At 35.0% G+C, this 60948-nt stretch overlaps 5 protein-coding genes across 8 annotated transcripts; 3 read left to right on the plus strand and 2 right to left on the minus strand.

Annotated features, from left to right (window-relative positions):
• Positions 1-23784: 23784 nt before the first annotated feature.
• On the plus strand, positions 23785-32034 carry LOC105769582 (uncharacterized ATP-dependent helicase C29A10.10c). Of its 2 annotated transcripts, none has more exons than XM_012590303.2 (9): positions 23785-23927; positions 24972-26426; positions 27320-27508; positions 27739-27834; positions 27931-28093; positions 28232-28364; positions 28454-30223; positions 30334-31092; positions 31206-32034. In XM_012590303.2, exons 2-8 carry the CDS (start codon positions 25073-25075, stop codon positions 30784-30786), a joined length of 4158 nt encoding a protein of 1385 aa, XP_012445757.1. In that variant the 5' UTR covers positions 23785-23927; positions 24972-25072; the 3' UTR covers positions 30787-31092; positions 31206-32034. The 2 variants fall into 2 exon arrangements, with proteins under 2 accessions (XP_012445757.1, XP_012445758.1); XM_012590304.2 differs by having other exon boundaries at positions 27934-28093.
• A 1186-nt stretch (positions 32035-33220) lies between these two features.
• On the plus strand, positions 33221-36827 carry LOC105769584 (uncharacterized). Of its 2 annotated transcripts, XM_012590308.2 has the most exons (6): positions 33221-33456; positions 34121-34214; positions 34359-34535; positions 34890-34988; positions 35341-35583; positions 36120-36827. In XM_012590308.2, exons 2-6 carry the CDS (start codon positions 34140-34142, stop codon positions 36519-36521), a joined length of 996 nt encoding a protein of 331 aa, XP_012445762.1. In that variant the 5' UTR covers positions 33221-33456; positions 34121-34139; the 3' UTR covers positions 36522-36827. The 2 variants fall into 2 exon arrangements, with proteins under 2 accessions (XP_012445762.1, XP_052487298.1); XM_052631338.1 differs by lacking the exon at positions 33221-33456 and having other exon boundaries at positions 34102-34214.
• A 116-nt stretch (positions 36828-36943) lies between these two features.
• Positions 36944-40995, minus strand: LOC105769583 (2,3-bisphosphoglycerate-dependent phosphoglycerate mutase 1). Of its 2 annotated transcripts, none has more exons than XM_012590307.2 (9): positions 40687-40995; positions 39853-40115; positions 39364-39587; positions 39013-39131; positions 38717-38873; positions 38469-38570; positions 38247-38366; positions 37289-37353; positions 36944-37210 (listed from the first exon to the last, which is right to left on the minus strand). In XM_012590307.2, exons 2-8 carry the CDS (start codon positions 40112-40114, stop codon positions 37309-37311), a joined length of 1029 nt encoding a protein of 342 aa, XP_012445761.1. In that variant the 5' UTR covers position 40115; positions 40687-40995; the 3' UTR covers positions 36944-37210; positions 37289-37308. The 2 variants fall into 2 exon arrangements, with proteins under 2 accessions (XP_012445761.1, XP_052487297.1); XM_052631337.1 differs by lacking the exon at positions 40687-40995 and adding an exon at positions 40217-40379.
• A 4119-nt stretch (positions 40996-45114) lies between these two features.
• Positions 45115-53403, minus strand: LOC105769585 (uncharacterized). Its single transcript, XM_052630245.1, has 4 exons — positions 53326-53403; positions 52516-52677; positions 45784-46032; positions 45115-45460 (listed from the first exon to the last, which is right to left on the minus strand). The coding sequence occupies exons 1-4, from the start codon at positions 53401-53403 to the stop codon at positions 45278-45280; spliced, it is 672 nt and encodes a 223-aa protein (XP_052486205.1). The 3' UTR covers positions 45115-45277.
• Positions 53404-55218: 1815 nt separating this feature from the next.
• Positions 55219-58522, plus strand: LOC105769586 (probable glucan 1,3-beta-glucosidase A). Its single transcript, XM_012590314.2, has 8 exons — positions 55219-55704; positions 55831-55950; positions 56053-56250; positions 56518-56676; positions 57153-57322; positions 57450-57605; positions 57710-58062; positions 58161-58522. Exons 1-8 carry the CDS (start codon positions 55522-55524, stop codon positions 58340-58342), a joined length of 1521 nt encoding a protein of 506 aa, XP_012445768.2. The 5' UTR covers positions 55219-55521; the 3' UTR covers positions 58343-58522.
• The last annotated feature ends 2426 nt before the right edge of the window (positions 58523-60948 follow it).

Raw genomic sequence — 60948 nt, forward strand, 5'->3', positions numbered from 1 at the left:
TTTAGTGATGAAGAGAAAGAAGATTTGAGCTTACTTGAAAGAAAAATATTTCTTTGAATTTTTTTGTGAAAGGTGAATTCATTAATTCATTCAATAAATGAAACCATACAACTTAGAGAGGAAAAAAAATAGCAAACACTCGTCGTAAATGATGAATGACAAGCTCTATCAACATAATATAAAAGCTTTAGCCTCAACATCAATAGAACATTATGACACGTTGACAATTGGTTTTGTCACAACTCAAGCACGATATATCTGGAGTGATTGCAAGCACTTAATACTATAATGAAATAAGCCCGGATGGTCCAAAGCGGCGAGCAAAAATCGACAAAAGAATCGAGTATTCACCAAACTAGAGAGGACGACAACAAAATCATCTGTAAAATCACTTGTAAAACTAAAATTACATGCATAAGCAAGACTAAAAAACGTGCTACAAGAGTAGACAAAAAACTTCTAAAACTGAAGACTTATTAAAGAATGGAAAAACAAACAAAAAAACATATAAAATTTAAGACAACATGGGTTCAAATCGGCACGTGAAATCATTTATTATTTTAAAATACTCTCAAACCAAAAACAAATTAAGAAGTTGACGAAGAGCCACTCACTTTCTAAGAAAAATTACTGATGGTCAGTAGAGTTTTAGCGAACAATAGGAACTGTCATCTGTCCATCACAACTTGTGAAGACAACAAAGATACCTACAAAATAGATCTGCAAACTGAAAAGAGAGAAGACATGTATATTGAATGAGAAGAAGAAAGAAATAAATGGTTGATGGAAGAGGAAAAAGGCGTGTGATAACTAGCCTGGAGGCGGCTTGGAGTATTTCTTTGAATTTTGAGTATTTTATATTTATTTTACTACTTTATTATTGTATGGATGGTATGAGATTGAATTATAGAATGAAAATAAAATTGATTTGGATGTAAACATTGTACAGACCCATTTGCCCGGGCCCAACAAAATAAATAGAAGCCCAAACCCAAACAAAACAAAATAACAATTACAGCAAACCCAATTACGGAAACAAAGCCCGATGGCCCAAAACCTTAAAAATTTTTGGAATGGCCAGAACCCCTAGGGTTTCGGCGCCCCTCGCGCCGCTGCTACCCCATGTGCGCCTTCAGCGCGCACCACGCCCGAAGTCTGCCACCTCCAGCCGACCTTTCACCAAAACGGCAAGTTGACCTTACCATGTACCTGCAAATAGAATGAAAAAGAGAACAAAAGTGGAAGAGCAACAGGGATAATGGCAGAAACGAAAGTAAAAGAATAGGAGAAAAGTAGCAATGTAATCGGCTATAAGAGCTGAATCAAACAAATGTAAATGGGGGCGACTTTTGTATCAAAAAACAGATTCAATCGAAATAAAAAACAGATTCAAGGTTTTTTTTTCTTTTTTTAGTTTTGAAGTATTTTTTATTTTTATTTTGTTCTCCTTTCTTTTCGTTTACATCTATATAAATAAATATAAAAAAAGAGGGTACCTTTCTTACCTACGCCACGTCGGAAGGAGGGAAGGCGAGGGGTTTTGGCTCGTTTTCGGGTCTTTGGCTTCCCTTTTTACGAGTTTCGGCTCCATATCCGTGGCCTAGAAGCAATGGGGTACAAAAAGGGACCAAAAAGGTCCGATTTTGAGCCTCCGGCCACCACACACAGTGGCGCTACGGCGGAGGCTCGCTGGATTCTCAGGTCGGATTTGTGGCCAGAGAGAGCATCTTTCTCTCCCTCTTTCCCTGTTTTTTTTTTTGTAAAATGAAGAAACTGATTGTTTTTGCCCTTTTTTATTTTTATACTAAACATAAAACGGCGTCATTTTGATTTTGGGGTTCAGAGGCCAAAACGGCGTCGTTTTGGTCTCTGACCCGCGCGGTGACCCGACCCTGGGGGAGGATCCGCGTGTTTTTGCCTCTTGGGTTATTTGCGTAATTGGTCCCACCAAATTTGTGATGCTTTCAAGGAGGTTTTTCGCATATTTTACAATTTTGGCCATGAATTTTCGCGTCTATTTCGATTTGGTCCCTCGACCATGTGCGTGCATTTCACTGGAACGGCGACATTTGGTCAGCATGGGAATATTTCTGTCTTGGTCCCCCCTCTTTCAGCGCGCGTCACGATTTAGTCCTTTTCGTCTTTTTTATTTTGAATTCGCCCAGTATTTTTGTTTTTATTTCGATTTAGTCCCTTTTTCAGTAATTTTATTATTATTATTATTATTTCTATTATTATTATTTATTATATTATTGTTACTTATCATATTATTATTATCATTACATAATAGCTTATATACATATATGTACCTTTTATAGTCTTTATATACACCCATGTACATATACATATTTTTATATTTTATAACTTAAAACTATTTCCATGCATATGTATATTCATTTTTTAAATACTAAATACATACGCATATATATATATATATATATATTATATTATAAAACTTAAAAGCTTTATATATGTACCTTCATAGATTTTATATCTTAAAATTATATATACACATATATTTTTATTTTGTTTTATAACTCAAAACTATATATACACACATATATATCTTTTATATTTTTATAGCCTTATTCATTTATTTATTTATTTCTTTATTTATATTTTCATTATTATTTTGAATGAATGTTTTGATTTTATTGCTTATATGCTTGCGTTTGTGTATTATATTAGTTTGTCTTTGTATTTATTTCGTAGTCTTCGCTCATATTATTTATGCTCATCATCATATTCATTTTTGTTCGCATATTGATACCATGTTTTATTTCGTGATAGATTAATTTTATTTGATGTATAAATTATGATTTTATTTGAATAAGCAAAATCTCGTGTTTAGATTTGCGAAGGTCGTACCCTAACTTACTGGGTTTTGATTTTCACCATAAATCTAAATACGTGAATTTTTTAAACTCAAGTTTTAAATGATCTCGGGAATAAAAAGATCGTGTCCTAACTTACTGGTCGTGACCCCTTTTTTTTAAATCCGAGATAGCTAAATACCTTTTAAATTCTCGGCATTCATTCGCGCATCGGGAATTCGAGATATTGTGTCCTAACTTACTGGATATGATTCTCTTCCTTGATTAACGTGAAATATGCCCATTTTCTCAAGCATTTTCAATATTTTAATACAAGGATCGTATTTTAAAATTCTTCAAAGTTTTCAATTCTTGACAACAAGACATTAACTAATCAACAAGGTACCAATTTTTGGGCATTACGAGGGTGCTAATCCTTCCTCATACGTAATCGACTCCCGAACCTGTTTTTCTAAATTTCGTGGACCAAAATCGTTGTTTTAATAAAACCAAACCGTTTATTAAAAACAATTACTTTTCGAGGTGATCCAATCACACCTCATTAAAAAGGATTGGTGGCGACTCCCGTTTCTTTTTTCAAAACCCAAGTCGACCCCGTTTTTCATCCTAAAAATGGTGTCAACAGCTTGGCGACTCCACTGGGGACAAACACGAGAGTCAAGCCACGAGTTGATTAATTTTTGTCTTTTTGTCAAAAATTGAAAATTTAGTTTAAAAGTACGATCCTTTCGTTGCATTTTGTCTGTCATTTTTTTGGTCTTCAATATGTTTACTTTTTTTGTTTAAGCCTTTTGATAATATTGCACATTGCATTACATGACCACGGGTCACACCCTTTTAAGTGGGAGTGAGAAACTACGCCTTCGTGAGGTTTTCACCTCCGCATGGGATAGTGAATCGCTTTCGGGATACATCCGTACCTATGTCTTCGTGAGATTTTCATCTCCGCATGGCCATAGGGAAATGTATTCCCCTGAACCGAACTCGGTCCGTATGAGCCTATAATGGGTGATGATCGAGGAATCTGCTGGTTCGGGTACCTTTGCTTTAGAGCCGAACCGCATTTAGTGAACCTAAAAGGCCACCCTAGGTAGAGCCATTTCAAACCCCTAGTGGTTACCCGAATAGGTACTCTATTTTTCTTGTTTGCTTCTGCTTTGTACTAACCTATCTTATTTTGTTTTGATTATGATTGCATTGCATTTGCATCTTAGGAAAGAGATATTGATTCAAATCCAATTACTAAATTAGAAAGCTTGTCATGGAATACGAATTCCTTGATAAAGTAGAAAACAATACGACTGCCTGAATATATTCTGAGAAACACAAGAAGGACGATGGAAGAGTTTGTGACCTTGCTTCGTTGCCTGAGGATTCAAGACGATTGTCCAAGAGCCTTCGACGTTCGAACTCCCTTAAAGAAGTTGACGAGTCTCATGAAGATGACGACCAAGATCTAGAAAAGAAGTTAGCAGTGGCGTCTATTGGAAATTGGCGAGATTATCACAAACATGCAGATGAAGGAAAAGATTGATGTTGTCTCTAGGAATATAAGGGCGAGGCCGTACATGCATCTGCTTTATGTAAAGGAATTTACTTTCTAGAAAAGTTTCCTAAATGTAATTGAATCAAAATCAATGTCTCTCTAGGCATTCATTTTATGCACCGGTATTACATGCATTAGCATCTATTGAAAGAGTCTAATTGAGTCAATTTATTTCAGTTAACCTGGAAAATCGACAAAGTTACGACACCCGAGCTAAGTCAAAAATTATGGACCAAAGGTTGGAAAAGCTAGAGCGATTTCAAAAGGAAATGCAAGACCAGCTGCAGGCGCAAATGAAAGAACAAATAGAAAAGATTCAGCATGACATGGTACAAAAGATGCAAGAGTCTCAAAATGATCTGATAACTAAGATGACGCAATTATTGAAGGGAGTAGATAAGGGGAAAGGACCTATGATTATTAATGAGGAAGAAAACAATGGCGAACCACTTTATCCTCCAGGTTTCAAGCCTCCGCACGCGCAGGTTCAGACTGAGCTGCATCCGCGAAGACCCTCTGTGTCGGTTAGGCCTTAGCAGTTCCAAGGTGATGCTTCAATACCAATGAATTTTCAACCCGGACCGGGCTCTAATCCCGGTGATAGCCCAAATAATATTGCTATCCCAGATCTTGATGAGATGGCTGAAAAGGACAAGGCAAAGGAGGAACTTCCAAAACAATTTGAGGAGAAATAGAAATGGATAGAAGAGAAGTTTAAGGCAATAGAAAGCATTGAAAGCTATCATGGGATAGACGCAAAAGATCTGAGCTTGGTTCCGGACTTGGTGCTACCTTACAAATTTAAAATGCCGGAATTCGAGAAATATAACGGGACCAGTTGCCCAGAAGCCCATATTACTATATTTTGCAGAAGAATGACGGGGTATATTAATAATGATCAATTATTAATACATTGCTTTCAGGAAAGTCTTACAGGAGCGGTGTCAAAGTGGTACAATCAGCTGAGCAGAACAAAAATTGGTACTTGGAGGGATTTGGCACAGGCTTTCATGAGACAGTACAATCATGTCTAGGAAATGATGCCTGACAGAATTACCCTACAAAATATGGGGAAAAAGCCTAATGAAAGTTTTAGGCAATACGCACAAAGGTGGAGGGAGATTACCGTACAAGTTCAGCCACTGCTCTTGGAAAAAGAGACAACAATGCTTTTCATCAATACGCTGAAGGCCCCGTTCATTACGCATATGTTAGGAAGCGCGGCAAAAAGCTTTTCTAACATAGTTATGAATGGTGAAATAATTGAGAACGCTATAAGAGCCGGAAAAATTAAGGCGGAAGAGAGTGATAAGATGTCAACCCCAAGGAGAAGAGAAAATGGGGTGAACAACACAGGTTACTCAAGATCAGTAAGTCATCCAGGTAAAGGGGTCGCTAGTCAACAAGGTTCATCAAGACAAGAATCTTATGTGAAACAAGGCACTGAGAACCTCCAGTTCAAGCCGATTCCGATGTCGTATAAGGAGCTGTATCAAAGCTTATTCAACGCGCGTATTGTTGCCCCTCTCTACACGAAACCTCCACAGCCTCCATACCCCAAATGGCATGATGCGAATGCATAATGCGAATATCATGTGGGAAATACGGGGCATTCTATAGAAAATTGCATTGCCTTTAAAAAACTGATTGAAAGGCTTATTAGCATGGGTATCGTTAAATTTGATGATTCCTCCAGTGCGGAAAATCCGTTACCCAACCATATTTGATAATGGAGTGAATGCAATGCAGAAGCAACTGAAGAAGGGACCTTGTTAGATATTCGCCCTTATAAACGTGGAAGTGTTCTAAGTAATTCGACTGCGGAAGAAAACCCTATAGTCTCTACAGCTTTTTAAAGTAATGTTCAGAACATTTTTGTTGTTCTTAGCCTAGAAATGATAGAAATTCATTTGTGAAATAGGCTTATGTCTGAACGTTATTATTTTAATGAAATGCATCTTTACGATTATTTTGAGCCAATATTTTCATTCTTTACGGATAATTCTATATTCTTTCATTCTTTTGGATTTTCTTCAAAACCATCATTCATTCATAATCATATTGTAAATAATTATTCATAAATTTATACATTCTTTTGTATATTCCTCGGTGCTTATTATGGGTCCTCAGATATCAATGACGTGAATGACTCTGCTACAGACCCAGATTTTCCTTTTGAGCAAGGCATGTGTTCAGAGGGATCTCAGGACTTTGAAAATGACAAAGATTGTAGCTTACCTCCGGACTTATTGAGGATGGTTGAGCAGGAGGATAGACAGATCCTACATCACAATGAATCATTAGGAATTCTGAGCTTGGAATTGACTTGTCCTAAAAAATGAAGCAAGACCTTGTTCAAAGAGGTCTTTGTAGGATCATACCAGGATATGCCGGGTTCAGCACTGATAATGAAATCTGCACAACAGCACGATGTCAAAACTTGTATGAATGATACAATTCTTTGCCAGGGCAATGTCGTTCTCGTCGATTCAGCATAGCTTTGCCCGTTTGAAGTCGAGTTTCTATCCCTTCAAGATGTTGTTGGATTTTATCCCGATGGAAGAGGAATATCAAAAGTTTCCAGTTGTAGTTTTGCCCCAAAAGGCTCTATAAAGGAAATTCGATATTAGAGAAGATTCTTTGAAAGGGATAACAAGGACTTGCCTAATCCCAAGAGTTCAGATCCGATTCGAAAAAAGGAAAAGAAAAGAGAGAAAAAATCAAAATCAAAATAAAAAACAAAAAGAAAAAAATCAAAGGTAAAAGCAAAAAGAGAAATCAATCAAAGTCAAAATAAAATATGAAAAGCAAAAAAGAAAAGAAAAGGAGATGCCAGGGCGAAAACCCAAAAAAGGGTGCCTTATGACCAAATATGGTTTTGAGTTGAAAACCCGAAAAGGGCGACTCAAATTTTGAGCAAAATGGGGCATGGACATCACTTATCGAAGACTTCTAATGGGCATTACTTCACTATTGAGATCATTAATTACTTCATCAAATGGATAGAGGCTACTGCATGCGTCAATGTCATCATATGCCAATATAGAATTCCAGAGAGGATGGTATTGGAAAATGTATGTAACTGGAATGACAACACGATAGCTGAGGGCTGTAATCGGTTCAAAATCAGACATCACGGTTTGTCACTGTATTGCAAGACAATGAAGCTCAAAAAAGAAAAAGATGAAGAATGAAAATGGAAAATGAAAAATGAAAAAAGAAAAGAGTAAAAATGGAGAGGCTAAGGGGAAAACCCGCAAATGGCGTCTTAGGCCAAAGGGGATCTGAGCTGAAAACCCGAAAAGGATGGCTTAAATACTAATCGAAATGGGGCATGAGGTGATATAAGCTGCTCAAGTTTTGATCATATTGGGGCATGTGGTGATCTTGCTATGCCTGAATCAACAGGAAAGGATAGGCGACATCTTGGGGGCATCGACAGAGCACTGTAGATCTCCTAAACACATGTCCAACTCAAAAGGGTCTTCAGAAAGTTTGTATAGAGAAGTTCAAGCTGCGATATCTGGGGCACCCAATTTTCATATTATTTGTTGTTCTTGGAATACTTTTTCTTTCTTTCCAAGATATACATTCCCAATTAATTCCTTTGTCGTCCTTCTTTACTATTTTCGATAATTTGTTCTTTCGAGCTATGCTCAGAACCAACTTTATTCTTATCCATTGTTATGACCATTTTTGCAAGCATGTTGCATTGGAATAATGATTAATGGACTAATAAAACTTTCACAAAGAAAGTTTTGTATATTACTCTGAAAAGTTTCTTAATGATATAAGAGCCTGAAACAAGACTATTGTTTAGAACACACAAATTTTAAAGGTTCGAAATCTGAGAAGGAAGAGTCTGAATTTAGACTTTCTCTTTGAATTTCATTGTCGAATGCATTGGTTGAACAAAATGATAATATGACGGGTTAATGACAAAGCTTAAATGAACAAGCAAGCAATGATCATCAAGCAATAGGAAGAGGTTACCTCAGAGAAGAGAGCCTTCATTTGCGCATAAGTCTTTGGTACGACACCTTGGGAATGGTGTAATGAACTAGAACGACTCGGATCATGTATCCTTGAATTGTGATAAGGAAGGATTGAAGAAAGACCACATATTTCTACGATTGTATTACAGTGGGAGAATGATGGTACAAATTTTGTGTCCTAGTGGATTTCACAGTGGGGGCAATCTGACTAAAGTGATTCTTTGAAGAAGTCGGTCAAGTGAGAAGACGTTGTAGCGCGTCAGTCACAAAGCCTTAATAAACTTTGAGTAATGACAACCTCGGTGGGATCGTTCTCGAAAAAATAAAATTCTGCATTCATGCAAACACCATTCACACATGTCCAGTTAGGAGCATTTGATTCATTTTGATCATTTCATCCCAATCTTTAGGCATAATTAGGTTCATTATACAGGTCATGTTTCCTAGAGAACAGATCAGTGAAGATAAAAAACAAAGCATTGCCTCCATCGGTTGCAGTGGAGCTGGTTAAATATAGCAAATCTTACCTTCCTGCGTTAACAGTGAAGCAGATCGAAAACAAAGCCTTGCCTCCATCGGTTGCAGTGGAGCTAGTTAAAGATAGCAGATCTTGCCTTCCTGCGTTAACAGCGAAGCAGATCGAAAACAAAGCCTTGCCTCCATCGGTTACAGTGGAGCTGGTTAAAGATAACAGATCTTGCCTTCCTACGTTAACAGCGAAGCAGATCGAAAACAAAGCCTTGCCTCCATCGGTTGCAGTGGAGCTGGTTAAAGATAATAGATCTTGCCTTCCTGCATTAACAGCAAAGCAGATCGAAAACAAAGCCTTGCATTCATCGGTTGCAGTGGAGCTGGTTAAAGATAACAGATCTTGCCTTCCTACGTTAACAGCGAAGTAGACCAAAAACAAAGCCTTGCCTCCATCGGTTGCAGTGGAGCTGGTTAAAGATAGCAGATCTTGCCTTCCTGCGTTAACAGCGAAGCAGATCGAAAATAAAGCATTGCCTCCATCGGTTGCAGTGGAGCTGGTTAAAGATAGCAGATCTTGCCTTCCTGTTTTAACAGCGAAGCAGATCGAAAACAAAGCATTGCCTCCATCGGTTGCAGTGGAGATGGTTAAAGATAATGATCTTGCCTTCATGCGTTAACAGTAAAGCAAATCGAAAACAAAGCATTGCCTCCATTGGTTGCAGTAGAGCTGGTTAAAGATAACAAATCTTGCCTTCCTGCGTTAACAGCAAAGCAGATCGAAAACAAAGCCTTGCCTCCATCGGTTGCAGTGGAGCTGGTTAAAGATAGCAGATCTTGCCTTCCTGCGTTAACAACAAAGCAGATCGAAAACAAAGCCTTGCCTCCATCGGTTGCAGTGGAGCTGGTTAAAGATAACAGATCTTGCATTCCTGCGTTAACAGCAAAGCAAATCGAAAACAAAGCCTTGCCTCCATCGGTTGCAGTGGAGCTGGTTAAAGATAGCAGATCTTGCCTTCCTGCGTTAACAGCGAAGCAGATCGAAAATAAAGCCTTGCCTCCATCGGTTGCAGTGGAGCTGGTTAAAGATAGCAGATCTTGTCTTCCTAAGTACTAGCAGAGCAGATCGAAGACGGCGAATCTCGCTTCCCCGATATTGCAATTAAAAGAGTGAAGCCACAACGGTAAATCTTACTTCTCCGGCAGTGTAGTGAAACAGATTAAAGCTACAACAGTGAATCTTGTTTCCCTGACATTACAGTTAAATAGACGAAAGCTACTAATCCTATCTCCCTAAAGTTGCAGTAGAGCGGATTAAAAAAAACACGGATCTTATCTCCCTAAGCAGTAGTGGAGCAGACAGAAGAAACCAATCCTATCTCCCTAAAGTTGCAGTGAAGCGGATTAAAACCACAGATCTTATATCTCTAAAGTTACAGTAGAGCAGACCACATTAAGTCTTATCTCCCTAAGTAGTAGTGGAGCAGACAGAAGAAAAAAAACACAAACATCGTCCCCCTGAAGTTGCTGCGAAGAAGATTGAAGCTAGAAGTCAGATCTTTCTGAAGAGCAGTGTAGTGGAGAGGACTTGAAGAGATGAAGCATCAAAACAAGTCAAGAATCGATGAGACCGGGCAAATTGGTCTTTTTTAGTCTTTGTTATGTTATCGTTACACGTTAACAAGCAAAGAGGGGCAGCTGTACAGACCCCAACAAAATAAATAGATGCCCAAACCCAAATAAAACAAAATAACAATTACAGCAAGCCTAATTACGGAAACAAAGCCCGGTGGCCCAAAACCTTAAAAAATTTTAGAATGGCCAGAACCCCTAGGGTTTCGGCGCCCCTCGCGCCGCTGCTACCCCATGTGCGCCTTCAGCGCGTACCACGCCCGAAGTCTGCCATCTCCAGCCGGCCTTTCACCAAAACGGCAAGTTGACATTGCCATGTACCTGCAAACAGAATGAAAAAGAGAACAAAAGTGGAAGAGTAACAGGGATAATGGCATAAACGAAAGTAAAAGAATAGGAGAAAAGTAGCAATGTAATCGGCTATAAGAGCCGAATCAAACAAATGTAAATGGGGGTGACTTTTGTATCAAAAAACAGATTCAATCGAAATAAAAAACAGATTCAAGGTTTTTTTTTTAGTTTTGAAGTATTTTTTTTTATTCTCCTTTCTTTTCGTTTACATCTATATAAATAAATATAAAAAAAGAGGGTACCTTTCTTACCTACGCCACGTCGAAAGGGGGAAGGCGAGGGGTTTTGGCTCGTTTTCGGGTCTTTGGCTTCCCTTTTTACGAGTTTCGGCTCCATATCCGTGGCCTAGAAGCAATGGGCTACAAAAAGAGACAAAAAAGGTTCGATTTTGAGCCTCCGACCGCCACACACGGTGGCACTACGGCGGAGGCTCGCCGGATTCTCAGGTCGGATTTGTGGCCAGAGAGAGCATCTCTCTCTCCCTCTTTCTCTGTTTTTTTTTTTGTAAAATGAAGAAACTGATTGTTTTTGGCCTTTTTTATTTTTATACTAAACATAAAACGGTGACTTCTATGGCAAGTGTAGGTAGTTTTAAACCTACTAGATTGGAATGTCAACATTGTGGAAAACGACATTTGGGGGAATGTTATTTAATCAGTCGAGCATGTTTTAAATGTGGATCTCAAGATCATTTTGTGAAAGATTGTCCGGAAAGAGAAGAGATAGAAAAGTTTCAGAATGTGAGATCGAGCAGTGTGACTACTAGAGGAAGACCACCGAGAAATGTAGGGACTGGAACTAGTGGTAAAGGTGTAACAAAAGACACGACTGTAAGATCTGAAGCGAGAGCTCCAGCGAGAGCTTATGCCATCCGAGCTAGAGAGGAAGCATCTTCCCCTGATGTGATCACTGGTATATTTTCTCTTTACGACACTAATGTTCTTACATTGATTGATCCTGGTTCTACTCACACGTATGTATGTATGAATTTAGTGTCTGATAAGAATTTGTGTGTTGAATTGACTGAGTATGTGATTAAAGTGTCGAATCCTTTAGGCAAGCATGTGATAGTTGATAAAATATGCAAAAATTGTCCTTTGATGATACAAGGTCAGTGTTTCCCTGCCAACTTGATGTTGTTGCCATTTGATGAATTTGATGTTATTTTGGGAATGGATTGGTTGACATTACATTAGGCCAAGATAGATTGTAGTCAGAAAATTCTTGAGTTGAAGTGTAGTAGTCGTACAGTTCTTCGGGTTGAAACAAATAAGTCAAATGTGATGCCAATTGTGATTTCTGCCATGTCTGCTCAAAAATGTTTGAAAAATGGTTGTGAAGCATATCTTGCTTATGTGTTGAATACAAAAGTGTCTGAAACAAAGATCGAATCAGTGCCAGTGAATATTCAGATGTGTTCCCAGAAGAGTTGCCAGGTTTGCCTCTGATTAGAGAAGTAGAGTTTGGTATTGAAGTAATGCCAGGTACTGCTCCAATATCGATTGCTCCTTACAGAATGGCACTAACTGAATTAAAAGAATTAAAAGTGCAATTACAAGAGTTGACGGATAAAGGATTCGTAAGACCAAGTTACTCTCCGTGGGGTGCTCCCGTGCTATTTGTGAAGAAAAAGGATGGGACATTGAGATTGTGTATTGATTATCGTCAACTTAACAAAGTGACAGTGAAGAATAAGTATCCATTGCCCCGAATAGATGACTTGTTTGATCAGTTAAATGATGCCACAGTGTTTTCCAAAATTGTTTTGAGATTCGGATATTACCAATTGAGGGTTAAAGAGTCAGATGTGCCAAAGACTGCTTTCAGAACCCGGTATGGTCACTATGAGTTTCTTGTAATGCCTTTTGGTCTGACTAATGCTCCAACTATTTTTATGGATTTGATGAATCGGATTTTTCGTCCCTATTTGGATAAATTTGTAGTGGTGTTTATAGATGATATTCTTATTTATTCTCGAAGTGAAGCTGAGCACGCCGAACATTTAAGGATTGTGCTACAGACTCTGCGAGAAAAGAAATTGTTTGCTAAATTTAGTAAAAGTGAATTTTGGCTCATTGAAGTTGGATTTTTGGGGCATATTGTCTCGGGAGATGGCATTCGAGTAGATCCGAATAATATATCGGCAATAGTTGAATGGAAGCCTCCAAGAAATGTATCTGAAGTTAGGAGTTTTCTGGGCTTAACCGGATATTACCGTCGATTTGTAGAAGGTTTTTCGATGATAGCTTCACCGATGACAAAATTGTTGCAAAAAGATGTTAAGTTCGAATGGACTGAGGAGTGTCAACAAAGTTTTGAGAAATTAAAGAAGTGTTTAACTGAGGCACCGGTGTTAGTGCAACCTGAGTCAGGAAAGGAATTTGTTGTTTATAGTGACGCGTCGTTAAATGGGCTCGGATGTGTATTGATGTAAGAAGGAAAAGTAATAGCGTATGCTTCTCGACAATTGAAACCACATGAACGAAATTATCCTACCCATGATTTAGAGTTAGCTGCTATTGTCTTCGCTTTGAAGATTTGGCGTCATTATTTATATGGTGAGAAATGTCGTGTTTTCACAGATCAAAAAAGTTTGAAATATGTTATGACACAAAAAGATTTGAATTTGCGGCAACGAAGATGGTTGGAATTGATGAAAGATTATGAACTGGTGATAGATTATCATCAGGGAAAAGCCAATATAGTTGCTGATGCTTTGAGCAGAAAATCTTTCTTTGCTTTGAGAGCTTTGAATACGAGATTAACATTGATTGAAGATGGATCATTGTTTGCAGAGTTAAAAGCTAGACCATTGTTTCTTCAAGAAATTTGTGAGGCTCAGAAAGTGGATAATGAATTGCAAAGAAAAAAGACTCAGTGTGCAATGGATGATAATTCTGATTTTCGGATTGATTCAGATGGATGTTTAATGTTTCGTGACAGAATATGTGTTCCGAAAAATGTTGATTTAATTCAGAAAATTTTGCAAGAAGCACATGATAGTCGTTTGGCATTTCACCCCGGTAGTGTAAAAATGTACAATGATTTGAAGAAATTATATTGGTGGCTGGGTATGAAACGGGATATCTCCGAGTATGTAGCAAAGTGTTTTGTGTGCCAACGAGTAAAAGCTGAACACCAAGTACCTTCAGGGTTACTTCAACCTATTATGGTGCCCGAGTGGAAGTGGGATAAAATTACTATGGATTTTGTTTCCGGATTGCCATTGTCACAGAAAAAGAAAGACTCAGTTTGGGTAATAGTTGATCGATTGACTAAGTCAGCTCAATTCATTCCTGTACGAATGAGTTTTTCACTTGACAAGTTAGCTGAATTGTATATTGCTGAGATAGTCCGATTACATGGTGTGCATGTGTCTATTATATCTGATAGAGATCCACGGTACTTCAAGGTTTTAGAAGAAATTACAAGAGGCATTGGGTACTATATTGAATTTTAGTACAGCATTCCACCCCCAAACCGATGGACAATCTGAAAGAGTAATTCAAATACTCGAAGACATGTTGAGATGTTGTGTATTGGAATTTGAAGGTAATTGGGAAAGATATTTACCTTTGGTGGAATTTGCTTATAATAATAGTTATCAATCGAGCATAAAAATGGCACCTTATGAAACGTTGTATGGACGAAAGTGTCGGACTGCATTATATTGGACTGAACTTAATGAAAAGCAGTTACATGGAGTTGATTTGGTAAAAGAAACCGAAGAAAAAGTAAAGATAATCTGTGATTGTTTGAAAGCTGCATCGGATCGACAGAAGTCGTATGCGGACTTGAAAAGAAAAGAGATTGAGTTTCAAGTGGGTGATAAAGTATTTTTGAAAGTGTCTCCATGGAAGAAAATTCTGAGATTTGGCCGTAAAGGTAAATTAAGTCCAAGATTTATTGGTCCGTATGAAGTGATAGAAAGAATTGGTCCAGTGGCTTATCGATTGTCTTTACCACCGAAATTGGAAAGAATTCATAATGTGTTTCATGTTTCTATGTTGAGGCGATATCGATCGGACCCATCGCAGGTGATTTCACCGACTAAAGTGGAAATTCGATCAGATATGACATACGAAGAAGAGCCGATTCGAATCTTAGCACGAGAAGTAAAACAGTTGAGAAACAAAGAAATTGCTTTAGTGAAAGTGTTATGGCAACGACATGGGATGGAAGAGGCAACATGGGAAACCGAGGAGGCTATGAGGAAACAGTATCCCAACTTATTCATTGGTAAGATTTTCGGGGACGAAAATCCCTAAGGGGGAGAATTGTGATAGCCCGAAATAGGGCCTAATCGGAATAGTAGTTTCGTAACCACAAATCCGAAGTGAAATAGTTTAATTTTATAAATTTTTATTAGTTACTGATTGATTGAAATATTGTGTGAAAATATGAATAGAAAATTTTAATGATTTAGTGCCTAATTGAATTTTTAGGACTAAATTGAGAAAAATGTAAAGTGTGTCTAATTAGTGATTAAATGACTTAATTGAATTATTGCATGAAATTGGAAGTGTTTATGTGGCAATTAGACCATAAATTAGTGTTATGGACACAAAAGGGTAATTCTAGAAAAATATCTAAGTAATGGATCAAGGGCATTTTTGTCAAAAGTGAATAAAAGACAAAATAAAGTGAAAATAAGTGTCCATCTTCTTCAAAATCAAACATTTGCTGCCAAAAAAATTCATGTCACCATAGCTAGGGTTCTTGATCTTCCTAAGCTCAATTGTAAGTGATTGCTTGCCCCGTTTTTAATTATTTTCGTATTTTTATGCTTATTGATGCTTGAATATCATGTTTCTACTATTTAATTTAAATGAAATTAAAGTTTAAAAATTGACCCATTCATGATATAATTGTAAATTGATTAGTGATGTTAGATAATGAATATTTGAAGTGTTAATTACAAGTTTTACTAGATGAATTTTGATGAAAATGTTGAAAAAGGGCTAAATTGTGAAAGATGGTAAAGTGTGCATAAAGTTGTGATTTTGTGAAATTGAGGGCTGTTATGAGCATGAAATATGATTTAGTGAAGTTTGAAATTTAAAAATTTAGTGAATTTTATTTTTACGAGCTTAGGGACAAAAGTGGAATTTTTGAAAAGTTTTGGGGAAAAATGTAAATTTGCCAAAATGTTGTGTATGAATTATATTTGAATGAAATGTTGATAAAATGTATTAAATTGTGTTAATATAGATCAAGAAAGAAGAAATAGTGGAAGTGATCGGGGAAAAGAGAAAGTTATCGACTAAATTACAAAAATAGTCGTTTTGCATCCGAGGTAAGTTACGTGTAAATAATAGTTATATTTTTATAAATTGTGAATTATATTTGATATGTGAATTAATATTCAATGTGGAAGGAAAATTATTCATGAATTATTCAAGTGTTAAAGTGTTGAAAATAAAGTGTTAAGTGTAAATTCCCGGTTGAACTTAGGAATAGAAGTGGATACAAGTGACATGTCACTAGAGATCAGTGTTACAGTGTTACAGTGAGTCACGGGTGCTGGGTGATCTAGCATGTGTTGCAGACACCTGACAGCTTGTGTGAACAGGCCCGTGGACATTTCCAGTGTTATTGATCAGTGGTAGCTTCGGCTACATAACAGTGGTAGCTTCAGCTACATATCAGTGTTGCACTTATGTGCTAAATCTCTACGTATCTGTGTATATTCCGAGTGTTCAACGGGATTAATGATGGGTTAAAGTGAATATGAAATGAAGTGTGTATGCAGATACAATTGAAAGAATTGAGCATATGTGATAAATGTTAAGTGTGAAAATGTAAATGCAAGTGAATTGGTAAGATTGTGCATGTGTAAGTGATTGAAATTGCTAAGAAATGTTTTGATTAGTTATATGTTAAAAGTGTTAATTATTAAATGAGTAATTATTGTTTACATGTAACTTACTAAGCTATTTATAGCTTACACCTTTCTTTCTTTCCATTGTTTTATAGTGTTTTGAGCTTGCTCGAATTGGGGATCGTCGGAGCTCGTATCACACTATCACAGCCATCTCGGTATTATGTGTTTTCAAAATGTTTAAAGTTATGGCATGTATAGAGTCTTAATCATTTTGAGTATGTTCATATGATATGACTAAGATTAGCTATGGAAATGGTTAGTAAAAAATATGTTTTGGGTGTTATGTATGTGTAAATGGTAGCTAATACAAAGAAGCAGTTTCTTTGACAGCAGCAGTGACGTGAATGTGAAAAATCATCATAAATAGTATAAATGGAATTAGAGAGTGAATTATATATGGAATTAAATCTTATCAGGTCTATTTTTATATGAAAGAAACAATGTAGGAAAAGGAATTCTGTATTTTGAGATATTTGAATTTTAGTGAGACAGGGTCAGAATGGTTTTTGAAGTCCCCTATTCTGACTTTAGAAAATCATTATAAATTGCACAGAAATAATTATAGGTCATAATTTATATGTCTATATTCCTTAGTGAGTCTATTTTCAAAAGAAACAAACGATAACCTTATATGAATTCTGTGCAATGAGATAATTGATTTTTAGTGCCAAGAGGCCAGACCTGTCGAGCTGTGAAACAGGGGATACTTTAATGAATAAACTGTACTAATTGGCTAAGTCGAAAATTCTGAAAATTTTATGGTAAGTAGGAATATGAGTCTAGTTTCAGGGAAAATTTACGGATTTAAATTTTGAGTCTTGTAACTCGAGTTATAATTAAATTAGTGTCAGTCATGCAGGTGGACAGTTTTGTTGTGAACAGTGAATTTAATTTTAAAAGTAAATTTTTATGCTCCGAATTGGCAAGTTAAATTGGATGACATCTCGTACTCGATTCCGGCGACGGTCTCGGGTAAGGGGTGTTACAGGTTAAATAAGTATTTATGCCTTTTTATTATATAATTACATATTTATTATTTTATCCATATAAAAAACATGTTATTCATTAGAAATATGAAATAAAATAAAATAAAAATATGAAAAATATATTTGTTAATTAAAAACTCGAAAATGACATATTTATTAATTAATTTTTTAAAAAATTTGAAATAAGTCTCTAACATGACGCTGTTCCGTCATATTAAAATCGACCTATTTCCTTAAAAACAACCTATATTTCTATTTTTTTTAAATGGCATCTATTACTAATTTTATTGAGAGAAACAAATTATTTTAATTAATAAATAATAAATTCTATAAAATGAAAATTTAATAAAATATGCTTTTATATAAATTTATGTTTCATCCACCAAATAATAAAAATATATAAATAAATAAAACATGATAATTTATTCATAAAAAAAAGGTATATGTGAGTAACGTGGATAAAATAAAATGTCCAGAGAAAATTGTGCAACTTTGGAATTAAGGTTTAATTTACAAAAATTAAGAATATCAGGGATTAATAAAGTAATTGTTACATGTGAAAGCCCTTAAATAAATATAGATGGGGAAGGCCTCTCTAGATATTAATTTTGAAGAAACATAAAATGATGATTGCCCTTCATTCATACTTTAAAAGTAAAATTTTGTTTCCTTATTTTTATCATGAAATTATTTTAGAAAATGTATCATGTTCTCGAAGCTTCAATGAGAAAATATATTGTTTTCACTTTTCCATGTAACTTCATTTGATAATTATCGTAAGACGAAATTTATATGGAAAATTGATAATTTTTTAAAAGATTTTCATAATTATTAGAAACCATTGTTAAGAAAAAGAGATTGTAAAAATTAATTTTCATAAATACAAATTTGTATTCATAACAAATAAATCAGAAAGAAGATTGTAAAATATAAAAATACACAGCATGTAGGAATATTTTAATATATTTTTACATCATTGATCATAAATATATAATTTTAATATATTTTTATCAGGAAATATAATTCGTAAAATAGATTTTAGAATATAATTTCAGTTATAACATCAATAATGATAATATACTTCAGAAAAATTATGCATTTACCGTAAATAAATGTAATTTATCTAAATATATATATAAATATAACTCTATGGTGATTTAGTTGAAGAAATTATTTATCATAAATTAAATCACCATAGAATAATAATATATTACATAATATTATTAATTAAAATATTATTATTTATCTTTATTACAATATTGATACAGAAATATATTAAAATAGTTAACAAAATTAATATATTATCATAAACAATATACTATAATAAGAAATTATAAATATATTATTTTAAAATATAATATATCATCAATTAAAATTTTAAATTTGTAATAAATCACCATTAGATTAAATCATCAATATTATTAGAAAAATAATTTATTATAATATTATTTATCATAAATTAATATATCATCAATACTGTTATTAAAAGTAATTAATTTATAATATTTGTATTTATCTTAATTGATGATATAATTTATAAAAATATTTTTAATACTATATTTATTTCTGTTAATCTTAATAAGTAGATATTATTTTAATGCATTTTCTAATAAGTGGACACGCTTTCACTCTCATTCTCTCTTTAAAGACAACCTATTTCCTTAAAATTTTTAAGAGAAAGCTTATTTAGCTAAATAACTTTTTTTCCTGACATATTCAGCTAATTTAACCTATATGATTTAAGTTGTGGGGATAAAAATATCTAATGTGATTTGTTCATTGTTTTACCATAAAATTCAAAACCTCCTTTAAATTTCATGAAAGAGCACTTTATCTTATTATTATCCAACAAATAACTCTAAAAAATAATTATTCTATGAAAATATGTTATCTTTCTCTATATTTTAAGAAACCGTGACATTTATTCTAAAAAAAAATGAAATCTAATTTTTGTATTTAAAAGGTTAAGACACCTAATTCTTCAATTTAAAATTTTTAGTAAAACCATTAATATTATTGTTGACACCAATTTTTTGAAAAATTTGGGTCGACTTAGATTTTGAAAATGAAAACGAAAATGGGAGCAGCCACCAATCCTTTTTGATAAAGTGTGATCGGGTCACCTTGAAAAGTGGTTGTTTTTAATAAACGATTTGATTTTATTAAAACAACGATTTTGGTCCACGAAATTCAAAAAAACAGGTTCGGGAGTCGGTTACGTACGAGGAAGGATTAGCACCCTCGTAACGCAAAAAATTGGTACATTGTTGATTATTTAGTGTCTTTAGTGTCGAAGATTGAAAACTTTGAAGAATTTTAAAAATACGATCCTAAAAACTTTCGAACAATATGGGTTGGAATTTAGGATTCTCTTGTTCTGAAAGAATATCACATCCAACACATTAGGACACGATACTATAGACTCTCGAAACCAAGATCACCTTATGGTTTCCAAAACCCATACTTTGAAACTTTAATAGGGTATTTGGCTATTTGGCTAAACGAGAAATCGAAACCCAGCACAGTAGGGCCCGCTTTTCGAATTTCCAAATGCAAATTATTGTCTTTATTATTTTGTAGAAAAAATCCTCATCTCGAGAAAACAACTGTCATATCCAATGCATTAGGACACAATGTATTGAATTCCAAATAATGAGCCTTTATTTATGTTTTTTATTTATTAAAGAGCATTCTCGATTATTTAGATTCAACGAAGAAAATTGGAAACCAATACGTTGGGCTCAATCTTCTCGAAGATCCCAAATACCGAGTATTGCCTTTATTTTCAAAATTTTCTCTTTTTTACGAATATGGGTAAAATTGATGCAATGTTAAATTTGATATATGAATAAATGTCGCATTAATAAATAACAATAATGAATATAACGATATAAGCATAAATAACACGAGCAACCATAACAAAAATAATAAATAAATAAAATAAAAGAGGACAAATCAATTACATATAAAATAACAAGTATATGAGCGAATAAAATTAAAACAATCTTCCAAAATAATAATGAAAACGTAAATAAATAAAGAAGATGAATAAAATTATAAAATGTAAAAGATATATATGTATGTACAAATATTTTAATTTTATGCAATATAAAATATATGTAAGTATGTATATATACATAAATGTGTATGTAAATTAAAATATGTATATGTGTATATAGGTTTATATATAAGAATTATGAAATATAATAAATATATATATAAGTATGTGTATATATATGTATTTATGACAATAAAAATGTTTGTATATACATATATTATAAAAATGTATGCATGTATTTATATATTTTAAAATTATAGAATATAAAAATATATGTATATGGATTATGAGACATAGGGAATATATTAAATTGGAAACTAAATAAAATTTCAAGGTAAGCATTCGAAATAATGAAAATATGGAATAAAAGACTGATTCGTAATACGCTGGAAACATTAGGGGGCGAACAAGCAAATGTTCCAGACCCCTTATGCGTAGCGTTCCGTACGGGATGGAATTGAAACAAGTACAAAATTCGCGGGGACAATTTAAAACACAAAATGAAAAGCCAAAGGATCAAAGGACCATATTGAAGACAAGTAACAAATCGGAAGGACCCGCAGCGCAAATAGCCCATTCGACCTTGAAAACGTGCGGATCCTCTGCTTAACCGGGTCGGGTCTTCGGGCCAAACACAAAACGGCGTCATTTTGGCCATGGTTGCTAAAGCTCAAAACAGCGCCATATTATCCTTAATATAAATACTAAAAAAAAAAAGAAAAATGTTCAGTTTCACCCCCATTTAAAAAAAACAGAAAGCCTTTAAATTCTCTCTTTCGTAGCCCTCCAATCCGGCCTAGGGTTCCGGCCATGGCCACTGCCATGGCATACCATCGTGGTGGGTGGTCATGAAGCAAAAAGGGCGTTTATTTGCCGCTTTTACGACGTGCTCACGGACTGAAAGAAAAAGTCCCATAACCCCTTTAAAACTCGAATCCAATGATGCCGAAAAGGCCACCGATGGCGGGGCTGCCTTTCCCTTTTTCTCTTTTCTTTATTATTAGATATTTAACAGAAATGAAACAAAATCAAATAAAAAATGAAGAATCGGAGAAAACCCTAAAAATAAAAAAAGCAAATCACCTTTAGAAAATGCTTTTCTATTACTCTTCTTTCAAAAATTTCTTTTTGATCCCCCCTTTTTTATTACATTTCATTCGGCTCTTATAGCCGATTTCTCTGTTACAAATCCTGTTGCCTATCGCTATTTTGGGATTCTGTCTTCTCTTTCTGTTTCATTTTGCAGGGTAAAGCAAGGTCAACGAGCGTTGAAGGGATAACCCCTGCCATTTTGGTGCAAGGCCGTGCCAGTGGAGCAGACCTCGGGCTGAGGTGTCTCGGGCGGCGTGAGAGAGGAGAGCGGCGCTAAAAACCCTAGGGTTTCTGGCCATTCTGAAAAATTTTAAAATTTTGGGCCACCGGGCCTTGTTACTTTTTTGGGTCAGGATTTAGTTTGTAAATGGACTGCCAGGGATAATTTGTTTGGGTTTAGGTTTAGTTTTGGGTTTTATTAGGCCTCGGGCAAATTGGGCTGTACAAATATTAATAATATTTGTTAACATTTTTTTATTTGATATGTTTGTTTTTCACTAATTATGTGTTACATTATACGAGGAAGTCTAATTAATATGTTAAAAAATGATAAAATTGGATGAAAAACATCAATAACATTAATGATTGAAAAGAAAACAAGATTTAATTTTAAGATTTTAGATATGGGGATTAAGTTTTAAAATTTCTCCAACCTAATTATTTAATACATTGATAAAGATGATTAAAATGTTACTTAAAAATATATTATCTAATTAATTAATCTTAAGAAAATACTATGCACTTAAATCCTTCAAAGCTCATAACTTACAATAACATGCATACAATCCAAATTACTAATTACTTGACAAAAATCAATAGAATGAATATAGTACTGAAAATGTAGAACAATCTTATTATTATTTATTTATCTATAAAAGAATAATTCGAAATTAAATCGGCCCATATTACTTTGCGAAATTACAAAATACTTGTATTAAAATAGTGAAATGAAATTGACTTATCTCGAAAAAGTTAGTAGATAGCTAAGGCCTAAGATTGATGATTCTAAACGTTGGCATGAGCAGGAGGATATAACAGTCATTTGAGTTGATATTAATTGTTACTTTTTTGGTGTTCCAAGTCATTGCTGATGACTCATGATTCATGACCATTAAACTTTTTTTTTCTTTTATAGTTTTATTTTGGAAAATTGGAGAATCGTGATAAGTAAAAATGATCGGGTATTAGACTATATGAATGGTTCTTCTCTTGAAGTAATTATTTTACCAAAAAAATGAACGGGCATTAGACTGTATGAATGGTTCTTCCCGTAATTGTGCAAAAAGTCTCATTTCTCTCACGCTCCTATCCATCACCGTACACCCACGACCAGGCTTCGTAAATGAAGGACACCATCGGCCGCACACGACAGCAGAGAAAACCGGAAGAAACACCTCGCTGTCAAATGAGATGGTACGACGGTCACCTCGGCACGCACGTGGGAGAGCAATTTAGCTGCCTCACTTCCCCCTATGAATTGACGAAACTAGCCCTCCAATACACCCAAAATGGCAGGTTCTCGTCACCATAATTGGTTGAGCTGTGTTAACTTTATTTTTCTTTTAAAATTTCTTGCACACATTTATCCCGACGATGATCATGTGGGATCCCCGTGGACCCCAGCAAAATCAACGACCATTAGCTCTCTAGATACAGGATTCTTACCTGTGAGTATAATACACGCATACCAAACCTCATAGCCAAACCGATAGATCTTCTCTTTTCGCTAATTTCCATAAATATCCCTAATCCTTATTTCTAAGTCTCCCAGTCGGTCGGTTCTATACGAGGTGGTTTCCGTAAATTCAGTTTCATCGGAAGGATAAATAAAATTTTTATAAGAAAAGGAAAAAAAGGCGTGGGATTTATTTATTTTTAATTTAAGGGGAAATAATTAAATTTTGAACAGAGAAAAGACCGGCCGGTTAGATGGGCTCGTTATTTCCTATATAAACCCCTTTCCTCGCTAGGCAAATTGCATTCTAGTTTCAATAGAGAAAGAACCTCTCCCTCATATTATATTTATTCCCTCTCTATTTCTCTCTCTTTGGCTTCGCTACTTTCTCTACAGCTCTCAAGAGGTAAAAGAAATAATAAAATTAAAATTTTAATTTATGAAAAAGGAAATTCTCTCTCTCAAGTCTCAACTGGTTTTAATTGTTTTTGTGTTTTTTTGAGATTTAGATATTCCGAATATTGGAAAAATGTTGGAGGAATGAAATTAGACGTTGAATCGGAGAACAGAGACTTTGACCTTTGGATTGTTGCATTGTTTGGATAATATGTCTTTGACGTGTTTTGACAAGTTATTAGGTTTTCTTATCTTGATCTGCGAAAGGTTTTAGCTAACGGATTTGCTAAAATTCGCGGATTTGAAAGGAACGGAAACGGACCTTAAGTATTTAGATTTATGCTCTTTTTAAAACCCTAGCTTCTTATTGGTTTAGGGAGTTTCGATCTGGGGATGGTTTGAGGTTTAATTAGGTAAAGGTATTATGTGTTTTTCGAGATTGAACTTAGGTTAGTCTTATTTAGGGATCTTATGATTCTAATCTAGTCCCGATTGGAATTCCGTTTTTCAATTTAAGCTAGTTACAATTGGGGGACGGGTGAAGTTCTTCAGGTTTTCGAGTAATGTTCACATTGCATACAGTTAAGTCAAAATTGTTTGCTTGGTTTGGGTACTGTATACTGTTGATTGGTATTACTTTAGTTTAACTGCGCCTTTCAAAGTAATCTTGTTGGTTTATTGTGATTGTTTATGTTGATTTTTTTTTACTTTGTGTTTTGAATGATTTTGATGCATATGTTTGGAATTGCTGAGTTGATAGGTCATAGGTTTGTTTTTGAATCTGTTTATTAATAAATAAAAGTTGTGTGTGTATGTATGTAAGTGGATGTGTTGATTTGGCAATCAAGCTGGCTGTCATTTTCTTTTTATTTTATTATAAAAGGGTTTTTTGGTTGAAATACTTAGCAAATGCATTGCCTTGCTTAAATCTAGTTTCGTTTTTCTTAACAGATGTTCGCCTTTGTGTTTCTTAACTGGATATTGTTTGCTTAAGCTACCTGCTTTTAGAGTTATATTTCCTAGTTACACTGATGATTTTGTACTTTATTTGCAGCGTGGTATGCCATGTGCATTTTTTGCTGAAACAAAAACACAAGAAGATCCAGTTAGATATTGTAAGAGTAGTCATATTGCTTGTATGCATTTATATATGAAATGGGCTCTCGAGGAAGACTATTATTTGATCTTAATGAACCTCCCGCCGAAGACGATGAGGAGAGTGATCGAGGTATCTGCATCCAGCCACAAAAGGCACTTCCATCAGCAAATCCCCATGCTACTGACTTGTTTGTGACATCATCAGGTTCTCAACGAATAGCAAATAACCATGCATTCTCACATGCATCTACTGGCTCAGGTTTTCAGCCTTTTATTCGGCCTAAAGTTTCTACTTGCCCTGAAGTAGGTGTTGAACCCAAAAGAACAGGCGATCAGAATTCCAATTTGGCATCGTCTTCTTCAAGATCAAATATTAGTGGGGAGATAAAATCACAAGTAGCAGCTTCATTTGTGTCAGGTTCTGCAAATGCTCAGGCCATGGAAAGAGAAGAAGGTGAATGGTCTGATGCTGAGGGGACTGCTGATGCATATGGAAACTTTTGTATGCATGAAGAGGTTAAAGCTTCTCAAGAACAAGGTGTACAGGAATTGGAGTCTAATGCTTTAGGTGTGACTGTTGAAAGTGTTAGTGCAGCTGAAAACAGTCATTCTCCATTAAGACTGGAGCCACATCTGAATGAAAATAAGGGCAACAGTGTCCAAATTTCAGAAGGTGACAGTAAAGGTAATATATCCATTGATGGTCAAGAAGAGCCTGTGTTGGTGCCAAAACAGAGAGAAGTTAAAGGAATTGAAGCAAGTCATGCACTGAAGTGTGCAAATAATCCTGTAAAGAGGAAGATAGACCAACAGAAAGAAGCAATGCTGGGAAAGAAACGGAATAGGAAGACCATGTTTCTTAATTTGGAAGATGTCAAACAAGCTGGTCCTATCAAAACCTCTACTCCAAGAAGGCAGAACTTTCCAACACCAGTTATCACACGTACCGTGAAAGAAGTTCGCACTAATCCTCAATCTGGTGAACGTGCTGGAGAAAAGCAAGGTCAGCCAATAAATGAGGATCAGAAGCAAGTTGATTTACCATGTAATGATGGAATTAATCCTGCTGTGGAGTTATTTGATCATAAGTCTGAATGTGATGGTGATACCAGTTCTGGACTACTTGCCAGGCCTAGGAGGTTAAATAGTGACACTGAACTTTCAGAGGCTCATCTACCACCCATACCAAGACAGAGTTCATGGAAGCAACCTGATTTGAGGCAGCTTAAGAATATGCAGTTTTCTAATAGAAAGCCAGCTCCAATCAACCAAAGCTCTATGGACACTAAGATGGTAAATAAGAAACATCTTCCTTCTAAAAAGACAACTGCTACCAGTACATCGTATCAGGACACATCTGTGGAACGCCTTATACGAGAGGTGACCAGTGAAAAGTTTTGGCATCACCCAGGTATATGGTGGCAACATTTCAGATACTTGTTGACTACTTCTAAACTTCCAAGATATTTGTACATTTTTCACCTCCTGCTTGCTTTACAGTTTCTTATTATTTTTCTCATGCCAGTTATCCATGTCCCTTCAATTATCGCTCTATGAGAATGGTAATGCTCAAAGGACATGGAAGGTGATGAGATGTATATTTTTATTGTGAAAGTTGGCTTTTAATCGTATTGTTGCTATTGACTTATTTGCTATATCTATTAGCAGTAATTCTCATGATCTGGTTATTTCTGAGAGAATTTCTATTGCAGAGACCAATCGCATCAAATATCTGTGTAGTTCTCTGTACTTATTTACTCTATCTCTCCTTGAGTTGGAATTATGTGTTTACTTGATATTTTTGTGTTTGAATAAACAGCTATTGAAGTTCTTATTTGCTTGTATTGCATGTTGGGGGAGACTTTTCTGGGTACAAATTCTTGATTTGCTACTATATGTTAAGCCTTAGAATATTAAGTCAGGCCTAAAATTTGTACTTCTGAAGTCATTGATATGAAATAATGGAAAAGAAGACATTTAAGTAGACGATTGAAACCATTTCGTTCTTTTGTGTGGGGCTTTTGAAGATTTGTTCACACATTGCTCAAGCTATGTGACTATTTTTTGAAGCAATTGAAGCAATTTCCTACTTTTTTTTCCCTCTTTTGGTTGGCGGCTTATAGATTGCATCATTTCTAGGTATATGCAAGTATTCACTATGTTATGATAGTTGGCTACTTCAAGGGTTAGACTGAATTTCCATTCATCTCTAGTTTGCTTTTATCATTTCATTCTGTTGATTTATTAAAATTCTATGTGCTATCAGCTCTGACACCTGCAATTAATTTTCACTTCATGCATCAGAGGATACTGATCTCCAGTGCGTTCCTGGGCGGTTTGAATCTGTAGAAGATTATGTCAGAGTATTTGAGCCTCTACTTTTTGAGGAATGCCGTGCACAACTGTACAGCACATGGGAAGAGTTAACTGAATCAGCTTCAAGAGATACACAGATAATGGTCCGCATCAAAAACATTGAACGGCGAGAAAGAGGTAAAAGTGCCTGATTACTGTTCGTAGTCCACATCTTTGTAGTCTTTATCTTAGTTTTTAAAGTGGCTACTTCAGGTTACGGGTTTTAGTAAGTTTGGCAATTGTCACTTTATGATTCTGGTTAACTTTTTGGTTCCAGAGTAGAAATGTGCTCAAATATTTTTGGGGTCATGAGCAAATGTTTATACCAGCTCTATTAATTGGCAGAAAATTTGCTTTTATTGGTTCAGGATGGTATGATGTGATAGTTCTTCCTGCTAATGAATGTAAGTGGGTATTTAAGGAGGGTGATGTTGCAGTTCTATCGGCTCCAAGGCCTGGATCAGGTATGACATTGGGGAAAAAACTTATTTTCAGATATACTTCAGATTAATTTAAAATTCTTATGTATATCTTAGGAATGTTTTACATCTTGTGTGAAGCAGTTAGAAACAAGCGCAACTCCTCTACAATTGAAGAAGATGAAGACACTGAGGTTAATGGACGTGTGGTTGGAACTGTTAGGAGGCACATACCCCTTGATACTCGTGATCCTATTGGTGCAATTGTTCACTTTTATGTTGGTGATTCCTATGATTCAAGCAGGTATATAGAGAAACATTACTTATTGGTGTTCTGTAGTTCTGAATGCACTTGTATCCACCCTGCCCTCCCTCTCTTCTCCCCAGCGTCCCTCCTTTTTTGTGTGTTTTAATGTTAAAATTCACATATTAAATTTTACAGCAAGGTCGATGATGATCACATTCTGAGGAAACTTCAACCTAGGTCGCTTTGGTATCTGACAGTTCTTGGATCTCTTGCAACTACCCAGCGTGAGTATGTGGCATTGCATGCATTTTGTCGTCTTAATTCTCAGGTATTTTATTTGTAAATTTTCTCTGGCTAGCTCTAGTTCTTGTTGCTTGATGTATCTACTAGGGTTAATCAAGTTTCTCTCGCGCACAGATGCAAACTGCTATCCTTAAACCTAGCCCAGATCACTTCCCAAAATATGAGCAGCAATCTCCAGCTATGCCTGAATGCTTCACACCAAATTTTGTTGATTATTTACATAGGACCTTTAATGGGCCCCAGCTTGCAGCAATCCAGTGGGCAGCTACACATACAGCTGCTGGAACAAGTAGTGGGGTGACGAAGAGACAAGAGCCATGGCCTTTCACCCTTGTTCAAGGGCCTCCAGGAACTGGTAAGACACATACAGTCTGGGGGATGCTAAATGTCATTCATCTGGTTCAGTATCAGCACTACTATACCTCTTTGCTAAAGAAATTAGCACCTGAGAGCTATAAACAAGCTAATGAGAGTAATCCTGATAGTGTTGCAATGGGATCGATTGATGAAGTCCTCCAGAACATGGACCAGAATCTTTTCCGCACCCTTCCTAAACTCTGCCCAAAACCTAGAATGCTAGTTTGTGCTCCTTCTAATGCTGCAACTGATGAGCTTCTTGCCCGTGTTCTTGATCGAGGATTTATTGATGGTGAGATGAAAATCTACCGTCCTGATGTGGCCCGAGTTGGGGTAGACTCTCAAACACGGGCTGCCCAGGCAGTTTCTGTTGAGCGGAGAACTGAACAACTTCTACTCAAGAACCGTGATGAAATTTTTGGACATATTCAGACTTTAAAGGCTCGTGAAGCCATGTTATCTCAGCAGATTGCTACTCTTCAAAGGGAACTTACTGCTGCAGCTGTTACTGTTCGGTCCCAAGGTTCTGTTGGTGTTGATCCTGAAATTCTTCTTGCTCGGGATCAGAACCGAGATGTACTGTTGCAGAACTTGGCTGCAGTTGTTGAAAGCAGAGATAAGGTTCTAGTTGAGATGTCTCGCCTTCTCATTTTAGAAGCTAAGTTCCGTGTTGGCAGTAACTTCAACTTGGAAGAAGCCCGTGCTAATCTTGAGGCTAGTTTTGCCAATGAGGCTGAGATTGTTTTTACTACTGTCTCAAGTAGTGGGCGTAAATTATTCTCTCGCCTTACTCATGGTTTTGATATGGTTGTAATTGATGAGGCTGCTCAAGCCAGTGAAGTTGCGGTACTTCCTCCCCTCGCTCTTGGTGCAGCAAGATGTGTACTTGTTGGGGATCCCCAGCAACTTCCTGCAACTGTCATCAGCAAGGCTGCTGGGACCCTCCTATACAGTAGAAGCCTTTTTGAAAGGTTCCAGCAAGCAGGGTGCCCAACAATGTTGTTATCTGTGCAATATAGGATGCATCCCCAGATCAGGGATTTCCCATCTAGGTACTTCTATCAAGGACGTCTTATTGATAGTGAAAGTGTTGCCAACTTACCTGACGAGGTTTACTACAAGGACCCTTTGCTTAAACCTTATTTATTTTATGATATTACTCATGGCCGAGAGTCCCATAGAGGTGGTTCTGTTTCATACCAGAATGTGCATGAAGCAGTGTTTTGTTTGCGCTTGTATGAGTACCTACAGAAAACCTTAAAATCTTTGGGTGTGCCAAAAATCACAGTTGGTATAATAACACCATACAAGCTGCAATTAAAATGCCTACAACGTGAGTTTGAGAGTGTTCTAAGGACAGAGGAAGGGAAGAGGGATATATATATTAATACTGTAGATGCTTTCCAGGGCCAGGAACGTGATGTTATTATTATGTCTTGTGTCCGTGCCTCAAGTCATGGGGTGGGATTTGTTGCAGATATTCGACGAATGAATGTTGCTCTTACTCGTGCTAGAAGGGCTTTGTGGGTATGAGTTCTTTCTTCTAATCTTGTATGCTATTAAATTCTAGCTCTGATCCTTCTCCAATTACCTTATTTTGTGTTTATTTTCTTGAATTGACTTTAATGTTTGAACAGGTTATGGGTAACGCCAGTGCTCTGGTGCAATCGGATGACTGGGCAGCCTTAATTGCTGATGCCAAAGCTAGGAATTGTTATATGGACATGGATTCTCTCCCCAAGGACTTCACAAAAGACTTGCTCCCCAAAGAATTTTCAGGGCCAAGGGGACTTGGTTACTCTCCATCACAGGGTAAGGCTTCTAATATGAGAGGTTTAAGGTCTGCTGGACCAAGACATAGATCACTCGATATGCACATGGAATCCAGGTCAGGAACACCATCAGAGGATGAAGATAAGTCGGGCACAACTGTAATTTCTAGGAATGGGAATTATCGGCCATTTAAGTCGCCACTGGATACTTTTTTGGATGATTTTCATCCATCAGGTGACAAATCTAGAGAGGCCTGGCAATATGGTATACTGAAGAAGCAAAATTCTGCTGGTACAATGGGGAAAAGAGATTCCTAGGCATTGGTTGTTGTCTACGAACTGTTTTGGCTCATGGCGGTCCGTGGAGCAAAACTTTATTTATAATCCTTGCATTGAAATTTATGGAGCTCTTAGCTCCATGAATATTGAAACAATTTGTGGGAAGTTGGTGCCAGACTTGTGTCTGATAATTGCCCTAAGATGAACAAGTTGAGAGGGATTTGCATGGGTCACCAGTGAACTTTTGCCAGTCTGCCATGTTGATTCCTGCTAGGAGGTGGATGATCTGGGGGGTAGGATGTATGAAATCAAACCCTATATCCACCCACCAGACAGGCTTCGAAGGTAAGAAATATATCATCAAGCCAAAATTATTGACTGAACAACTTTTAATGTAAATTTCATACGTGGGCACTACGACTGTCTTATTCATATAACTAATGCTTTCTCTAAACCAGGAGTTGAATGCTGGCATTAATGGTTGTGCCGCCCTACAATATCCCTTTGCTTGATAATTGATTGTTGCAATCTGCTATTACTTGGATGAAGTCTTTAATCGATACAGTTGGGCAGTCATCTCAAATTTTGGTGCTCTTTGACTCGTCCTTTTCCGCAATACACTGAATGCATGACCGACTCTGGGGGTGTGAATTCTTTTGGATCTGTCAAATTTGAAGGTACATTCATCAAATTTACAAATGCTTGCAAAATGTCAGAGGACGAATGGCGATTCTTGAACGGGTGTGCTTTGCAGAATCCTAAGAATCAACCTCTATCAAAGTTGCCGTATATATTCTTTGAACATGGAGATGCACTACGGTGATAACTTTTTAGGTCTGAAGGATACGGGTTGGTTAACCAAGTATTCTTTGCTTTTGTTCTTTATGTTAATTTTCCTTGGTTCTTTAAACCAAAAGACTTGGATAGAAATAGGACACACCTCCAAAATTCTGTATAGAGAAGTAAGACTCCTAAAAGGGTACAGGATTGTGCGAGGAACTCTCATCTAGCTGACTTTGTGTATACAGCTTCAGGTGGAACCAAAGAATTCTTTCTCAGCTGCGAAAAACCTCAGCTGCTGTATTTTTTTTTTTTTAAACTTGAAAACCATCAAATAATGGCCCAAGGTTTTAAGTTATACCATTTGTTTTATTTTCCTGTGATGAGATGTACTTTTCCTCAGATTGCCATTACTTGAAAGTAATGCGGGGGATATAATTTATGTAGCGATGAACACATCCGTACATGATTCAATTTATTATGTTAAAAATTCTCTCAAGTCTATAACCAGGTATCAGTAAGAATAACACAACAGGTTCCTGTTTGGACAGTATTTGTTCTTTTGCTCTTCTGCCGCGTTCCTGCTTCCCAAGAAGATTGTAAAGTTGGTGAGCTTTGCTGTCAAAACCAAGGCATATTAAACTGTAGATCGAAAAAATTGAGAAGGTTGAAAAAAAGAGGGTGTAATGGGATAAATCTTCAGAAGGGCATTCTATTTAATTTTTCTTTCTGATAGCATCTCCAATCCAAACCTGTCCTCTAGCTTTGCCTAGTTTCCCTAACATTTTCCTGCCCTAAAAGGTCTATTCTACCCTCGATGTTTGATTACTTATTCGCATGTTGGCCAGCCTATTTTATAGCGCTGTCAAAATGGAAACACACCCCAGTTTGTAAATTTTTTTAAACTACAATTAAGGTCTTTAAATTATTAATAATTTATATTTTAGTCTCTTAACTTCAAAAATTCTTAAAATAGCTGTTGAATTATTTGAAGATTTTCATTTAAATTATTAAGTTACTCACAAGCTTTTATTTGTCACTGAATTAGTAAGGTTTTTTTAAAAAATTATGGTAGTGAGTTAGGTTTGGGTCACTTAAATTTAAAAGGTTATAAAATAATTATTAAACTATACTGAAAGTTTTCATTTAAGTCACCGATTATTTGAAGTTTTATTTAAGTCACTGAATTATTAGTTTTTTTAAAAAATTATGCTAATGAGCTTTAAACAACAATTTGATAATTAATACCTTCAATCGGTATTTATCGATGAGTAGAAGACCATATTTTAAATTTAAGTCAATCTAACGATCAATCTTGGAGATAGGAAAAGAAAGTTATTTGAAAATTGTTTCGTGGATTCATGATGTTCAAGTCTGTTTCATGAAAAATATTGAATTGTAGAATAAAAAAGAGGAGAGTTTATGATTGGGACAAATAATGCGTGCAAAGAAGACTATATAGTGATGATTTTAATAGTTTATTAACTTAAATGATAACTTTTCAATCATTTAGTATCTAATTTTGAAACATTTAAAATTTTAATGATCAAAAAATAAATTTATTAATAGTTTAATAACCTTAAATTATTTACCATAAAGTTTAAACCTAATTTCTACCTTGGCGTCTCAGTGGTTGAAAAAAACAAAAAGAGTAAATGGGGACACCCCTTCTAGAAAAGTTAGAAAACAAGGCTGGAGCCGAAAAGTACTTACTTAAAAACAAAGGAGGAGCTAAAGGAACCCCAAACTTCCCGGTTTCTCGAATTGATTGCATGAGACGATACAAGTACATACCATCAACGCCACGAACCTCACCGCTCCTATTTCTTAAGCGACACCCTTTTCATGGTCGACCTTCTTTTCTTTGATTTTTACCTCTGAGCTTCCACCCCTGAAGTTGAAGATCCCATCCCTCCTTGAATCTGTCAGGTTAGTTTGCTCCTTCCTTTACCATATATGCAGACTTACTTTTGGTCTTTAGATCTTTTCACAATTTGTTTACTTCCAGCTGCAAAAATTACCTGTTCATCTTATCGTTTTTATTTTCCCCATTTTTTTGTAAGCTGATTGGACTGTTTTATATCCGAAAACTTATGCGGTGGATAGAATTTGTCATCAGGTGAAAATAATGTCATTTATGCCAAATGCCTTTCTTTGGTCTAAAATGTTTTGGATGAAATTTTCCATCCCATATACAGACTTCTATATTACAGCAAATTATTTTCTTCTTAGATTCGTTGTTTTGTTGGACAAACTAAAGGAGAAGGGGTTGAGGTGTAAGTAAACGAAGCTTTTGTGTTACCGATGATCAAATTCTATAGTAACACCTTGCTATTGAAGATGATTAGCCTAGACAACTGCTCAGCAATTTTGGGCTATCTGGTTTGTTAATATAGTCTTCAAGTTATTCGTTTGGTCGTACAGATCATTCACTAATTTCAGTAATCTAGCTTCCTATGATTTTGAATAATCTTTTTTTCTTTTATGGAGGATTGGTAGCAATTTCTATGATCCCAAAGGGAGCTTCCACACCAATTCATCCTTCATGATCTTATGCAATTTCTCGTTTCTGCATTAAACTGTTAACATACAGGGAAACATCTATTAAAGCTATGAGTGCTGCATTGAAGAAATCCTCTTCAAATGGCTCTGATAAGTCTGTAACAACTGAAGAGCAGAATGCAAAGGTATGTTCCATTTATATGATCTCTGATTCCTTGTACCTCATAGATTATCATTTTGACCTATCATAGATCTTGCAAGTTGAAGCAAGCAAAAGCTTCTTTATATGCCGTCAAGTGTAAAGCTTTCTGACCTTTTGATATTTGCAGATTAGTGAGATAAGAAAGTTGATAGGTCCATTGCCTGAGAAGTTGGCCATTTATTGTTCTGATGCAGCCCTCACAAGATATTTAAGGGCGCGAAACTGGAATGTCAAGAAGGCAACTAAAATGCTTAAAGAGACCTTAAAATGGAGAGCAGAATACAAACCAGAAGAGATCCGCTGGGTATGCTACAGTTCATCCTCCTACAATAAGTTGTTTTGAATAGGGAATACCAAATGCATGCAGAATTTACCCAATCCAGTTTGCTTGTAACAGTTTCCCTTTTTCTTTAATCCATTTTATTTTGAAATTTGAGGGTGCTAGGCTATTGGCAATGAGTGGCCTGATGATCTTTTTTAGAAGTTGCGTTCTTTTGCATTCAGTATGGTTCATTGAATTAGGAATTTAAATCTATGGACTTAACCTAAGAGTAACCCAAGTCAAATCTACTTATAATGGTTGAACTCTTGTCATTTTGCTGGTTCAGGTCAACCTTTATGGCGTTTTTACAATGTTGTGCTTTTTTGTATGATATAGGAAGAGGTTGCTCATGAAGCAGAGACAGGGAAGATCTACAGATCAAATTATATAGACAAGCATGGAAGAACAGTTCTTGTCATGAGACCTAGTTGCCAGGTTCCATCTGACTTCCTTGCCTTTTACTTGTGCAATTTACATCTGGTACTACATAAAAATTGAAGCAACTTTGAGTGAAAGGTGTCAAAGTTCACTCCAAAGAGGTGCCCTACATCAGCAGAAGGATAAAAGAAATGAATAATATAAGATAGACCCCAATCTAACAGTCTAAGATTTCTGATCATGGTGGTTCCCATATTTGTCCCAATAATAGGATGTTACACTGCCTCTTAAGCATTTAGTAAGTCCTAATAAAAGGTCAATGTACCGGTTTCTTACAGATTAGTAAGCATGTTACTTAGCTGTACATTGATTACCCTTGACAACTTAGTTACATTCGATTTGACTGCAGAACACAAAGTCAACTAAAGGACAGATAAGGTATTTGGTTTATTGCATGGAGAATGCAATTTTAAATCTTCCACCAGACAAGGAACAGATGGTCTGGTTGATCGATTTCAATGGCTACAACTTGTCACATACATCAGTGAAGGTGACACGGGAAACAGCACATATTTTACAAGACCATTATCCAGAGCGTCTGGGCTTGGCAATACTATACAACCCACCTAAGTTCTTTGAACCATTCTGGAAGGTAACCCCTTTTTGACATTTTTTCCACTTTTCTTTTTCTCCTGCTTTCTTGTTAAAGAACATGAAATTTTTACATACCCATGTGAGGTATCTCAAGAATATCCATACATGATTTGAAGAGATCTCTATATGTAAGCATATGAGTTAGCTAGTAGTTAATATGGAATTTGGATACATGGTTCCTAGTCAGATTTTGCAGATTTGAAGAGATCCGGATTTAATTTAGATTTCAACTTTTATATTCTTTTTGGTTTTTCGATGGTATTCTGCCTAAATGGTAAACACAGGTAATAAATAAGAGATTACTAGGCAATGCTAGTTTGAAACATTTCAGCACTCTAGTTGTTTTTCATGTCAATATATAATGTGAAATTCTTCCTTCCAGCATTTAGATCCAGCACTATGCGAACTATTATTGGTCTTCCTCTTCTTTTAGTTTACAGATTATGGGTTGTGTTCAATGCCATTTTTCGTTTTGTTAATGTAAGGACATCTTATTTTGCATCGTTACGATATTGGGTGCCTGTTTCTTGACAGGTGGTGAAACCATTTCTAGAACCCAAGACTCAGAACAAAGTAAAATTTGTTTACTCTGATGATCCCAATAGCAAGAAAATAATGGATGAGCTTTTTGATATGGAGAAGCTGGAGTCTGCATTTGGTGGAAATGATGATTCGGGTTTCAACATTAGTAAGTATGCTGAGAGGATGAGAGAGGATGACAAGAGGATGCCTGCTTTTTGGACAAGGGGAAATCCTCAATCCGCAGAGGCACCTGTTGATTTGAATTCGCTTGATTTGAACTCGGATTCTGATGCTTCTGACAATGGCAAGGTAGACAGTTCCCCTAGTCATGTTTCTGACTCTGAAACCCTCTCTCCCAGTGAAAGTGTCATCGTCACAAAGGGAAGTGATAATGACTCCACAGAAGTTCATTAGATATAGAAGAGACTCGAAGCCTGAACCTGTCTTCGGTGAGGTAATAAGGTATACTATAATCTGACCATATGCAGCGGGTGTCGATTGTTTCACTGTTTTAGTTAAAAAATATGAAGCCAAAAGTAAATCTGCTCTCAATTTTTATCATTGTCGTTTTATACTAAAGTTTAAATGAATTACATCGTTCAATTAATGTAATGTATTTGTATCCCTGGACAAGAGATTGCCTTGCCAAGTTACTCTTTTTACTTCTCAATAATTTCTCAAAACTGATTCACTGAAGTGAAAACCTTAACTTTTATTCTATCACGTGTTCCAAATGAAAGGCAATTGAGTTTGCCTTGCACATCCAGGGCCATGGGACCTGAAAGCTCATTTTGCCCCATTAACGATGTGCCATTTTAAAACAAAATAATTCAAACTTGAGGGGAAAAGAATATTCAAAATTGCACTTCATGGTTTCTCAATACAAACACAAATGAAGGAAAGTTGTTATTGCTGTATGTATATCTGTTACAGGGTTCACTATCTTTTCCAGAGATGCACGTAACTAGAATTGTAAGGATGGAACTATAAGATTACCGCAACCAAAAGAAAAATCAACTGTGACAGTAGCTGACCTTAGGTATTTGGCCCGACATTACAACCAATGTAATCGTAGATGTAAATGATCATGCAAGTAGGCTCTCCTGGGAAACAAGGGAAAGAAACTGTAAAATTATGTGAGTAGGAAAGGGAGCTAGATAAAAGCCAGAATTTGATGTTACCTATGCTGAAAAGGGGCATGTCAATGCAACATCTCATCTAGTTTCTGCCTGTACTGAGCCAACTTCTGCAAAAATTTCAATTGGTAGAAAGCATTAGTCTTCTCCATCAAGCTTTAATAATTTCAGGTAAGAAATAAGAAAAAATTTCCTCAAAACAAGAGGATAATGATAATAATAATGATTAATTATACTAAGCTTTTGTGTTCTATTTCCTTTTGAGTTTGAGACATACAGTACCAAACGTAGGACTATATATAAGTATAGTTTCTAGATTAATGTCCACCCAAAGAATTCAACAAAAAAAAAAGGCTTATTTTATATCAATCAGGTCTTTTCCATGTATGTCTCAAAAAAGTAGTTTTTTCCATTTTATATCAATCAGGTTTTTTCCATTTTACTTCAGCAAGATACTGGTTTCAAGCAAAAGAGAGTAGCCAAATACTACATGTCAAGAACGGGAAGCAATCATGATTCTTAATCCATAATAGTATAACCCGAAAAAGGTTTTAGTTATTATTCCTGAAAACATATCATGTGATGAAAGCATTAACTTGTATGACCAATTTGACAGCTAAAAGAGTTTACAAAAAAAAGAACTAAGCAGCTTTAAAATGTTTATAGAACGAGATGGCCATATTTGCATATTGATACAGATAACACTTCCTGCTGCGAATTCCAAATACCTTGCACTACAAAAGTTTTAAGGCATGAACTATTGCAATATTCTGAAATCACACACAATTTGTGAATTCCAAGCTCCTTTTCATCTCCTTCCCTTGTCAAAAGGTAATGAAACAATACCTACTCTGGCTTTTCTATCCTAACTCCTTTATAACTTTGAATTGACTTATGAATTTTATGCTTTGTGAAGCAAAAGCAGGTATATAGAACCAGTAGGGTGAAAGCATTTACACAGGTTCATAATGATCAAGGACAATGATGAGAGGAAGTTGCATACCCTAGTATAAGCATAAACTCCAGCCTCTGTTGGTGCGATGGGACTTCCCCTTCTAATGAACTTCCCCTCTTTAAAAATGTAAAGCATGGGTATCCCGGTTGATAGTTCTAAGCTGATAACCTGTCTCATAAAGAATACAGAAGAAATGTAGCCTTAGCGTTAAAACAAGAGCACCAAGAAAACTAAAAACATCATGAATGCAACAAAGAGACGGATCCATACCTCCTGTGAGGTTAACTTATCAAGATACATAATGATAGACCTTAAGGAGTTCCCATGTGCAGCAATCATGACATTCTTTCCAGATAGAAGTTGGGGTTCAATCTACAAAACAATAAGTTGGTTGTCAGGTTCCAAATAAATCACATTAAAGAACTTGAATCTCTAAAGTTAGACAAGGCATAGACCCCGACATATGATAAAAATATCAAACTAATTAAATATCAGACAAAGCCAGATGTAGACATTACCTCATCTTTAAAATATGCAACAGCTCTTTCAGCACACATTTCCAAACTCTCGCCATTTGGTGGTGGTATATCATAACTTCTACGCCACTCATGAACTTTTTCCTTCCCAAATCTATCTGCGGTTTCCTGTTTATTGAGACCTTGTAATTCTCCATACCTGCACAAAGAGGAGAGTGCATGAATCATTCATAAAAGAAGATTGAAAAAATTGAGACAACCAATAAAAGGACAATCAAAAAAGCAACAGCAATATAACTTCGTTCTTCTTGATACAAAGAAAACGAAAAAGTGATTACATTCTTTCATTCAATTGCCAAGCTGCTATAACTGGAATTGATTGTTTTATGGTGTCTTCACTATGTATTTGACTCCATACCCTTGCTTGCTCATTCTCATTATGCATGATAATTGGCACCTGCAAACATTATAATTTTAAAAAGTTAATCAGTCTAATAAACCAAAGAATGATAAAAAAAGATAACCACACTCAGAACTTCGTAAGTAAATAAACGATTTTCGATAGCTCAAATCCATTTAAACATGTCAATAATTTTACTAATGACTGATGAATGCTGGGCATCTGGTATCACAAAGCAGCCAGTAGTGCCTTAATTTTAGTTATCATGAATTTTTCCCCCTCAAGTTACCTTCTTTCGTCGGTGTTGTGTCATGGCTAGCATAGCGGTCATCTGTGCACGAATTAGTGCTGATGTAAATATCATGTCGACAGGTATGTTGCTGATTCTTTTGCCGGCTTCAATTGCCTCTTCCACTCCCTTCTTGGTTAAAGGCACATCAACGCAACCCGTAAACAGGTTCTTCTCATTCCATAAAGACTCCCCATGGCGAATCAGTATCAAAGCTGCTTCATCTGCAATGAGAACCAGTTGAAGAAAACAATCAGAAGATTTCACAAAAGTGAATCTAATTTTTTCCATTGTTATATGAGGAAACAACAAATCATTTTCATCAGTTGGAATCAACGTTGTTTTGCAGTTTGCCATAAAACAACTAGTGAAGAAAGTGCAAATATAGGGCAGTTGAATTGAGCTAATAATCATGAAGAGAAATGGTGCGCTGCTATAATATTCGCTCGTTAAGTAGGAAAACTATGCATATGGTCTGGTCGGACTTACTTGATTTCTTGAGAGATTCATGCGTGCCATTGTTAGAGGGAGATAAAACAGGATCAAAAACAGAGGTTTGAGAAGCTGAGGCTTGAATAACACTGAATTTCTTCTCTCCGGAACTACAAATCCCTCTCTTGCAGAACCCAACTTCCACCTTGAAACCTTTGGGAACCAATCTCACTGAATTATTTCCACCTTGGAAATGAATTCCAGAACTGCCATGAAGTTGAAGAGTCCCAACTGTTTGGTGCAACATAGCATTGGCCATTCTGAAAAATCATGATAAGCAAGCACTAAACTAAGAACATATTCTGTAACTTGACAAAATGAAGCACAAATATACAGGAGAAAGTCTTCACTATTGACATACACATGTTCCCTTCCATTGCACTACTGGAAAAGAAAGCTAGAGCAAAATAACAGTTGATTATGACCATGCCACTAAGGATTTCATTTCATTCTAAATCATTAGTTAAATTATTCTTAAGGCAGATTAAGAATCTAATCGTTTAACAAGCTCCAGCAAGCAACAACACGATCTACGATAACCTCATCAGAGAAAAAGGAAAGCTATTTCTTTGAGAGAAAAAGAAAAATGAAGAAAAGGCTAATATTTTTCGGATGCTAACAAGTCGATCATAATAATATTAGTTAAAAATAAATTGACAGATACAAGAATCAAAAGGTTTCCCCAATCAAAGACTCAGATTTAACATTACCCACATCGGGGATTCATCCCATTTAATCAAATAAACATTATAAATTTCAGGACAACGAAAATCCAAAAAAAAGAAAAAGAAAAAAGAAACGACAAAATTGATGGGCAAGAAGAAATCAAACCTTAAAGACAACAATCCAGAACCCAAAAATCTAATGCTAAAAGAGAAAAAGAGGTTGGTTGCGACTTTGCGTTGTTAGGTGCACGAAATAACTTGGTGGGTTATATAGGCCAACAGCGAAAAAACCGAGGCAAAGAAAAATGTGAATATAATGAGAGTTTATACTAGTAATACGAGGAAAAAAAGAATACAGTCGACGGAGAAGGAGAGGGTTAGAGATTATTAGAGAGTTCACAAATTTAAAATGTCAATTTCAAGGGACAAAATAAAAGAAAGTTTGAAAGAGACAAACTGTGAGTTGTTTTAGTATGCTGCAATAAATTTGCAGACTCTAAGGTTATATAGAAACAATCGTTGTTGCTGTCTGTGGATTCTGTTTTCTTCTCATGTGTCACGCTCCCAACAGCTTAATGACAATTTCCCTTTTTATTCACTCAAAAACCATAATTATTTTTTAAATTTTTTTATATAATTTTATTGGTGAAATTTGTATTTAAGATTTTTAATTGGGATAACTTGAATGTAATTACTGTTTGGTTTTCTTAAAATAGTTTCTTTTATATAAGGTTGTTTGAAAGAGAGAGGAACTATTGCAAACAAGTAAATAGGAGGAAGAGGAGAGCCAACACAGAATATAATGACATGTGGTGGTTTGTGAGGTGGATAAATGTCATACATGGTTAAGAATTATCCCTTCGATTATTGCTCCTAAATCAAGTCAAATTTATGGTAGGTATAAGCATAATCAATAACATACTAATTTCTAAAAAGAGTTGTATTGATTGAATGGCGATTACAGTAAAGCTTGAGAAAAACGTACAATAAAATAAAATAAGATTTCTTAAAAAATTTCCTTATCGAGGCTCCTCTTAATTTGGTAAGAGTTATTATGCATTGCATCTCAACTTCTTCAATATGAGTTCCTAAAAGGTAAAATGGAATATTGAATCAATGAACCTTGGGATTGTGGGATAGCATTTTTTGGCAACACTGTTTCAAAGGAAGTTGCATGTCCTATTACATTGCTTTTGAAAAGTGTTTTTGAGAAGTGCTGTGAAAAAGTGCTTTTGAGAAGTTCTTTTGAAAAATTTGAGTATTTGGTATTACTGTCAAAAAGTGCTTTTGAAGAATAAAATGTTCATTTTAGACATGATATGATAAAGTAACAAATATGTATTTAAATAATGTTCAAATTAGTTAATATTATGATATTTTAGCAAAAATATAAAAAATAATTTATTATAACTTATTGTTAATATTTTAATATATAATATTAATTTTAAATATTTCTAAGTAATTAATATTAATTATTTATTAAATTTAATTAGAATATATAAACTATATTTAAATATAAAAATTAAATATTTGTAATTAAATATTGACACAATTGTATTATTATAAAAATATTTTTTATTTTTAATTAATGCTTTTAACACATTTGTATTATTTTATTTTAAAATGTATTTGAATATATAACTCATATTATATATTAACATAACATAGAAAATATAAACCTAACAAATTAAAATATTACATATATTTGGATTAAAGTTTTAAAAAGGGATAATATTTATATACCAAATATAAAACATTAACCAACCGGAAATTCTGATTAAAATTCTTTCTTACTGGACAAAAGGATGATCTTCATGGCAAAATATTATTGTGTGAGGTTGCATGCTTTATTTGGAGCTACAATGACAGCAGGGTTGGTCTTAGCTAGGACACTTGTTAAATGATATGTTCACAGCTTCCAATTCAGTTTTTCCTTACATCACTCCTCACATAAGTAGTTTTGGTTGCATTCAACTCTAACAAGGCTGGACATTAGGAGCTTTTTGCCACTCGGAACCTGTGTACTCTGAAGCAATCAGAAGATTCAAAAATAATTTATCTTTTCTCGCCCTACTCAAAAAGAGGCTAGAAGTGAAAGTACTCAAATATTGGACAAAAAGAATCACTCAGGTATCAGGAATAGAGTTCTGATGAGGGAAAACTCAATACTGGGGATGCCATGTGTGCGACACATAATAACATATATTTATACTATAAGGCTACAATTTAAACACAATAAACAGATCTGCCATGCCAAAGGAGGACATCCACAAGGCAGTAATTGTAGACCACATAAAATAACATAATAGATAGGATACCTAACTCAGCATTCACAAAAAAGCCTAAGCTAACTCTGGGTCTTCACTATTCAAAATATCTAATACTAGGCAAAACCTGCTTACCAAAACTTAAAAGCGGTCTAAGCCACAACAGAAGGCTTAGAAGCAGCAGAGAGCTTAGACCTCCTCTTTGCTAAACTCTCACAACCGCGCTCCCTCTGCTCCTTCAACCTCATGGCAAGCAATTTCTGGTACTCTGCCTCAGCTTTGGCCTTTGTAATTCTTTTCTTCTTCTCTGCAATTCTAGTTAGCTTCTTCTGGAGTGTCAATGGAGTTGCCAACCTCTGGATTTTTGGAGCTTTATTGACCTTCTTGCCTGCAAAGCCAGAAAATTTATCAGCAAGTAATAGTTACAATCAAGAAATCATCATTTTCACCAAGCCTGTATGATTCTAGCTGAAACCTGTGAGACCCAATTTTGGCCCGGGCCCGTATAAATAAAAATAAATTAAGAGCTCAATAAAAACAGTCCATTTACAAAACTACTAATCCATTTAAAACCCAAATGGCCCAACTCTACCCTAACCTGAAATACCAACCTAAACCCAACCCGGTTGAACAAGCCCAACACCCAGTAGCCCATTACATTTCAGGAAACAGAAACCCTAGGGTTTCTAACTCCCCCCTCAGCCGCCGACGCCAACACATGTCCGCTCCTCCCACGCGCGCCACGCCACCACCTCCGTACGACTGTACCTGCAGAGGACAAACAAACAAAGAAAAAACAGAAATCGACAGCAAACATGGAATAACAAAAATATCAAATAGAAAAATAGGAGAAAACAAAAGGAAATTGATGTATTTTCGGGGTTATAAAACCCCATTTGCTGTATTGTTTCGGGACCTTTTTTTACAAAAAAAAAGATTGAATGTAAAACACACACAGACACGAAATCAATGCAAAAAATACAAAAAAATTTCAAAAACAGAAAAGAATACATCGTTTAGGTGATTGTTCGACTTGGTTTTATTTTTTTATTTTTATTTTTTGTGTTTTCTTCGATTTGTTCTTATTTTATATGCGAAAAATATAAAGAATGGAGGGGATCTTACCTTGTCGTCGGCGCCGTTGAAGCTCGCATCCTCCTCTGGCAATCGGAGTTGAGGCAAAGAGCGGCGTTTAGGAAGGAAACGAAACCCTTAGGGTTTTTTTATCCTTTTTTCTTTTCCTTTTTTATTCTGAAATAGTGGATAGATTAGCAGATTTTCTGTCTTTTATAACGCCTGTAAAACGATGTCGTTTGTGGCCGGTTTCAGTGGCTTCAAAACGACGTCGTATAGCCCAGTGACCCGATGATCCGATTTGACCCGGGGAGGATCCGCGTGTTTTGTTTCAATGGCTTATTTGTGTGTTTGGTCCTTCTATTTTTTGATTTACTTCAGTTTAATCCTTTTTGTTTTTTTTTTAAAATTTTGCCACATAATTCGATCCTGCTTTCAATTTCGTCCTTCTGTCAGTTGAGGAGACGAACGTTCGAAGCGACGTCGTTTCCTATGATCTGACTTGATTGCCACGTGGGACTTGTGCGTTTAATTTTGGTGCTAGTCACTCTGATTTTAAATGAATTTCAATTCGGTCCTTTTCATTTCATTTTATTGCACGTTTTACCCCTAAATTTCTGTTTTAATTCCAAATTAGTAATTTGTTTTGTTATTTTTGCTACTAAAATAATTACTTTAATATTAATTTATCATTATTATTATTATTATTATTATTATTATTATTATTATTATTATTATTACTATTATTATTAGTAGTATTATTTTCTTTTCTTTTCTTTTTATCAATTTTCCTAACCTTTTTATATACATTATTTTATTTTATTATGTAGTATTATTTTAAGTTTTCCATATATCCTTATTTAATTTCATAATGTATTATTTTATATATATTTTATGAGTCTAACATAGTTGGTACACATTTTATGATTTTATTTATAATATATTCTTAATACTTATAGATATATTGTTTATTTTAAAACTTTTATAGATATAATTTATTGATTGTGATTTTCCTTCTTGCTATTGATTTTTTGGTGTATCCTTTAAAATTGATTAGTAATTCATTTAATTTTTGAATATTGATATTGGTATTTGTATAACGTATGGTTGAAATTGTTGTTGCTATGCTTGTTTGTATTTGTCTATTGATTATTTATTATTCATTAGTGTATGTTGTTTATAAATTGCCCCTTTTTTGGCATCATACGTTATTATTCAATCACATTACATTTGTTTTAAAGAATATGCCACACTAAAGCATTAAAATCATTTTATTCCGTAAATATTCAAAATACTTAGTGTAATAGGCCCAATTTGCCCAGCCCATAATCAAATCAAAATAAAAAAAAAATATAAACCAAACACAAAAATTAGTCCATTGGCCCAGAACATTAAACCCAAATGGCCCAATTGCACTTAGCCCCGTTTACTTAAGCCCACTAGCCTGAATACCCGCATAAGAGAACAAGAGACCCTAGGGTTTCTGCAAACTCTAGCCGCTGCAGTCAAGCTGAGCCTCCTCCTGCGCATGTTGCGTTCCTGCGCGTGCAGCGCCTCCGCGCCAGGTCCACACGTACCTTCTCCAGGCTGGCATCGTACCTGCACAACGGAAGCAACAAACCAGCAACGCAAAAGAAAAACAAAAAAAATAGCAAGCAAATAACAGAAATAGAGAAGAGATTTTGGATTTTTTTTTTCGATTTTTATTTTTCTTCTATTCGAATCGGCTATATAAGGCCGATTCCAACACTGTAAACGGGTTACACACACACAGAATATCAATAGAAAAATCAGACAAAACAAAAGCTGCGTTTTTGGAAGGTGATTTCTTTTTAAAGTTTTTTTTTTCTTTATCTATCGTTCTGTTCTTGTTTCTTTTGGGGATATACCTGAAATAAAAAAGGAAAAGGCAAGGATCTCACCTTCGCAAGGACGCCAATGAAGCCCTGTTCGCTCCGTTCAAATCGAGGCCAGAGGGGTTTCACATTTGGAGGCGGCAGAGGGGAATGATTCGGGTCTAAAGTGGCTAGGGGGACTAATGATTTAGGGTTTTTTATGGCATTTATATTAGTGAAACGGCACCGTTTGGGCCTTGCTTCGATGGCACCAAAACAGTGCCGTATTGGACCAAAACCGATGACTCGACCCAGACACCGATAGATCCGCGTGTTCTGGCATGGAGAGGGATATTTGCACAAATGGTCCCTAGATTTTTATAGCGTGTTTAAATAGATCTTTTTATTTCCTTTAAATTTTGCCCCGCTTTTTAGTATTTTTGTTTCACTTTAATCCTTCGCATAAAATGCTGCGTTTTGGAAGGGAGGGAATATTTCCCACTCGCCCCCCATATAATTCGCGCGTTGTGATATAGTCCCCGACTTTGTTTTAATTACATTAATTTCTTGTTAATTTAGACTTAATTGCGATTTAACCTTTTTGACATTTGTTTTTTTTATTAATTCATTAATTATTTTTTTATTATTATTAGTACATTCGGTCATATTTTCATTTATGTTTTTGTGCATTATTTTATTACATATATTATCATTTCGAGTTTTAGTTATATTATTATTATAATTTTATAATGTGTTATTTTATTCGACATAATATATTACCGATTACATGTTATTATATTATTTCCACTCATTTCATACATAATTTATTTCATTTGAAATACTCCATTATACTTTATTTATTCCAATCTTTTATACGTACTATTATACATATACCATTATATGAAGTTTTTCAATCCTTATGCATTACTCATTTAAATTAATATATGTATATTATTTAATGTGTTTTGATTTATTTTATATAATACTTACTTTAAAATTTATTTAGATACTATTATTTTATGTTGTATTTATTTTTAACCGTATTAAAATTTATTTCAATTTTTATATATATTATTTATTTTAAATTTATTCTAATATATAATTTCCTTTCTTTCATGTTATTGTTTATTTTTCAAAACTTGTTGCATTTTTTTTTTGTATTAATTTGCTTGGAGCTTCGTTTAAGATTAGTTTTTAGTTCATTAGCTTTTGAATATTAAAGCTATTATTTGTATGTGATGTGAGATAATTGCTCTTACGTGTATTGTATTGTTTGCTCATATCTATCGCTTCTTTGTCGTTCATTCGCGTACATTTTAATTTACGAATCACCATTCCGCGTTGTATGTTATTATTTGATTGTTTTATTTGTTTAAAAGATTACGTTTAATATCATTCAAGTATCGAGAGCTTTTTTATTCAAAAAGTTTTTAAAAAGAAAAATAATAACGCGACACTCGGGATTTGTGATCCTCGAAAAGATTGTGTCCTAACTCACTGGATTCCAATCTTCCTCGGGATCTAAGAGACCGAATATTCCTTTTAATTAACATAAATAAAAAGCTCATTCTCGAGAATTCGATATGTGGTGTCCTAACATATTGGATATGACATATTGTTCTCTCGAGACGAGAATTTTTCTAATAAATGAAAATAAAGGCAATATTCGATATTTAGGAATTTTGTGAAATAGAGCCCTAACTTACTGGGTTTTGATTTTCTCATTTGACCCAAATAATCAAATACCCTTCTCAAAATGCATAAGTTTTAAAGGTCAAGAGATAAACTTAATTTTGAGGATTTAAAATGTCGCACTCTAACTCACTGAATGTGACAATTTATTTCTTCGAAATAAGTGATCCTTACCATCCAATTCATTTTACCCAAATTTTCTTTTCAAAGGATCGTATTTTAAAATCTTTTCAAAATTTAGACATTAAGACATTAAACAATCAATTTGGTACCAATTTTGGGCGTCACGAGGGTGCTAACCCTTCCTCGTGCGTAACCGACTCCCGAACCTGTTTTCTCAAAATTCGCAGACCTAAAATCGTTTTAATGGTGAACCGGTCACACCTTAATAAAAGATCGGTGGCGACTCCTACTTTTCATTTTTAAAAGTCGATTCCCCTTTTCAAAAAAATGGTTTCGACACTTGGTGTTCACGATTTTCGAGAGAATGGCGCCCTAACTTATTGGGCTTCAATTCTTTTCGTTAAATTTAGATATCCGAGTATCCCTTTTTAAATAAAATTGTACAGATTCTAAAGAAAAGTTTTTCGGGATTTCAAAATGTTGGATCCTAACTCACTGGATATGACATTTTGCTACCTCGAATTAAGGATTTTCAAAATAAAGGCAATATTCAGTATTTAGGAATTTTGAGAAATTGAACCCTAACTTACTGGGTTTTGATTTTTTTATTTGACCCCAAATAACCAAATATCCTTCTCAAAATGCATGGGTTTTAATGATAAACTTAATTTTGAAGATTAAAAATGTTGCGCCCTAACTTACTGGATGTGACATTTTATTTCTTTGAAATAAGAGTGCCTTATTATTTAATTCAATTTATTCGAGTTAAAAGGATCGTGTTTTAAAATCTTTTCAAATTTTCGACATTAAGACATCAACAATCAATTCGGTACCAATTTTGGGCGTTACGAGGGTGCTAACCCTTCCTCGTACGTAAACGACTCCCAAACTTATTTTCTCAAAATCTCGCAGACCAAAATCGCTTTTAAGGTGAACCGGTCACACCTCAATAAAGATTGGTGGCGACTCCGAATTTTTTTTATTTTTAAGTCGACAACTAAACTCTTTTTGTTTTTTCAAAAAAAGTGGTTTCGACAAAACCCAAAATCCAATATCCTACTTCCAGCATACACCACACATGAGTAAATGGTAAAGCAAAACATGTTTCCAGGAATAGAAGTAAACAGATTGTTGCAGTGTACAAGCTGCAGTGTTTGCAAAAGCCAATCATGAAAATATTGGTCAACAGATTGTTGCAGCACATCAAAATCTTCTTGTAAAAGATTGTTGATATTAGCAAGAAGTAAACTTTGGCCTCTAGCCTTAACAAGTAATGTGATAAGAGAAGTTTCCAACCTAAGTTAAGTGTTAAAAAATCATATAAAACGAAAAAGAAAATGGGGAAGCAAATGTTTTAGTCGTTCACATCCGAGCCTAAGAATCAAAAGAAGTTTATAAGAAGAAACTCATTAATGAGACATTACAAACAATAGGCTAAAACAAACAGATCGATAATATGGGTCAAACCATTTAGCCAATGGAACTGATTGGTCAAGAAATTTACATTAGACGTTTCTAACTTATGAACTTTGAATAATGGATGAGGACCAGCATTTGCAACTCCATGATACCATGATATTTTACCATTAAAATGGGGTTTAAAATTTTAATCAATATCTTGTGAAGTGCATTGATTCAATTATGTTAACCATTGTATCAAATATCTATTACATGAATGAACTAATCCATCCAGTACTAACAAATTCAAGAACAAAACAAATATTTTCAAGCCCAGTCCAAATACAAGAAGAAATGATCACTCCGGATCTCATCAACAAACAGAATGAAAGCAAAATAAGACAATGAGAGAGAGGAAGATTGAAACAAGAAAGCAAGAAAGGAAGATTGAAACAAGAAAAGAAGCCATAGTTGAAATCATTTGTCTCAAGAAATACCAGCTTAAATCAACAGCTTCAAACTCTTAATAAGATCATAGATGAGTAGAGGAAATTAAGAAGCTGCTACCCTCCGCATTATATGCCTGTTTAGGACATATTAAACACCTGCACTAACTGATTGGTGGGGATCTAGCAATCACTAAAGCAAAGCAGAGCAAAGCAGCAGTTGTAATGGCCCAAATTTGAGGTTATCGGAACAATGGTTTCGGGACCACAAATCCGATGAAAAAAATTTTATTTTTCTTATATTTTTATGGTCTAAAATTTCACAAAATGATTTCGTGAAAATTTCGTTCGAAAATTTCGACGTTTGGGCACTCAATTTAGTCAAAAGGACTAAATTGTAAAAAGTGCAAAAGTTGAGTTCTACATGTTAGAGGTGTCCAATTGTTATGAAACTTTAAATTGGAGGTCCTTATATGGTAATTATACCATTGGTAACTTGGTAGACAAAAATGGACATGAGATAAGTGAAATAGAAAATTTTTAAGTTAGGGGCAATTTGGTAATCTAGTAATTAAAATGAATTAAAAGGAAAAAGATGGAAAAATCATCATCTTCTTCATTAGGACGAAATCAGCAAGGGGAAGCCATAGTTAGGGTTTTCAAGCTTCCAAGCTCCATAGTAAGTGATCCCAAGTCCCGCTTTTAATGTTTTTTACGTTTTGGAGTCCCTGTAGCTTAATTTAGCTTATTCTAGCAATAATTTAACCTAGGGTTTATATTTGGAAAAATACCCATAGGTGAAAAGTGTTTATTTTGATGTTTTATGATAGAATATGAAGCTAGAAATTATGTTAAACAACTTTTGCTAAGCGATTTTAAGTGAAAACGAGTAAAACGACATAATCGGTAAAAATACCTAATGTTCATAAGTACATGTTAGAGTGGGAATTTGATGTTGCCATAGAAGGAAAAATGTTCAGAATGTTATAAAACATAAGAATAAGAGATGAATTTTAATTTCCGAGCCTTGGGGAAAAATGTAATTATGTAAAGTTTAGGGCAAAATTGTAATTTTGAAAAGTTAGAGTCGAGGGCTGTTTTGATGAATGTGATTATTAAATAAGTTAAATTTACTATTTTAGATCAAGAAGTACGAAACTCGAGGTTAGACAAAGGAAGAATAAAGTTGAAGACTAAGTTGGTGAAATTGGCTATAATTGGTACCGAGGTAAGTTTACGGTAAATAAATGCAATATTTCAATATTTATTATTAATGCTGTTAATTTCCAGCAATTATGAATTTATTTTATGAATTTATTTGATGATGATCCAAGCATGAAATGATAGAGAATTAAAATTTAAAAGTCCCGTTGATACATAAGGATGGTACTGGATACGAATGTCATGACATTTGGGTAAAGAGATCCCATGTAAGACCATGTCTGGGACATGGCATTGGCATCCTTAAGATCAAGAGAGGTCCCATGTAAGACCATGTCAGGGACATGGCGTATAACCGAGATGAGAGGTCCCATGTAAGACCATGTCCGGTCATGGCATTGGCACTGAGATGAGAGGTCCCCTATAAGACCATGTCTGGGACATGGCATGGGTACCAACATGAGAACATCCCATGTAAGACCATGTCTGGGACATGGCTTTGGCATGTTATTATCAGAAGAGACCCGAGTATCCTTATTATTCCAATGTAGCTCAACGGGCTTGTAAACGAATCATGTTCATGAAAGTTCAGTTTAAAGCATAAATGGCAAGCTCAGGTAAGTTGTAAGACTTAAGAACTTATTATACTATCAATTGATGTTCAACGATGTAGCAAGAGTTGAGTAAGTTATGCACACAAGTATTCTAAGTAAACAAGTAAGAGAACTAGTATGAGATTAACTAAAGAGTAAACTAGAGATATAGTCACTTGAGTTTAATTATTTGTGTGTAATGTTGTTATTTATTTGCTAGTAAACTTACTAAGCTTTATGCTTACTTCTTTTATTTCTCTTTCTCTTATAGTATTGCAAAGCTACTTCAAGGATCCTAAAGAAGTCGGAGATCGTCCACACTATCAACCACAACTGCTCGGTATTTTATGTCAAAACACGTTTGAGTTATGGCATGTATAGGGATTTAGTTATTTTGTATGTTTGTAATGATGATTTTGCTAATGAGTGATGTGTAAGTATTTGATGATGTATGGTCATTAAAATGGTTAAGGATGAAGGTGTTTGTTGTTATGAAAGATTAGGTGATAAATTATGCATGGAAATCATGAAAGGATAAAATTTTGCAAAGAAACAGAATTCAGGCAGCACAGTGACCTGAATTTGAAAAATCACCTAGGATGGTATAAAATGAATTAGAGGGTGAATGATATATGGAATTAAATCTTGTTGAGTCTATTTTCATGGAAAAATAACAGTGTAGCAAAAGGAAATTTATATTTTAAGATATGTGAATTTTAGTAAGATAGGGTCAGAACTGTTTTTGGAGTCCTCTGTTCTGAGTTTAGAAAATAATTACAAATTGTACAAAAATGGTTATGAGTTGAAATTTACATGCTTAGATTCCTTAATGAGTCTATTTTCTGTAGGAACAAGTGGGAATAGCATATGAAAATCCTATAACAAGAAAAGTTATTTTTAGTAACAAGAGGTCAGAATAGTCGAATGGTGAAACAGGGGAGACTTTAACTAATAAACTGTACTAATTGGCTGAACCAAAAATTCTAAAAATTTTATGGTAGGAAGATATATGAGTCTAGTTTCAAGGAAAATTTACAGAGTTAAATTTTGAGTTCCGTAGCTCAAGTTATAATTAATTTAGTGACCGCTGCGCAATTGGACAGCTTTGCTGTAAATAGTGAAAATAATTTGCAAAAGTAAATTTTTATGCTCCGAATTAGTAAGATAAGTTAAGTAATGCCTCGTGCTCGACTCCGGAAACGGTCTCGGGTAAGGGATGTTACAGCAGAGGCACAAAGCAAAGCAAATCAGTAAAGCAAAAGAGGCATAACAGAGAAAAGGAACACTAATTCTGAAAGAATTACAACACAAGTTCGGACATGACAACACAAGTTTAGCAGCAGAAAGTTATCAGGAAGGAACCATGATTCGATATATCATTATTTAAAGAAACTGTCATCCTTTACCATTACAACTAGAGAATCATATGCCTTCTCCAGAATGCAAACTTTAAATGGGAAGGGGGGAAGAGAGCCTAGAAGCGCAATCAATAACAGTTTAAATCTATACTCCAATCCAGAACCTAAACTAGATGGCATCAGTTTCTCAAGAGACATCTCATAATGATGCTGCCAAAAAAGAAACTAATAATAATAAAGAACAAAGATGCAATAAAGGTTAAGCAATTTATCAGGCTAGAAATCTTGGTGAGGGAATTCAATAGACTAAGCTAATGAAGACTTATTTTTCCATCAGAGAAGAAAAATGTAAGATGTGTGATTCTACCACATATTATCCCAGAAAAAGAATACTTCCTCTTCAATTGATTTTCAGATAATGCTAAAATACGGAGCCAAAATACCACAAAATTGCAATAAAAACAAAACCCACTAGCTACCTGTTATTTGAAATAAAATTGATGTGATAATCATGAGCATGGCCGTATACTCGTCGACATCTAGCCACTAGGTTGGTCTCCTGACTTGTTACCTAGATATAGTGAAGATTAAAAGTTAGTGCAGAGTGATCAAGAAGCATTTAGACAACAAAAGAAATGTTCCTGATTACTCAAAAACAAAATCCTAACACTCTCCTCCTGCCAGAGAAAGAGAGAGGATGGTATTCTGAATGTGGGTTTTGAATGGGAGAAGAAAATCCTCCAAAGAGAAGCACCGGTGGTGGAGAAGAGGAGAAAATATACAGAAGAAATAATGATAAAAATTAATCCCATAATAAAGACAAACAAAAATATACAAAGAAGAAAAAGATAAACTCACTGGTGGTGGAGAAGAGGAATAAAGAACCGGCAGAGGAACAAAGAACCAGCAATGAAAAGAGATGGAAGCAAAGTGCATTTTGGATGAAAACAAAGAACCAGCGTTGTTTGTGTGTTGTGTGGCTAAAAAAGTAAAAGACCAGCCCAAAAGCACTTCTTGGCTGAAAAAGCTAAAAAAAATCTCTTTTTTCATTTGCCCAAAAGCACTTCAAAAACGCTAGAAATTTGCAAGAGATGAAGTTCGTTCTTTATTACTTTTCAGAGAAAAGTGCTTTTACATATAAAAGCCCATCTCAAATGCAATAAAAAAAGAAGCCTTACTCCCTCCCAAGTCCCACCCCCAAGTTCCTAGACACAGACTTTTTCCTTTGGACTATAGCCCATCGACACACTATTTGGAATTAAAACCCCAATGCAAACATGGGCCAGTTTACAACTGTGCCAATGTTTGGGTGAGCTTAATGGAGTGGGCTACTGCACCTACAACAATTCGGTTTATTGCTTTGTTAAGGCCTCAGATGCTTCTGAAATTGATGCGTGCAGCACTCAACTTCAAAGTCGGCACCTCTTCTATCTATCTATATATTTTTGGGCTCAAATGAAAAATGGGCAAATATTATAAATATTTGATCAAACTTCCATAATAATTAAGTTTTGCTAATTTCAATTGTTTCTTTCTCCTAGTTTCAATACAATATTGATAGGTTTCAGGTGGCTTGAAACCTAAAACTGAAAAAAAAGATACAATCGAAACTAGTTATTATGAAAGTTTGATAAGATATGGAAACTATTTATAATAAAAAATATATGTAGAAGACGACACCTAGAGGTACCGACTTCAACTATTTCAAATCTATTTTTGCTAATTAATCTTTTTATTTCAGATATATGGGAAAAAAGCCGCATGTTTCTTTCCCCTAGACTTGTTTTTGGTGCCCTCTGGCTAAAGATGACTATTCCACTCTCTGGCTGTCAAGTGGTAAGTTATAGATAGTTACAACTTAGCAATAAAAACCACTAAGTTCCACTTTTTTCTCAGTCAACGGTGCCTCCATCTCTATCAATCATTGCTCCTTCACAGACAGGTACCATAGCACCGGGTCACAAAGGGAACATCCTTTTTGTACGAAAACATGGCGTGAATCTTGCTAGATATCTTCTGAAGCTTGTCGGATAGTGAATGGAATTGGTCTCCAAAGATAAAAGACATCATAAGGCACTGAAATCTTGATGGTGGTCCACGTTTAAGTTAAATACTCAACATTAATGAACAAAAAGAAGTGTAAAACTCAACATTTACTTTATCTATTTATATATACTTCTTAGGTATATGTAACGCTTAATGGTGGATAGATGTAAATGCAATATCTGTTTTTGAAATTGTTTAATGGCCGTCGCCTCATCAAGTGTCCTGTAAGTAGAAACATGAGGCTTCCACTACTTTCCCTTTCCACTAAATAGTAACTACAATTTATTGTGATCCAATATTGCAACAGTAATGAGTACTAAATAGTAAGTATAAGCTTTGCTTCTGAAAGCAAGGTTTTGTCATTAGAACAACTTTTGTGTCAACCCCTTCACTGCCAATTAATATGAGTTTCAGAACATTCTCCTCTTTTTTCAAACCTTTTTAAAATTTTTTTTTATTTTTATTTCCCCGAGAATTCAGTTCAGTGCATGAGAATGGTGAGTTATGTCATGCATGAGGTATTTTATTATATAGAAAATTCGGTTAAAAACAAACATTTTCTTAGTCAGCCTCCATCTTCTCTTGTGTTCATTAAAAGACAACGTATCCAGCAACTTTCTTTGACCATAATAATAATAATGCTTCTTAGTTCATTTCATTATTCTAGCTTTGGCGGGTAAAACTTGGATGTCAACCTTCAATCTGCTTAGGTGAGGCGAGAAAAATATATAAGTCAACGTTGAATCATGCCAGAACTGTGGGATATGATTAATACTGGTGGTCAAACATCACCCACCAAATGAAATTATTGATGAACTTGAACTTGATTTTGCAAAAGCACTCATAAATAGTCAACCACTCAACCAGCTGAACCAAGCCATTTCGAAGTCAACATTCAGCTCTGTAACTCTTGTCTCCAGCCACTGTGATTTAATTTATATGTATTATATATAGGGAACTGAATTCTAGAGGCCGGCATACGAGAGCGAAAACAAAAGAAACATCAAAATGTTAGTGTCGTCAACAATGCATCTATTAAGCATGTGTGTCCTGTCTTTGGTTTTATCTTGCTGTCAGGGAAGGGAAGATCCGAATTTCCGGATTCGAGCAGTTAATCTAGGAGGTTGGCTTGTGACCGAAGGTTGGATTAAACCTTCCCTTTTTGATGGCATCGTCAACAAAGATTTTCTGGTTTGGAGATTAAACCCTTTCTTTCAGAATAACCATTCACCACTATATACAAATTCATGAAACAATAGAATACAGTATATAATTAACTCCAGTTCTATTTCTGTGCTTCATTGATATGATGATCAGGATGGAACTGCACTTCAGTTTAAGTCAGTAACAACCGGGAAATATCTTTCCGCCGAGCAAGGTGGAGGAAGTATCATAGTTGCCAACCGGACAACTGCTTCTGGTTGGGAAACCTTTAGAGTAATGGAAGCTATACTTTGGTCTGAACAAGTTTTTTCCTATGTTGTTTCATTAATTCAGGGTTTGTGACTTCAAATTTGTTTCCCCACTGGTATGAAACAGCTGTGGAGGATCAATGAGACAGCTTTTAATTTTAGGGTCTTTGGGAAGCAATTCATTGGAGTTGACACGGACGGGAATGGGATTGGCATAGTAGCTATCTCAAAAGCTCCTGGACATTCAGAGATCTTCGAGATTTTGCGGAACTCCGATGATAAGAACCGGGTTCGGATCAAAGCTTCAAATGGGTACTATTTACAGGTAATTGTAACTTGCAAGTCTTCGCAAAAGCTTGTTAGGCCCACTAAGAAAGACCTTTCATTATCCATCTAGGTCGGCATTTCTCTGTGGGATGAAAGGCAGGCAAGTTTAATTGGGATATTAAGACATTGTATTTTTTTATATTTGTTAGGTATTCCCTTTCTCAACACCACTGAAAACGTGCTTTCTTAACATATGCATGCAGTGTATAAGTAAATAATGGTGTCCAATTAGTGTATGCCTTTTGAGAAAAGATGTAAAATGCAGGCAAAAACAGAAGAAGTGGTGACGGCTGATTCACAAGGAAATAAAGGATGGGGAGACGATGATCCATCAGTATTTGTGATGAAGATGACAGGAAGGTTGGAGGGCGAGTTTCAAGTGACCAATGGCTATGGCCCTGAAAATGCTCCACAAGTCATGAGGGTATGTGCTGCCCCACTAAGATAATTACTTTTTTTTTCTTTTTCTTTTTTGGCTTCATTATGAATTTATTTAATTGCATATTAATAATGTTTAAAATGTGTAATGCAATATCAACAAATTAAGCTCAACTTTAAGTTTTTTTTTAATTAATTAGTTGTCATTATGATGAAAAAAAGAGTGGGGTGGGGGGATATTTTCAACTAATATGAAAAACCATTATAAGATGGTTTAAAATTCATAAGACAAATTTGGCCTTTGACATTGGTGTCGGCGTTGGCTGTTGACTTGATGACGTCCAAATGGTGGTATGGAACAGTTTGGGTGGCTTTAAAATTGCCATTCCTATCTCATAGTTATTGACAGATTTATAACTTTTATTATATAGCTTGTGATCTTATTGGTATTATTTTAATTAGTTTTTTTTTTAGATCTTGTAATGATATCGTGTGATGTTCAATATTTTATCTTATTCTTAGGAGCATTGGAGGACATTCATTGTGGAAAAAGACTTCAAATTCATATCACAAAATGGGCTAAATGCTGTGAGAATACCAGTAGGATGGTGGATCGCCAGCGATCCGACACCACCTCCGCCCTTTGTTGGCGGCTCGTTGCAAGCATTAGACAATGCCTTCCAATGGGCAAAGTAAGTTCCTTTTTCTTCCCCTGTAAACAACTAATTTTCATCAATTCACTCAAACTGAATCTTATCAATACGATATTCATATTCCCCAATGAAGTTACAAATTTTCCTTCTTTTTTTGTGTGTGTAGGAAATATGGATTAAAAGTTATAATTGATCTACATGCTGCACCTGGTTCACAAAATGGTTGGGAGCACAGCGGTTCCAGAGATAGCTCCCAGGAATGGGGCAAAACAGATGAAACCATAACCCAAACAGTAGCTGTCATAGATTTCTTAGCATCCAGGTCAAAACAATGAATCCATTTTCTTCATTGAAACTCAATTACATAATTAGTTATCAGCTCTAACTTCATTATGAATTATGATGCCTTTTGGTCCTTGAATATAGATATGCAAACAGCCCAAGCCTTTATGCAGTCGAGCTCATCAACGAGCCCCTCTCACCGGGAGCAACACTGTCGAGCGTGATCGAATACTACAAAGCCGGTTACGCAGCCGTGCGTAGGCACACTTCAACAGCTTTCGTGGTGATGTCGAACAGGCTAGGACCGATGAAACCGAGGGAGCTGTTTCCGATCGCCAGTGGCTTTAAGCGATCTGTTATTGATGTACATTATTACAACCTTTTCGAAGACATGTTTAACAACATGACTGTCCAACAGAACATTGATTTTGTATACAACAATCGGTCCTCGCAGCTGAATTATGTTACGACATCTAATGGTCCTCTAACTTTTGTCGGTAAGAATGGATGGTCGGTTCTCATGTAAATTGAAATGTTTATGATATTCATTCATTAATGGCGAGTGTAAATGAAATGAGTGATGGTCATTTTTCAGGGGAATGGGTGGCTGAGTGGCAAGTTGTTGGAGCTGGTAAAGAGGATTACCAACGGTTGGCGGAGGCTCAAATGGAGGTGTATGGGAGGGCAAGTTTTGGTTGGGCATACTGGACTCTGAAGAACGTTAACAAACATTGGAGCCTGGAATGGATGATCAACAATGGCTATATCAAGCTTTAGGGTTTAGGCCCGTCGGCTCTGGACTTGGGGCATCAATAGGAGCATCTCTTGGTAGGCAATAAAGGCTGCAATATTAACATGTTCCCAATTCTCAACCCAAAAAGCAGCCATAAAATAAAAAAGGCTTGTATTTTCAAATTACAAAAATGTATATATTATCTTTTCAATTTGTCATCATAAGCACATCAACAAAAATAAGATATGCAAAATTGATTGAAATTGTCAAAGAACTCAACATAATATACTAAAACATATAAATATGAGAAGTATCAATACTTTGTTTTGTGGTGGGAACCAAAAACTGTCCTCTTCCATGATAGTATATAATTGCGCAACATGTCCCCCATAATTTATGGATTTGTACCTTATAGGTAGCACAAATCATGTTTCAATAATGTTTTGTTTTTCGTCAGTTTATATTTATTGGGTCCATTCATTGTCAGCTGTGATCCAAAGAAGTGAGAATGCATTTAACAATCTTAAAATGGTTGCAAATTGTAATTATATTAGTTCAAAGTAACACGATCCTAATTGTGTGGTATGGACAATGGAGAAGTGATTTTTTAGAAATAAAATTTAATAAGATTAAAGAAATATTTTTAATGGACATAATAATGACGATAAAGGAAAAAATACGCATAAATTGGTAACTAGAGTAGAAGATAAAAAAATTTTGAGTAAAAACTAAAATTTATGGCATTTACAAATTCATCTCAGGATTCATTTAAAAGAAAATGTAATTTAAGCTTCATAATTCCTAATTCAAATTAAATTTTAATGGAAAACAGGAAATGAATGTAACCAAAGTCACCAAATCGGAAATTGAATCTCAGTGAACATTATAACAGGGATGAATGGGCTAAAAGCTGAGTGGAAGAAAGGATATTATGTATTAAACATACTACCTTATAAAATCAATATTAAAAATACTGAAAAAAATCTATCACACGCAGATATCGTGTTGAAAACACGATTTAGAATATATATATACGTATTTTTAAAATAGTATAATATAAATAATAAAATATATGATTTAGAACTAATTAATAATAACACACGAGTTAAAATAAAAATTAGATTAAATTGTAAGTAAAACAAAATTCAAACACTTGAATACATCAAATTAAGGTTACTAAATAATGCAATTATTTATCATAGTGTTGTCATCAATGCTAAGTCGGGTTGAGTTAATTTATGACACTATCTCAATCAACAATATTATTAATACAATTGATGGACGTAATAAAGCGCGCATAATAAAATTAAAATGTATAAGTAAATCAAAATAAATATTTGATTGAGTGGTAAATTTAAAGTTTTCTAAATGTAATTGATTGACATTGGTCCAAATTGCACCATATACATATTTTTATTTTTTTAAAATTAAAAGGGCCAAAATATCCTCAAGTAATATAACCTTTTTTAAAATATAAAAAGGTCATTTTTATAAATTTCCTAACTGAGTTGGAACCCGATTGACTTATGATACCAACTTAATAAAAGATTTTTATTAATAGTATAGATCTCAAATAAATGAAATATATATAGACTAGAGGTGATCATGGGTTGGGCTACTCAGCCCGGCCCGAAAAATGGGAGGGTTCGGGTAAAAATATAGGCTCGAAATATGGTTTGGGCAAAAAAAAGAGGCCCGTTTAGAAAATGGGCCGGGCTTCGGGTAAAACTGTTTTGGCCCGGCCCGGCCCAGCCCGAATTATATATTAAATATATATATTTAATATGGGTCGGGCTCGTGCTTAACAATTTTCTTTCGGGCCTATTTTGAGTCGAGCCAGGCCCAGACCTAGAAAACAGGTTTAAAATTTTGTCTGAGCCCGACCAGGTGGATCACCTCTAATATAGACAAACTTAAATGGATTTAAATTTATTATTTACAAATATAAATAAATTTAAACAAAATTTAAAACTCACATCTCGAATCGAATCAAACTTAAACAACTATTTATAATAAAAATAAATCGAATTTAAATTTAACCCAACCCAACCCAACCCAACCCAACCCTTAACACCTCTAACATTAGCGAAGATGGAGTAGATTAACTTGTTTAGAAGGCACACTGTACGAACATCTCCCAGTAGAGAGAGAGGAAACGTAGGTCACAAGCAAAATAAAAAATAAAAATCACCTTTGCTTTTACAATTTCATTTTCCAAAAAGAAAGTTATGAAGAAAACAACAATTTGTTACACTAAAATGGACACCTCAACTTCTGCTTACCCGTTTCTCAAGTCAGACCACGAAATAAAATTTAAATATAAATTCAGATTCCTTCATACCGGGTTTTATCATTACACTAAAACTTAATGCTTTTAGTGTGCCAAATTGGATATTTAGATGTGGTTAGGTGAAAGATAAATCCATAGACAGCCAAAGCCATTTAGGGTTTTAGGCCATTCATTAAAAACATATTACGGACTTGGGGGGAAAACCTGCCATGGATGGATTCTTAAAACTTGGTTTCAAGGTCTTCTTCCTTCTGTCTTCCTAACTTCCATCTCGTTCTTAGGTCATCTTCATTTTTAGTAAAGAAAAAAGCTGGCTCACTTTAATATAACAACAAATGTCAATATTTCAAGAATGGAAGA

This window comes from Gossypium raimondii, chromosome 5 (genome assembly GCF_025698545.1).
Source record: "Gossypium raimondii isolate GPD5lz chromosome 5, ASM2569854v1, whole genome shotgun sequence".
Taxonomy (NCBI): domain Eukaryota; kingdom Viridiplantae; phylum Streptophyta; class Magnoliopsida; order Malvales; family Malvaceae; genus Gossypium; species Gossypium raimondii.

What these genes read in the sequence shown, in the direction of transcription:
- LOC105769585 (XM_052630245.1), bottom strand. Translation starts at nt 53,403, where the DNA reads ATGCACTTTGCTTCCATCTCTTTTCATTGCTGGTTCTTTGTTCCTCTG. An exon ending in ATTCCTCTTCTCCACCACCA is followed by an intron (nt 52,678 to 53,325) that starts GTGAGTTTATCT and finishes CTTTTTTGGCAG; the next exon opens with CATCATTATGAGATGTCTCT. An exon ending in ATGATTCTCTAGTTGTAATG is followed by an intron (nt 46,033 to 52,515) that starts GTAAAGGATGAC and finishes TCTCCATGCCAG; the next exon opens with AACACGCGGATCTATCGGTG.
- LOC105769586 (XM_012590314.2), top strand. Translation starts at nt 55,522, where the DNA reads ATGTTAGTGTCGTCAACAATGCATCTATTAAGCATGTGTGTCCTGTCT. An exon ending in TCGTCAACAAAGATTTTCTG is followed by an intron (nt 55,705 to 55,830) that starts GTTTGGAGATTA and finishes TATGATGATCAG; the next exon opens with GATGGAACTGCACTTCAGTT. An exon ending in ATGCTCCACAAGTCATGAGG is followed by an intron (nt 56,677 to 57,152) that starts GTATGTGCTGCC and finishes TCTTATTCTTAG; the next exon opens with GAGCATTGGAGGACATTCAT.
- LOC105769582 (XM_012590303.2), top strand. Translation starts at nt 25,073, where the DNA reads ATGGGCTCTCGAGGAAGACTATTATTTGATCTTAATGAACCTCCCGCC. An exon ending in CATTGAACGGCGAGAAAGAG is followed by an intron (nt 27,509 to 27,738) that starts GTAAAAGTGCCT and finishes TTATTGGTTCAG; the next exon opens with GATGGTATGATGTGATAGTT. An exon ending in TTTGTCGTCTTAATTCTCAG is followed by an intron (nt 28,365 to 28,453) that starts GTATTTTATTTG and finishes TCTCGCGCACAG; the next exon opens with ATGCAAACTGCTATCCTTAA.
- LOC105769583 (XM_012590307.2), bottom strand. Translation starts at nt 40,114, where the DNA reads ATGGCCAATGCTATGTTGCACCAAACAGTTGGGACTCTTCAACTTCAT. An exon ending in TGAATCTCTCAAGAAATCAA is followed by an intron (nt 39,588 to 39,852) that starts GTAAGTCCGACC and finishes TTCTCATTGCAG; the next exon opens with ATGAAGCAGCTTTGATACTG. An exon ending in ATAAGTTAACCTCACAGGAG is followed by an intron (nt 38,367 to 38,468) that starts GTATGGATCCGT and finishes TTTATGAGACAG; the next exon opens with GTTATCAGCTTAGAACTATC.
- LOC105769584 (XM_012590308.2), top strand. Translation starts at nt 34,140, where the DNA reads ATGAGTGCTGCATTGAAGAAATCCTCTTCAAATGGCTCTGATAAGTCT. An exon ending in CTGAAGAGCAGAATGCAAAG is followed by an intron (nt 34,215 to 34,358) that starts GTATGTTCCATT and finishes TGATATTTGCAG; the next exon opens with ATTAGTGAGATAAGAAAGTT. An exon ending in TCATGAGACCTAGTTGCCAG is followed by an intron (nt 34,989 to 35,340) that starts GTTCCATCTGAC and finishes ATTTGACTGCAG; the next exon opens with AACACAAAGTCAACTAAAGG.